The sequence below is a fragment of the Sus scrofa genome, chromosome 13 (genome assembly GCF_000003025.6).
Source record: "Sus scrofa isolate TJ Tabasco breed Duroc chromosome 13, Sscrofa11.1, whole genome shotgun sequence".
NCBI lineage: Eukaryota > Metazoa > Chordata > Mammalia > Artiodactyla > Suidae > Sus > Sus scrofa.
The window spans coordinates 146,106,563-146,177,383 of NC_010455.5; the positions used below are offsets into that span (position 1 = coordinate 146,106,563).

Sequence of the window (70,821 nt, forward strand, 5' to 3'; positions counted from 1 at the left end):
GTTTAAGCCACACACTCTGTATTTTTGCTGTAGCAGGCTGATTAGACTAAGACAATAGATAGAAAGAAAAATAGCAAAATGGTAATAATTATTGCACCTGTGTAGTGGGTATACCACTGTTCAGTGACTCTTTTTCTATTTCTGTATGTTTGAAAATAATCATAATGTAAAGTTGAAGAGGGGGAAGAATCAAATCCAGTTCCACAAAAAGTCAGATATTGAGTACTTTAAAAGTTTATATTATAGGAGTCCCTGTTGTGGTTCAGTGGGTTAAGAACCCAACATAGTATCTATAAGGATGCAGGTCTGATCCCTGGCCTCGCCAAGTGGGTTAAGGACCCCAAGTTGCCATGAGCTGCTCCATCTAGAGTTGTTGTGGCTGTGGCGTAGGCCAGCATCTGCAGCTCCAATTCAACCCCTAGCCTGGGAACTTCCGCATGGCACAGGTGCAGCCATAAAAAGAAAATAAAAGTATGTATTACATGCTAAAGGAAAAATTACTTAATAAGATAATCAAGAAAGGATAGGTTCCTGTCCCGTCCTGCAAAACTTTGCATAAGCTATGTTTTCCTTCAATGCTGTGTACAAGAATAGGCTGAAGAAAAAAATGACTTCCTATTCTTTGAACCTGAATCCACACCAAGAATTCTTTTTTGGATTGAAAGAATTTAATAATGCCAGTATTTTTTAAATCATTCTTTAATGGTAAAAAAATATATAGTCAGTATGTAGTTTGTAACTATTAAAATTTTTTTAAATTTTGAACTATTTCAAACACATAAAATTTGCAAATGTGTTACAATAACCTTTTCCCTGAACCTTCTGAGAGTTGGCTATCAACTCAGAATACTTTGTGAATATTTCCTACATTCAAGGACATTCTCCTAAACAATCACAATATGAGCAACAAAATTGAGGAATTAATATTATATTACTGCCTTCTAATTCTCACATTCCATTAAAGTTATAGCAATTGTTTCAATAATGTCCTTTATAGCAAAAGATTCTAGTCCCAAATAATGCGTTACAATGAGTTGCCATATCTCCTTCCCTGTGCAACATGAAACCCATCCCCTGCACAGACTCGCTCTTCATCCATCCCATCCTAAACACCCCTTGCCCAACCACCACAGTTGCTCCATCCTTCACTCTCTTCACCTTGTTCTGCTTCTAAAACCCCTCACAGTGCTGCCTCCACTAAGTAATTTAAACTATTTATAGGGGTTCCAGTGGTGGTGCGGTGAAAATGGATCTGACCAGCATTCATGAGGATGTGGGTTTGATCCCTGGCTCAGTGGGTCAGGGTCCGGTGTTGCCATGAGCTGTGGGTGTAGGCTGACAGCTGTAGCTCTAATTCCACCCCCTAGCCTGGAAACATCCATATGTCACAGGTGCAGCCCTAAAAGCAAAAATAAATTTTAAAAAAACCTATTTATAAAGGCTGAAAATGTGAAAATAATCTAATAAACAAAGATCCTAAAGTTGGGCTGAGTCAATCACTATTCAGGTTTTAGAACCAATTTAAAGGGAATGACTTTGTTTTGAAAAATCTAATTTTTAAGAAAAAGTGAATAGAAGTAGATATCAAGGAGTTCCCTTGTGGCTCAGTGAGTTAAGAATCCAGCACAGCCATTGCTGCGGCTCTGGTACTTCTGTTGTATTGGTTTGACCCCTGACCCAGGGACTTCTGCATGCCTCCGGCATGGCCAAAAATAAGTAAATATCAAATTTCTTCAAAGGTTAACATTATTTATGTTGTAAACAATGGAAGATATCATAAGAGGAAAACTATCAATGTGCATTGAAATATAAAATTCCAAAGGTGAAAAAAAGCACATTGTTTTAAAAAACAGACTTGATATCCTTAAATGCATATTTATAAACATTAAGATACACAATAAAGGATGAATCTCGAGAACATGTTGAGTAAAACAAGTGAGTCACAGAAAAATACAGTAAGGTCAGTTTATAACTTTCCAAAACATATAAAACCAAATAGTATACTGCAAATACAAAGGATACAGATATAGTAAAACTCTGAAGAGAAGCAAAACATGATAAGCACAATTTCCCTTTGAGAGGGAAAGAAAAGTGTTAGAATCAGGGAGGTATGTAGGGAACTTCAAAATGGACAGGGATATAAATTTGTTTGTTATATAGTCATTTCTGGATACCTTACATTCTATATAAATATTCTGTCATGCAATTATTCTATCTACTCAATAGTCAATAAAAGTAATTTAAAAAAAAAAGACCCTTCATAGATAAAGTGAACAAAGGACATGAGTTGATGATCCCTATTGGCCAGGAAGAATAAATGGCTGGCCCTGAAGTTAAAAATTGTCAGGGTTCAAATTTTGGCTCTATCATATGTTAGCAGCTCATCTCATCTATTGTTCCCTGAGTCCTTATTTGATAGCTAAAGATAGCAATAGTACTGTTTAGTCAGCTCATGCTGCCATGACAAGTACCTCAGACTGGGTGTCTTAAACGACCGAATGCATTTTCTTACAGTTCTGGAGGCCAAAAGTCCAAAACTAACTTGGTTTCTAGTAAGGACGCTCTTCCTTGCTTGCAAATGGTGACTTCTTGCCTTGTCCTCACACACCGTGCCCTCTGGTCTCTTCTTCTAAGGATGCTAATCCTACTGGATCAGGACCCCAACCTTATGACCTCATTTAAACTTAATTACTTGTGAAGTAATGGGGGGTGAGTGCTTCAACATATTAATTTAGAAGTGACTCCTAGCCTGGGAATTTCCATGTGCCATGGGTGCAGCCCTAAAAAGCAAGAAAGCAAGGAAAGAAAGGGCTCCTAGGAACTGAAATGGAAAAACCACAATCAAATGAAAAATGGATAAAGTATATGTCAGAAAGGTCACAGAAATGAAATACAAGTGCCTCTTTAAAAAATAGAGAAAAGTGCTCAATTTCACTCAGAAAGAAATAGAAATTAAAACTACACCAAAATATCATTTTCACCTGGTAGATTGACAGATGTTTGATAACATTCTGTTGACAAGACTGTTAGTGATTAAGGAACTCTCATGGTGGGAGTGTAAATAATGTAGCACCTTGGCAATAGCCATAAAAATCACAAAATGCTGAGTTCCCATCCTGGTGCAGTGGAAACAAATCCAACTAGGAACCATGAGGTTGCGGGTTCAATACCTGGCCTTGCTCAGTGGGTTAAGGATCCGGCGTTGCCGTGAGCTGTGGTGTAGGTCACAGATGCGGCTGGGATCTGGCATTGCTATGGCTCTGGCATTGGCCGGCAGCTACCACCTCTGCTTAGACCCCTAGCCTGGGAACCTCCATATGCCTTGGGTATGGTCCTAAAAAAAGACAAAAAAAAAAGAAAAAGAATGAGAGGGGAGTTAGTGTAGTGGCTTAGCGGTTAACAAACCTGTTTAGTGCCCATGAGGACAAGGGGTCCATCTCTGGCCTCACTCCGTGGGTTAAGGATCCTGCATTGCAGTGAGCTGTGGTGTAGTTCGCAGACACAGCTCAGATCCCAAGTTAATGTGGCTGTGGCTCTGGCATAAGCCATCAACTACAGCTCCAATTGGACCCCTAGCCTGGGAACCTACATGTGCCACGGGTGCGGCCCTAAAAAAGACAAAAAAAAAAAAAACAAACTAGAATGAGAGGAAGATTACTATATTGTAAACCTGAAACTAAGATAATATTGTTAATCAACTCTACTTCAATTTTTTTTAAAAAAAAGAGTGAGAGAGAGTAACATCAGCAAAAATGGCAGGGTAGGGAGCTCCAAAAGTTTGTATTTCACAAAAGCAACAATTAAGCTGGCAAAAACTGTCAGGACCTACTTGTTGGGAACTCTGGAATCTGCCCCAAAACTTACAACAATCAGAGGAATGCTTAATTAAGAAAAAACAGCTGAGTCTCAGTAAGACTGAGAGCTCTTTGTGACACTTTAATTTACTCTGGTACCACCCCCTGCTTCACAATAGCCTGCATGACTGTGACCAGTTCCTACTATTGAAGGGGGAGCACAGAACTTATTAAAGAATGGTGGTTGTTTGCACTGACCTGTCTGGTGGCTCCATGAAGGACCAGCTCAGGGATTTGCCCCTTTTCACCTAACTCATTCTCCTAGGACTATACCTAAAGCAAAGGGAAGAGGGTGGGATTTACGGAAAACATTTGAAGGCAGATACTATATTAGCCACTGCCATTTGGAACAAGGGAGAACAGCTGAGGCAATCAATAGACAATCTGAGAAGTTTGGGAGAAAAGGCTGGGGAATAGGGGCTTCGAAAAGCTCCTAAAAATTTCAGGGAATCCAGAAAGTCACACACATGTCCAGAGCTTGGAGCATGCACAGAAAAGACCTAAGGCCCCTAAGCACTCACCTCTGGCTCACCTTCAGTCTCTGCAGAAAGGGAAAGCTAAGGCAGAGTTTTATTTATTTTTTTTTAATTTTTTATTTTTTTTACTTTTTAATTTTTTTTGCTTTTTAGGGCCACACATATGGGTGGTCCCAGGCTAGGGGTCGAATCAGAGCTAGAGCTGCCAGCCTACACCATACACAAGGGAAAATGAATAGACCCAGACCCAATGTGGCCCAAATGAAGCCAAGACATTGGACAGACAAAACTTTAAATCAACTTTTTTATTTTATTTTATTTTATTATTTTTTATGGCCACACCCATGTTCCCAGGCCAGGGATTGAATCTGAGCTGCAGCTGTGACCTATGCCACAACTGCAGCAACACCAGATCCTTAACCCACTGCCCAGGCCAGGGATTGAAGCCATGCCTATGCAGTTATCCAAGCTACTACAGTTGGATTCTCACCACAGCAGGAATTCCCTAGATCAACTATTTTATATATGTTCAAAGAGCTAAAGGAAACCATATGCAAAAATGGAAACTGTGAGAACAATTTCTCACCAAGCAGAGAATACCAATAAAGAAATTATAAAAAGAACCATGTAGGAAATCTGGAGTTGAGAATTACAATAACTGGGAAGTTACCACTGTGGCTCAGGGGAAACGAATCTGACTAGCATCCAAGGGGATGCAGGTTCAATCCCTGGGCTCGCTCAGTGGGTTAAGGTCGAGTGTTGCAGTGAGCTGTGCTTTAGGTTGCAGATATGGTTTGGATCTGGAGTTGTGGTGCATATGGCATAGGTCAGCGGCTACAGCTCCAATTCCACCCCCACCCTGGGAACCTCCACATACCACCAGTATGGCCCTAAAAAGACAAAGAAAGAAAGGAAGGAAGGAAGAAAAGGAAGGAAGGAAGGAAGGAAGGAAGGAAGGAAGAAAGAAAGAAAAGAGAAAGAACGAACAATAACTGAAATGAAAAATTCACTGCTGGGGTCCAATAGCAGATTTGAGTTGCAGAGGAAAAAGTCAGCAAACTTGAAGATAGTTCAGTTGAGATTATCCAGCTTAAGGGGCAGAAAGAAAAATAATGAAGAAAAAATGAACGGAAACTAAGAAATCTGTGCTGCACCATTAAGTATACCATTATACATGTAGTGTATAGAAGAGGAAAGACAGAAAGGGACAAAGAATATTTGAAGAAATATTGTCATTATCATCATCATAAACTCAAGTTCTGATTAAGTACTGATATGGAAAGATCTATAAAATATATTGTTAAATAGCAAAAGCAAGGTATATGTATAGTGCCAAAAATACGTATTATGAATCTAATCATGAGGAAACATCAGATTAATTCAGTTTGAAGGACATTCTATAAAATAATTGAATTCTTTAGACATGTCAAGCTTATGAAGCCACAGAAAGACTTAGGTATTGCTCCCTATCAAAGGAGACAAAAGAAAAATCCAGAAAAAAGAAAAAGAAGAAAAAAAAGGAGACAAAAGACATATGACAACTAAATGCAAGGTGTGATCTTGAATTGGACCTTGAACCAGAACACTTTTTCTTTTCGACCTTATTAGGCCAACTGGAAAACTTTGAATAGTCTGTAGATGATAGTATTTATTTAATAATAATTTACTGTTTTTTTGTTTTGGTTGTGCCCAAGGCAGGCAGAAGTTCCCCAGCCAGATCAAACCTGCACCACAGCTATAATCAGAGCCACAGCAGTGATAACTGCTATGGATCCCTAACCTGCTGAGCCACAAAGGAACTCTTCATTTCCTGTTTTTGGTCATTAGATGGTGGTTAGGTATGAGAATGTCCTTGTTTTGGGAAATGTACTGATGTATATTTATTTAGGTTTCACTGATGTATTTGTTTTACTCACTCTCAAATGACTCAGAAAAAGATTATGTGTAGAGAGAGTAAAACAAACAAAGCAAGCCTGGAAATGTTAATAATTGGAGAATATGAATAAAGGGTATATGGGAAGGCTTTGTACTATTGTAGTTTTCCTTATTTCAAATAATTAAAAACTATTATAACCAGTTAAAAATAAATAAAGGGAAACCAGCCTGCACAGCTGTATGACTTTCTGCAGTTGCACAAGTGCAAGCACAGAATGGGCAGAGATGGATTTAATTGGTATTGATTTTTACCAGGTGAATATGCCCAAGCAGGAGAGGAGCAAGGAACATGAGTGTATATAGCAAGTATATGGCAATCATGATTGTCCCTGGGATCCAGGCTGGGAAGGAAGCACAGCAAGGTTATAAGAATGTGAAGAACAGGAGTTTAAGATCCAGCATTGTCACTGTTGTAGCTCTGGTCACTGCTGTGGCATGGATTCAGTCCCTGGCCTGGGAACTTCCACATGCTGTGGGCATGGCCAAAAGAATAATAAGAGTGTGAAGGACAATGAAAAATGTTAGGATTAAAAGTTTATAAATCTAGTTGGGGTTGAACAATTGCTGGTAATAACTACAATTTTTAAAGTTGTAGGTTTTATGTAAACAAAAATGTGGCATGACAAAGCTCATTATGTTACTCTTCTGGCAAAATTCATAGACATTTTGATGAGCGAATTAATTTTTTACAGAAAAAAGATTGTGGGCAAGTTGCTGTTATAATGGTAAGTTCTCTGAAATAAGCATGAGAGTGGGTGGCTGATTAGAGTGGGAGATAAGATCATGGGGGAGAGGTCAAGGAAATAGGAAGGAAGCCAGGGATTGAAGATATAATCTTAGTAGCTATTGAAGTCACCAAGTGCTATAATCCGAATGTCCTCTCCCCAAATTCATGCGTTGAATCCTGTTCCCAAAGGTGATGGTAATAGGAGGTGGGGTCTTTAGGAGGTGCTTAGGTCATGAAGGTAGAGTTCTCATGAATGGAATTAGTGTTCTTTTTATTTATTTATTTATTTAATTTTGCTTTTTAGGGCCACACCCACAACATATGGAGGTTCCCAGGCTAGGGGTCCAATTGGAGCTACAGCTGCCAGCCTACATCACAGCCACAGCAACGCAGGATCTGAGCTGCATCTGTGACCTACACCACAGCTCACGGCAATGCCAGATCCTTAACCCACTGAGCAAGGCCAGAGATCAAACTGTGACCTCACGGTTCCTAGTCAGATTCGTTTCCACTGTGCCATGATGGGAACTCCAAATTAGTGTTCTTTCTAAAAATTAAAAAAAAATTTTTTCACTATTTTTGAAAGGTAACTTTCCATTTGCAGTTATTAAATGGAATATTCCCCATGTTGTACAATACATCCTTGAGCCTATCTTGCAATCAATAGTTTATGCCACCCACTCCCTGACCCCTATATTGTCCCTCCCCAACACTGGTAACCACTGATTTGTTCTCTACATCTGCGAGTCCACTTCTTTTTCGTCATATTCACTAGTTGGTTATACTTTTTATATTCCCCATATAAGTGACAGCATATAGTATCTGTCTTCCTTTGTCTGACTTATTTCAGTTAGCATAATGCCAAGTCCATCCATGTTGCTGCAAATGGCAAAATTTTCTATGGCTGTCTAGTATTCCATTGTATATATACCATTGTACAAATACACCACATCTTCTTTATCCTAAGTGATGGACACTCAGGTTGTTTCCATATTTTGGCAATTGTAAATAATGCTGCTATGAACATAGGGGTGCATGTATCTTTTCATATTAGTGTTTTTTTGTTTGTTTGTTTGTTTTCGATACATACCCAGGAGTGGAATTGCTAAGTCATGGGTAGTTCTATTTTTAGTTTCTGAGAAACCTCTATACAATTTTTCATAGTAGCTGCACCAGTTTATATTCCCACCAACAACATACAAGCATTCCCTTTTTTCCACATCCTCACCAACAATTGTTATTTGTGTTCTTTTTTTTTTTTTTTTTTTTTACTGTACCCATGGTGTGCAGAAGTCCCCAGGCCAGGGGTTGAACCCATGCCACAGCAGAGACCTGAGCTGTTATAGTGACAATACCAGATCCTTAACTTGTTGTGTCACAAAAGAACTACTTGTGTTCATTTTGATGATTGCCATTCTGATAGGTTTGAGGGGTTTGGAATTAGTGTTCTTATAATAAGCGATCCCACAAAGATTCCTTGTCCTTCCCACCAACTAAGGACACAGAGAGAGATGGTGTTGCCTATGAACCTAGAGGAGGACTCTCACCAAAACACAACCATACTAGCACTTTAACCTTGGGCTTCCAACCTCCAGAACTGTGAGAAATAAATTTTTCTGTCATTAACAAGCTACTGAGTCTGTGGTATTTTGTTATAGCACCCTGAAACAAACAAACAAACAAACAAAAAAGTATAAAAAGAACAGCACAGAGGAAAGCAATCATGAATGAGAAACAAAAATCTTCAATAAAAAAAAAGTGTATGTTAACAGTGAGTGGGTAGATGACTGCAATAAAGAGAGGTAGTCTGTGGCATGGTTTTCTGGCATAAAAGTCAGAGCTAGGCTTTAGGGAAGAGTGAAGGAGAAGAGCCTGGAATTAACAGTCAACAGAAAGAAAGGCAATTACTTTTTCTCTGGGCCCAGTGGAGTTCCCGTTAATATAGCTACATGACAAGTCACCCAAAACCTTATAGCTTGAAAATAACAATAAACATCATCTCTCATGGTTTCCGTGGATCAGAAATTTGAGAGCACCTTAGCTGGGCAGTTCTGGTTCCCCATCTCTTGTGAGGTCGTCCTTAGTAATTTACGAGTTCCCGTCATCAAGAGGCCTGACTGAAGCTGGATGAAGCACTTTCAAGGTGTCTCATGCAATGGCTGGTGACCTGATGCTGGCTGTGAGTTTGGGGCCTCAGTTACTCTCCACATGGGCCTTTCCAAGATGCTGCTTGGCAGTGCCTTTCCTCAGAGCATGTTGATCCAAGACACCAAGGTGAAAGCTGCAATTCCTCTTATGACCCAGCCTTGGAAATTACATAGTGTTATTAATACCACATTCTCTTGAGGTCAAGAGTCAGCTATGATTCACTCTGGAAATCAGGGGAACAAGTGGTAATTGACTTATAGTACTGAGAAAGTCAAGTCCTAAATTGGTAGTGGGGAAAAACTAAGACTAACGTCATTTATACCGAAGAATCCTCAAAAGGCATAGGAATTGGCAGCACTAAAAGAATGTGGCACTGGTGATGAAAGGGGAGAAGAAGAAAAATAGCTAAATTCAAGAGAATGAAAGTCAAAATTATTTGAGTAGCAGTTACATCCTTAGATCATCCCCTCACCGTCTCTCACCTCCAGGTTCCTAGGCAACTATATGATTTTAAGGTGTACAGTGTCAAAAAATTTACCACTCCAGGAGTTCCCATCGTGGCGCAGCAGAAATGAAACAGACTAGTATCCATGAGGATGCGGGTTCGATCCTTGGATTCACTTAGTGGTTCGGGGATCCAGCTCATGCTGTGGTGTAGGTCACAGATGCATCTTGAATCCTTCGTTGCTGTGGCTGTGGCTTAGGCTGGCAAACTGTAGCTCTGATTAGGTCCCTAGCCTGGGAACTTCCATATGCTGCAGGTGTGGCCCTAAAAAGACAAAAAAAAAAAAAAAATTACCACTCTATCTCAGAAAAAAGTCACTGGAGAAACTGTTCATTGAGAGACCAGTAAGGACAAAGCATGGGATTAAGCAAAACAAAAACAATGGGAAATGGAACCAGGAGAGAGATGAAGGGAACATCCAAGAAGATGCTGAAGGAGATCCCAGAACAACAGCTGGGGACAAGATACGAAAGCCAACTAGTTAGAAGATGGCAGTGCAGCTCAAACCAATTGAGCACTGTCATTGCCATTTACCTCCTTTTAGCTGAGGACAGAACCCTCTGGAGTCTTCCTCAGATTCTTTCCTGGACTTAGTCTGTGAAGCTCCTAGCCTCTTTCCATGCTCTGCTGCTTCACTCCACAGGTTACTGCTTTGACTTCCTCCTGGGGAGTTGAAAGTAGCCAGGGGAGATTTAGAAGCAGAAAGCACAGGACCATCCGCTCTCTCTGACCATAATTTTGCTAAATGTCTATTCTCTGGTCCAGGGGCCAGAGAAACCATGATGAACACTTGCCCCCTGACCTCCCAGTAGGAGGTTCTTGTAAATGCTTGTGGAACCCAATGCCAAATCAGGACCCATAGACTCTTCAGTTTATTTTCTCCTAGAAGCTGTTATCTGACAGGGGCTATGTCACCCTTCCTTTACACAAGAAGATTGGTAAAGGAATCTTTTCTTTTCTTTTTCTTTTTTTTCTGTCTTTCTCTCATTCTAGGGCCACACCTGTGGCATATGGAGGTTCCCAGGCTAGGGGTCCAATCGGAGCTGTAGCCACCAGCCTATGCCAGGGCCACAGCAATGCAGGATCTGAGCCTCGTCTGCGACCTACACTACAGCTCACAGCAACGCTGGATCCTTAATCCACTGATCAAGGCCTGGGATTGAACTTTCGTCCTCATGGATGCTGGTTGGGTTCGTTAACCACTGAGCCACAATGGGAACTCTTACGCTATTTTTTTAAATGCCCATATAAATATTATGTATTCTTTTCTATGCATGATACATTTCATACTAAAGTTCATAAAAATAAACATTTAACAAAAGTAATTATCTTTTTATTTAAATGTTGACAGAAAGGTTTTGGTTATGATTTCAATCATTTTTCTAAGATGCAAGCGGCCCGAATGTATTTTTAGCCTGATAGGAAAGAGCCAAAAGAGAAAAAGAGGCTTAAGATAGGGAATGGGTTGATATTTCCTGGAAGGGTAGAATAAGATCCACTGGACAGAAGAACTTTAGAGCCTGGCAAAATCTGAGGATCCATGTGAAGCAAAGGCAAGTGTTGGGGTAAAAAGAGAGAAGAGCAAGCTGAGAAAGCTCCTATGTCATTTGCCAAAGGGTTTGAGTTTCTGGATTTCATTTCATTAAACCATGAATTATTTAAATCCACCATAAGCCAATTTCTGAAATGGGATGCCTTATGTTATCTAATGTAGCACAATAATCTATAGTGTTAAGTAAATAAACATACCTAAATTTGACCTGCCATCTCTCATACCCATCTCCCATTCTTTTGCTTTAATTATAACTACTAACCTCAGTTTTAGCATTACTACTTTGAATAGAAAAATTTGGGTTTCACAAATGTACAAGTAATATTCTCTAATAGACTACTGATAGTGTAATTAAATTCAGAAATCCTCAAATATACTGAGACATTTTTTTCCTTTTTATAATACTATTCCTGGAAATTGGACATATTTAGAAAGTATATTATCGATTTTATTGACTCTAACAGGCCACAGGAGTACTATTTTTTAAAAAATCTCAAGCGAGATCAACAATTTAGCAATGAATTATAACAACTCATGAATGAGTCTTAATTCTGCCTACACAAGATAAGAATAGAAATTGTGTTCATGGTGGAAGTACCCTGTTGGCTCAGTGAGTTAAGGATCTGGCATTGTTACTGCTGTGGTACAGGTCTGATCCCTGATCCTGGAACTTCCACATGCCATGGGTGTGGCAGAAAGAAAAGAAAGAAATTATGCTCATGGTTAGAGCCCAATGCTAAATGTATATAAACTGTAAAGTATGTAATATTTGTTGCATAGCTATCTTTGTTAGGAACAGAGAGGAGAATCCTAATATCAGTGAGTATTTTACCTTGGACCACACAACGGTGCATTTAAAATAAGACCAACTTCAGGAAAACAGCAGTTACATGTGATTCAGATCCTAGAACAGAAAGTCATGGGAGAAAAATATGTGGACTTGAATTCTCAATTCTCTCAAAAGTAAGGCTGTAATTCCAAGGACTTCCTTCAGTGAAAACTTCTCAGAACAACAGCCCTAACCATATTCAGCACGGCTGGAAAAAAATCATCGTTATTTCTACTCAGTGAGAATTTCTGTGAAAAGGAAATGGTAGAGAAGAAAGAAATGGAAAGTAATGTGTTTGGTTCTGTTCTGCTGAAGCTGAGCCTGAGAATTCTTATACAAGTGACTCGCTGCAGTGCTGCTCAGGGGAAACTTATAAGGGTAGCAGGACAGGAGGGGTGAAGAAGTAGACAATAGAGGCGCAGCTGAAGTTTATCCTCAGTCTCATTCCACAGGGAGCTCTAGGGCGTGAATGTTATCACAAACTGTGTCACCTTGAGGCCAGAGGCTTGGTCTTTGGTACCTTCATACTGGCTTGGGACCACAAGGTGTAGGATGGGGTGGGGGGGCATAGACACAGGGTGCTTAAACTTCCAGGCATTGCCACATGCGGCAGTGCCTATTGGCAGAGGGCAAGTTTCAGTACAGAGGTGCTGCTGTGCATCTTAGCAGCAAACACTCAGTTGGAGGATGTGAACTGTCCTGGTTACCTTGGGCAGTTCACCAGCAGGGTCAACTATGGGTGATATTTTTATTTGTGTTCTTTTCCCTTTTTTTCCCAACACCTCACCATTTACTTCAGTTGCATATTTTAACTCCAGAACATTTTGGGTAGTACCCATTAATATATTAAAAATAAAATTGGGTTCTAGGAGTTCCCTGGTGGCCTGTCTATTAAGGATCTGATGTGTCACAGCTGTGGCATGCTGCAGCAATGCCAGGTCCTTAACCCAGAGCACCAAAAGGCAACTTGTTGCAAGTCCTTTTCTTTTCTTTTTAATAGAAAATTCCCATCTAATGTAGAAGGAATAATGAAATTGGATATCACGTATATGAAATAATGAATCTAGATGTATCCCCTCTAGTGCAGGAGCTACTCCTCACAATTTGCCAAATTTAGATTAGTTAAAATGGAAATTCAATTGCTTAGTCACACTACCACACCAAGTCTTCGATTGGCTGTAGTGGCTATCACATTAACAGCATGGATTTAGAACGTTTCCATCACTATTGGGCAGCCCTAATCAAGACAATGTTTGTCAATAGCTGCTAAAACCACTAGGTGTTAAAGTAAATCAGATGTTAAAGTAAATGGATTGGCTGACACCATCTCAACCTACCATCAGTTTTAATACACACACACACACACACACACACACACATTCATTGTGACAAATTTCAAGGGCCTTCATGAATTTCTAGAATGTCCTTGAAGATGATGCTCAGCATCATCATTGAGCTTTTCGCTTTGTGAAACCCTGATATTTGACTTGGTTCATGGCTACTTGGAATAAGGCTATCTCTCCCCATTGCTTTGCAGATAGGTGTGGCCTTGTGACAACCCCCTGGCTTATTTTATGTTAATAGAAATATCCTACAAGGGAAGGACATATTCTTCTTGTTCCTGATGGTTGGAATATCTTACATAGGCTTAAATGGTAGGAGCTGGATCAGCTGTGTTGGATGAAAGGCATGTGTTGAGGATGGAGAACAAATCTGAGTAGCTGAAGCTCATGACCTGCCCCTCCAGTACTGGAATGCTTACAGTTATGTGAAAGAAGTAAATATCAACCTTACTTTAACCACTGTGTTTTGGATTTCTGTCATTCAAGCTGAATCTAATCCAAACTAAAAACAGATATTTTTATCATTCCTATTTTATAGATGGGAAAATAGAGGTTAACATGATTGCCCAAGATCATACAGCTAGTAAGTAACAAATTTGGAATTTGAAATTGGACCATCTAATTTAAGAACTTATGCTCTTGCTAACCATATTTTATCCCTGCTACTAGATAAAAAGGAAAGAGACAACAGGAACAGGAGCAATTGATTTTTTTTCTTTTCTTTTTCTTTTTTTTTTTTTTTTTTTGTCTTTTTAGGGCTGCTCCTGTGGCATATGGAAGCTCCCAGGCTAGTGGTCGAATCAGAGCTGCAGCTGTCAGCACAGCCACAGCCACAGCCACAGCAGCTCAGGATCCAAGGCTCATCTGAGACCTACACTGCAGTTCATGGCAAAACTGGATCCTTAACCCACTGAGTGAGGCCAGGGATTGAACTCTGGTCCTCATGGATCCTAGTCAGGTTTGTTACCACTGAGCCATGATGCGAACTCAAGGAGCAATTGATATTTTAAGTGTGAGATAATTGTTGGAGCAAAGTTCTCAGATGATGGGGACAGTAATGAGAACCGCTTATGTTTTAAAGCTTAGAAAGAAATTACATTTATGTGCATTTTAAAAACATTATGTAATTCAGGAATTCCTTTTCTCTTTTTTTGTCTTTTTGTCTTTTCTAGGGCTGCACCCACAGCATATGGAGGTTTTCAGGCTAGGGGTCCAATCGGAGCTGTAGCTGCTGGCCTAGGCTGGAGCCACAGCAACACGGGATCTGAGCTGTGTCTGCGAGCCACATCACAGCTCACGGCAACGCTGGATCTTTCACCCATGGAGCTAGACCAGGAATCAAACCTGCAACCTCATGGTTCCTAGTCGGATTCGTTAACCACTGCGTCACAATGGGAACTCCTGTTTCTATCGTGTTTATGGAGTAAGTTATTTTAATGAAGTATAATTTTGAGATCTTCACTTCATAACATTTAAGTGGATATTGCTTATACTTCAACCCAATTTGCTGTAAATTCAAGGTTTGTGTTTCCCCTTCTGCTCCCTATATAGATTCCATAGCCTGTGTTTCTGTTTACAAAGTTTCTAGGGATTAGTTTGATTTTCTCATGAAAATACATTTTGAGGATATCATATATGTGACACTTGCTATGACAAAAGCCTTTTGTTTTTAATGGGCAAAGAATTGTAACTTATAATCTAATGAATAGATACTTCAAATAAGTTAGTCACTGAATTTGGGGTAAAATACAGGCAATGTGGCACATACAAAATTCCCTTTGTTAAGCCCAAAATATACCTCAAAGATATAAGGCAGCCAAAGAAGTACATTGTGTAATTTTTTACTTGAACAACTCTATAAATATCAGAGATTTATTTAATTCTGTTTATCACAAAAACTGTTTACCTGGCAGTAGTTTAACCAAAGTAATACCAATAGGTGCTACTACAGGAAAGAAATGTGTTTGAAATTGTTCTTGTCGGTTTATCCTATTTAATTTAATTTTTTTTTTGGGGGGTCTTTTTGCTATTTCTTCGGGCTGCTCCCGCGGCATATGGAGGCTCCCAGGCTAGGGGTCCAATCGGAGCTGTAGCCACTGGCCTACGCCAGAGCCACAGCAACGCAGGATCCAAGCCGCGTCTGCAACCTACACCACAGCTCACGGCAATGCCAGATCCTTAACCCACTGAGCGAGGCCAGGGATCGAACCCGCAACCTCATGGTTCCTAGTCGGATTCGTTAACCACTGCGCCACGACGGGAACTCCCCTATTTAATTTTTAGTTGTAATTTTGGGGTGGGTAATAGTCACATATTCAAATGTGAAGAAATGTTTTATTATTTTTGAATTAGTCACTTCCTGAAGAGTTTTGAATTTGATGATGAATTTCTATATGGAATCAGGCCAACATTGGTCCTTTCAAAAGTATTCAGTAACCACTTATGTTTTAACAAACACCTAGTGGTCTGGCTTTTCACTTACAAGCAGGGTTGCTAAAATTTCTGGTTTGAAGACTACCTTGCCACATCTTATTGCCTATACTTTTCTGTACTTAATATTCTTTCTTTAAAAACAACTCACTTAAAAAAAAAATTTTACGGAGTTCCCGTCGTGGCGCAGTGGTTAACGAATCCGACTAGGAACCGTGAGGTTTCGGGTTTGATCCCTGCTCTTGCTCAGTGGGTTAACGATCCGGCGTTGCCATGAGCTGTGGTGTAGGTTGCAGATGCGGCTCGGATCCCGCATTGCTGTGGCTCTGGTGTAGGCTGGCAGCTACAGCTCCGATTCGACCCCTACCTGGGAACCTCCATATGCCATGGGAGTTGCCCAAGAAATGGCAAAAAGACAAAAAAAAAAAAACTTTTTTTTTACTAGGGGAGTCCCTGTTGTGGTGCAGCAGAAGTGAATCCGACTATTATCCATGAGGATGCAGGTTCAATCCCTGGCCTCACTCAATGGGTCAGGGATCTGGAGTTGTTGTAGCTGTGGCATAGGCTGGCAGCTGTAGCTCTGATTCGACCCTAGCCTGGGCAGGAACTTTCATATGCCGCAGATGCAGCCCTAAAAAGCAAAGCAAAAAAAAAAAATACTAGGTTGGCCTCCTCCCTAAGCAAATCCATGAAATCTTGGATATGAAGTATATTTTTGCCCCTGTACATTAAAACATATAGTTTTCACCTGTCTCTCTCCAAAAACTATCATGGACACAGAGCTATGCTCTGCAGATCCCCCTTCAAGAAAAGACTTGTTGCCCAGCTGCCAGGAGTATGGTTAGCAGACAGCCTCCAGCCATCAGATCCTCGTAGGCCAGGTCTGCAGATGCCATCTCACCCGAGATCATGTCCTCACAAGGCAGCCTGAATCTGGATTCTGAGAAAGAGGGGTTGGGGTATTAAGGACTGGCCACGTGTAATGCCATGCCAACTCTGATTGGCAGTACTTGCTCCAGAGCTTCCCCACTGGAGTGGCTAAGACTTTACCAAGTCTGCTTTGTATTTTGATTTCCTCTATGCCCAACCCTGCTTCACCACCTTCCTTTCTTAAGTGTTCATTCCAAATGAGGAACTTGTATCCTCATCTCTATCTCAGCAACCATTTTCAAAGAACCCAACCTGCAATACCATGCTTGAGGAAATACTGTCCTGAACTGTTTCTTTAGGACAAGCGTCAAAAGGTCTTGATAAAGACTAAAGAAATAAAGCATACAATTAAAAAATAAAGGTGAGCAATACGATTTTATATGTTTGAAAGTAACTTGGCTATTATACAAGGTGTCCATAACTGTTAGTGCAATTTTGTCATCTAGTAAATGCTAGTTGAGTATTAGTACCTTAAGAGCTGTTCAGATGATGGCTGAAATTCGAATTAAAAAATTATCTTTATTTTGGCTATCCCACAGCACATGGAGTTCCCAGACCAAGGATCAGATCCAAGCTGAAGGTGTGAACTTGCTGCAGCTGGCAATGCCGGATATTTAACCCACTGTGCCAGGCTGGGGATCCAACACTGGGCAAATCAGTTAAACTCTCTGGATTTCAATCCTTCTGTATTATGAGAGAGTTGGACTATTTGGTCAAAATCTCCATTAATCCAAGAAGCTGCTTTACTTTCAGGAGCTTTAAATCCCATATCTGCCTATTTATAACTGTAATTGGTGTGTGTACTATCTGCTCTTTAAACATGTTTTTCTTTTTGAAGAGATTCTCTTTTAAATTGAGATTCTTTTTTCAAAGAGTGTTCTGATCTTTTCACAGGGTGCTTCTTTATGTTGCAGAACAATGCCTCTTCAGTTACGGATTGAATGATCTTTTTTTTTTCTTGGGTTCTTAAGAGGCCTGAAGCAGTTGCTAGGAGTGCCCCACCCCAATCTCCTTGGTCATGACTACCATTTAAGTGTCCACCAGCTAACCTCCTAATTGCTGGCACCTAGTCTCTTTGCAGAGGGTTTTCTGTGGCCACCAGCGCCTGGTCTATTTACATGCACTGACTCACCTTGTCTTTGTGGAAACAGCCTTCCGTGGCTAATTGACAGGAGCTGGCTGTCAGTCAGTGACTACTGAAAGTACTCTAATTCCCTTGCACCCCAGGTGGGATAACTGAGGTGCATATTTTTCAGTTGCTCCCACACCTCCCCATTAGGGTTGTGCTCCAAAATACTGACTTGCTTGGTAAGAACACTTAAGGGTTTCCTTCAATTCTGTCTCAATTCTCTATTCCTATACTGGTGCCTTCCTAGGATCACATCCCAGATAAACTGACTGCACTCAAATGTGTCTCAGTGTCAACTTCTGGGAGGATTCAAACTAAAAGGGAGTCCTTAAAACAACTTCAGTGGCATTTTATCATAACCCACCTGGGAAAACTAGTTTCCTTCTTCATGCTTATAATTGCAGCAATATATTAAGGCTGACAACCTATTATGAACATAGGGGTGCATATATCTTTTTTGGTGAGTTTTGTCCAGATATATGCCTAGCAGTGGAATTGCTGGATCATACAGTAGTTCTGTATTTAATTTTCTGAGGTACTTCCATACTGTTTTCCATAGTGGTTGTACCAGTTTACATTCCCACCAACAATGGAGGAGAGTGCCTTTTTCCCCACACCCTCTCCAGCATGTTATTTGTTGACTTGTTAATGATGGCCATTCTGAGTGGTTTGAGGTGGTACCTCACTGTAGTTTTGATTTGCATTTCTCTAATGCTTAGTGATATTGAGGCATTTTTTCATATGCCTGTTGACCATCTGTGTCTCTTTTTTGGAGAAATGTCTATTTAGGTCTTCTGCCCATTTTTCAATTGGGTTGTTTGGGTTTTTTTTGTTGTTAAGTTGCATGAGTTGTTTGTATACTTTAGAGATTAGGCTCTTGTCTGTTGCATCATTGGCAAAATTTTCTCCCATTCTGTGTGTTGTCCTTTCATTTTTTTAATGGTTTCCTTTGCTGTGCAAAAGGTTTGATTTGATTAGGTCCCATTGGATTAAAGATATATGCACCTCTATGTTCACAGCAGCACATTATTCACAATAGCCAAGACATGGAAACAACCTAAATGACATTCATCGATAGATGAATGGATTAAGACGATGTGGTACATATATACAATGGAATATTACTCATCTATAAAAAAAGACAAACTAATGCCATTTGCAGCATCATGGATGGGACTAGAGACTCTCACACTAAGTGAAGTAAGCCAGGAAGAAAAAGACAAGTACCATATGATATTGCTTATTTGTGGAATTTAAAATACGGAACAGATGATACTACCTGAAAAAAAAACCAGAAACAGATCATGGCCAAGGAGAGCAGACTTGGAGGTCCCAGGGGTAAAGGGGAGGGAGTGGGATGGATGGGCATTCTGGCTGTTTTTTTGGATGAAAAATGTTACATTTGGAATGGATGGGCAATGGGACCCTACTGTACAGCACAGGAAATTGTGTATGATTGGGTCACTTTGCTGTACAAGAGAACTTGAAGAAACATTGTAAATCAACTATACTTTAATAATAATAATAATATAAATAAATAAACAAACCTAACAACATGAAGATTTTTGATAATATTGTATTATTACCAAAAAAGACTAATCACCAAAACATTCTATAATGAATAAGCTTTCCCTGGAATATTAAGGTATTTCTCTACATAAACTTGGCACTTGATAATAATGTGGAGTTGTTCATTTCATACTGCTTCTTACTCCCTTAGAAACTGTTAAAAATACCTTTCAGGAAATAAAACTCTCGTGAACATGGAGTTGCTACACTGGATCTTAAATAATCTGGCCTGCAAAGTCATGAATTACAAAGCTTTAGTTCATTCACCAAAAAGAGACATGAGTACCCTGATTTCCTTTCATTTATAAGTGTATATTTAGAAACCATTCACTTTTTCAATCTAAAGTAATAGTCAGAATGCTATGGGATTCCATGTACTACATTTCCAAACCATAGTGGGAACTGTTATAGGACTTTTTGCAGTCTATAGTGAGGGCCCCACTTTCATGATCTTAAGTACCAACCTATAAAGGAGAGAAATGAAAAACTTTAAAGTTCATACTGAAAACAAGTCAAAATACCTTAAGCAGATCTTGCCACACCCACAAAAAAGAAAAAAATGTTAATTTAAATCCACTTTTTATTCTTTTTCATAGATTTTAACAATTATACACAACTTTTAACATAAAGATAGTGAAACTTCAAGGATAAGGAGGCTCTATATATATATATATACATACATATATATATATATATATATAAAACCTTTTCTATTCATCAGGATGGAAGGAAATTTCCAAAGGGTACAATGTGTGAGATTTAACACTGGAAAAATACATATGAAACTTTTTTAACTGGCTCTACTTAGGACCAGGCAAAGCACAATAACTATATAGAACTGAATCATCTTTTAAAGAGACTGTTGTAACTTTAACACATTCTTACTAAAGAAATATATGATCAGTGATCAATCTGAAGTTCTACAACATATACGTGAAGGGACACTTACAACGAATATCTGAGCAAAGTTTCTCTAGCAGCTTCACACCCATATGTCAACATTCTTAAAAAGGAGTAAAGAATATACATTGCAAATCTGGAACAACAAAAAACAAACTTGGTCAAACTTTTTTCATCATATCATTCATTACTATCACAATCCTAGTTTGCTGGTAGCTTGAAGGTAGGAATTGAAGCTTTTTGAAATTCTTTTAATTTCCACTGGTCTCAGGGGCCTTTGGGCAGGAGGCCACATTGGAAGCAAACTGACTAAGCAGCACCATTAAGTTCACATCTCAACAAATCACTGATGATAATTTTTATCTTCCAACATTCTGAAAGGTTTTTTTTAAAAAAAAGTGCATGGAAGAATACCTATCCTGAATAGCAGGCCACTGTAAGAACATGCAATCTGCAAGGATTTACAGAAACACAGCTGAATTCTCTGCAGACTGCCTCTTTCCTTAATAGACCAAAAGAAATACATTACCTAAAAATTTAAATAACAACATGCTGAAGCATAAAATAAATATTTTATTTAGGCCATTACATTTGGGTATTTGAGATTGTTAGACATATTCATATACCCTTTCCTCTTCCCAGCACAACTGGAGAGAGAGAGTTAATGGGAAAATGATGCTCTCGGAGCTGTTCTGCAGTGTGTTTTATCATACAAACAGAGAAGCTAGTATTTGAAAACATAAAAGACAGGAAGAAACAATCTTTTTTTCTTTCCACATGACCCAGATTCTGTTATCAGCAGATACAATTAATTTCATTCCCATGAAACAGAATGGAAACTGTTATGCTGCTGTGGCTACAGATATTCTGGGAAATTTTTTGAGCCAGTGAGTCAAAAACCATGTAAAAGAATGTAGTATTTTCTACAATCAGTAAACTGGTCATTCAAAAACTCAGGAAGCAAACAAACACATGTCATTATCTTGAAAAAACATAAAGCCACTCTGGCCCCAAGAATCACTATAGCCCAGCTGGTCCTTAAAGGTGCAAACAGCCTTTAACCACTACTAATTATCTTCTCTGTGGCATGTGACTGCCTATCACACCGCCATGATTCTCAGAAGCTTAGGCTTCTAAGATGTTTGAGGAAAAAGGGTGCGATGTGGATCAAGTTCCCGGTGATTGTTTTCAATGTAGTTTTAAAAAGAATTTCCTAGTAATGCAGTAGAATAGTCCTTGATACTGATTTTTTTCCTAGAGAAATAAAATAGGCTTAACAAGATGATGTTAGTCTAAGTTTGACCACCTGGCTCCTTTTTGGAGGGTACTGATAGATCTACTGTGATGAGCCCCATAAATGCCTGTTTTAGAAACAGTATAGTTCTCAACAGTTTCCCATAAATAACCTTTGATTGAAACTGGGGGAAGCAATGCATAATTGGAACATCGATCATTTATGTTTTTTTAAAAGTAATTATTTCCTGAAAAGTAGTTACTTAGCAAAATGCCAAGCCACAAATAACCTTACCACCTAGATACTGGGTCAGTTCACAAAGTACCTGTCAAAATATATAGAAGTCTGGCTTTCCATTCTAAATCCATTGCTAGGAGAATACATGCAGTAGTCCTGTTTACAATTTAATGGTGATGAGGAAAGGGCCAACCCAGAACAAGGAGAGACGTCACCCTACAGACAAATTTACAGTAGTGTAGCCACTGAATATCATATTTACTACATTCACCACTTTGGAGAAAGGATTAGGGAGGCCCTTCAAACACTGGAACAAAGGAATGTTTGTTTTATATAAGACTTATCAAATAAACAGGGACACAAATGATAACATGTACACCCAGGCACTAGTCTCAAAGCTGCACAATAAAGAAGCAGAGGGATTGAGATGAGAACTTTAGGAAAATATACACATATGAGAGCTTGCTGAGGAAAAGGAGGAAAGAATCCTAGGTCTAATCTTCAAGGCTACGGAATGCATTCTGCATATCTTCCAGTAGTTGTGCATAGTCGGCCTTGATCTTGGCCTCACCATCTTTCACTGGATCCTGAAAAAAAGACATTGCAGAATTCGATTTACCTTTGGAAAATAATCTTCAGCACACAGAGAGAGTTACTTACATTTAGTATTTGAGTACTAGGTTAAGTGGGATACACTGGTAAAACATGGGAAAGAGGCAGAATTATCCTTATTTTTCTTATTACCTTTAAGGGTTAAAATGTATAAATGAAGGAACAGTCCAACCAAACAGAAGACAAAATTTCAGTATTCTGTCTTATGTGCTAAGTAACTGTATTCAACAACCAATGGATTTACCCTTAATAATATACACAAGATTGGGAAATTATGCAGTAATACGTATTAGATACATTCCTCTTCCAGTGTATATGGTAGCTGGAATTTAGTCAAAAGAGAAATTTACTATTCAAGGTCTAGTAGTATCACGTTAGAACAGGGAAGTAAAATTTCTAAAATTATCTCAAAATGCACCCCATTTAAAATCCTTATGGAGAACAACTTACTTGAGTGATACGCGTAAGAGACTTTAAAGTGTTGAAGCCCTCTGACCCAATCATCCCACTTCTGGAAATACACACTAAGATAATTCACAACATGAACTACAAGAACAAAGTGGTCTATATAACAACAACTGGAAATTTCCTAAATGCCCAAGAGTAGGAAGATACTGTTCTCCAGCTACAAAGTAGTGCTATAGAAAAATACTTAATGACATTAAAAAGTAACTGAGATGTTAATTTGAGACAATGTACCTATAAATGGAAAAAAGAAAACACCTTTAGTCATACTACCAGAACACATCACTGCATTATTACTGCATATATTTTGTATCCTCCTCTTATGAATATAATTTTTAAAAATAAAATTTGGATCAAATTACATATGGAATTTCTTTGCAATCTGTCTTTCTTCACTCATTATACCATAAGCATTTCCTTGTGCCTCTGGATATTCTTTGAAAAAGAGATGTTAATGCTGTAATAATATTTTTACTGTAACATACATGCTGCAATGTACTGTTGGCCCTGTTTGCTTTTTGATGATATTTAAGAAGTTTAATATACAATCTTTTACATATATCCATATTAAAATCTCTGACTATTCCCTTGGGTTACATGTTTTTATGTGGAATGACAGGACTCAAAAGGTGTGAATATTTTAAAATTCTTGGTACAATGAGTACCTATTTGTATAAATTACTTTCAACCTATAGTGCAAACACTATAGACATAAATGACATACATATTCAGAGAATCATTTTCAATTTCTCAATAGGAGATTAGTAAATACACTTGGGTGCCATGACTTAAAAAAAATATTTAAATACAACTTGACTGATCAAATATTTGAAAAACAATCTTACATGTTTGAGTTTCTACAGATAATTTCACTTAATTATCTGTTTACATCTTGTGTACTTCCCAAAGAATGAGAGTCCACTTAAAAGAAGTAAGCAGCAGAAATCATTTCAGAAGAGCATGGGGGATAGATATTAACAGGCACTTTAGGTAAGGTAATTGCTGCTTAAGCAATGATGTTAGCTCTAAATTGCCTGGCAGTTAAGACAAAAGGGAAAACACATCAGCATTTATTTGAGACATGACATACTATAATCTTTATCACTCAAATACCTGTTTGAACATAGCTTTCAGGTCTGTTCTGGTTTTACACAACCTAAGCATGTGTGCAAATGATAAATCCAAGTTTCACACACACACACACACACACACACACACACACACACACACACACACCAGGTCTGTGACCCAACTATTTAAAAAAAATCAAAATGAAACACTTCCTACTAAAAAATTTTACAGTAGAAACAAATATACCTTGAATTTCATGGAGGAGAGCTTATAGAGGATCTCCCCCATGTGCTCACGGATAATGGACCATGTGATTTTGTTGTCACTCTGGGCGGTGGTTTCAACAGCTCTGCGGGCCATGTCATAAAATGCAATCATGTTGGACAACATCCCTACTGTCTTGTAGAAGGGGCAGAACCTAGGATAAATGAAAGTCAAAATAATAATCCAAAGCAAGTTTGTATTTTTCACTTCATCTGTAAAATATCAGAGCATTAGTCTCTTTATTTAAACACTCACACTAATTATATTTATTGCATGATACCTAAGGAATGAAAAAAAAGTAGTAGAAAAGATCATAACCAGAGTTTTTGGACAGAGACGTCTCAGGATATGGGGTGGATGGACAGACGAAACTATGTATACTTTCATTTATTTATTTTAAAAGTGGTATTTATTTGTATCTGTTAAAATACTCAACCAGGAAGAACAAACAGGACTGCTACAATCTAATGATGCTCTGAAGGCTTGTTTTCGTTTTTGTACAGTGCAACGAAAGGAGTAACCCAAACGGTAAAATAACTTAGTTGTAAAGACTCCTTTGTGATGGTGGGTTAAGGTTTAATAAATAATAGGGATGGGAGTTCCCGTCGTGGCGCAGTGGTTAACGAATCTGACTAGGAACCATGAGGTTGCGGGTTCGGTCCCTGCCCTTGCTCAGTGGGTTAACGATCCAGCGTTGCCGTGAGCTGTGGTGTAGGTTGCAGACGCGGCTCGGATCCCGCGTTGCTGTGGCCCTGGCGTAGGCCGGTGGCTACAGCTCCGATTGGACCCCTAGCCTGGGAACCTCCATATGCCGCGGGAGCGGCCCAAGAAATAGCAACAACAAAAAAGACAAAAAATAAATAAATAAATAAATAACAATAATAAATAAATAAATAAATAAATAATAGGGAAGCAGGGAATTGCAGTGCCTTTCCTCATTAATGTGTTCATTTTCATTTACCCATACCTTTTCATAATGAAGACACACAAATTAATATCCAATTTGGATCACATGCAATTCAAACCCATCTGCATAGACAATTTCATGCACACTCTCTATTACACTCTTTTCAAAGAATTTTCCCCCTAGAACTTAAGTTTCGTGATACAGATTTTTTTGAGCTTTATTTTCTGCTTGTCTTACATTCTGGTAACTTTTTATTTGTTCAGTTTCCTCTTCAGCCTTTTTTTGTTGTTGTTGTCTTTTTGCCTTTTCTTGAGCCGCTCCCATGGCATATGGAGGTTCCCAGGCTAGGGGTCGAATCAGAGCTGTAGCCACCGGCTTACGCCAGAGCCACAGCAACGTGGGATCCGAGTCGCGTCTTTGAGCCACACCACAGCTCATGGCAACGCCAGATCCTTAACCCACTGAGCAAGCCCAGGGATCAAACCCACAACCTCATGGTTCCTAGTCAGATTTGTTAACCACTGCGCCACGATGGGAACTCCTCTTCTTCAGTCTTATGTGAGGCCAAATACGATTTGAGGGAGAAAAGCTAGCCTGTGATGAAAGTGTTCAAATTACTGAAGTTTAAAAGAAATGTGGGACATTTCCTTGCGGTGCAGCAGGTTAAGAATTTGGCGTTGTCACTGCAGTGGCGAAGGTGTCTGGTGTGGTGGTGGTCTGATTCCCTAGCTTGGGAACTTCCCCATGCCTCAAGAGCGGCCGGAAAAAAAGGAAATGAGAATTTTATTTATTTATTCATTTTTCTTTTCACAGCTGCACTTGTGGCATATGGAAGCTGCCAGCCTAGAGACCAAATCAGAGCTACAGCTGGGGCCTATGCTCAACTGTGGTGACGCCGGATCTGAGCCACATCTGCGACCTATGCCACAGGTTGTGGTAATGCTGGATCCTTAACCCACTGAGGCCAGGGTTCGAACCTGCATCCTCATGGATACTAGTCGGGTTCTTAACCTGGTGAACCACAGTGAGAACTCCCCGAAATGGGAACTTTAAATAAGCCATGGGGAGTTCCTGTTGTGGCTCAGCCGGTTAAGAACCCAACTAGTATACATAAGGATGTGGGTTCGATCACTGGCCTAGCTCAGTGATTAAGTACCTGATGTTGCTTCAAGCTGCAGTTTAGGTCACAGATGTAGCTCTAGTCTGGTGTTGCTGTGACTGTGGTATAGCCGGCAGCTGCCACTCTGATTCAACCCCTTTTCTGGGAAATTCCATATGTGACAGGTATGGCCATAAAAAGAAAAAAGAAAAAAAGAAAAAAAAAAAAGCCATGGTAGTAGCAGAGACCAATGAAAAGAAGCATTGGGCAGGAGTAGTGGGGTCTAGTGAGATACCCAACAAGGACTTTGGTAGAAGAGGCATGGACTTGGTAACAGGTGGTGAGAAAAGCTTCTGAAAGAGGCAAAGATCCCTATGCTCTGTACACTAAGCCACAATTTAATCTAATTAAAGATGGCTGGATAATGAGTGAAAACACTGTCATAACTGGGAAAATGAACCAAATCAAGGTAAGAGAGGGAGTTCCTACTGTGGTTCAGTGGAAATGAATCTGAGTAGTATTCATGAGGATGCATGTAAAATCCCTGGCCTTGTTCAGTGGGTTAAGGATCTGGCATTTCTGTGAGCTTTGTAGGTTGCAGACTTGGCTCAGATCTGGCATTGCTGTGGCTGTGGTGGAGGCCAGCAGCTGCAGCTCTCATTCGACCCCTAGCCTGGGAACCTCCATATGCTGCGGGTGTGGCCCTAAAAAGCAAAAAAAAAAAAAAAAAAAAAGAGAGAGAGAGAGGGAGTATCTCCTTCTTCAAAACTCAACAGAATACCCTCAAATTAAAAAATAAAAATCAGGATAGAGTACCTGTCATAAGGAGTATATCCATTTTGCTGTAGGAAATCATCTTTGATAAGCTTTGCTACCTCCAGAGTGATTTTATCTGTTTCTGCTAGGGAAGCCTACAGGAGAAAAAAAAATGGCTTTAGACATTTACTGCCATGATGTAGGACCAATAGGTGTAATCAATGAGCAAGAAGAAATCACATATGCATTCAATTATCATTAATAATTTCACTTCACAATTGCTTCCTGATTGATGTTCTTTTTTTTTTGTTTTTGTTGCAAAAAACATACAACCAATATTACCATCTTAACCATTTTAAGTATAATTCAGTAGTGTTAACTTTATTCACATTGCTGCGAAACAGATTTCCATAACTTTTCATCTTGTAAAACTGAAACTCTATACCCATCAAACCACACCTCTTCTTCCCTGCCTTCCTGGACCCTGGCGAGTACCATGCTACTTTCTGTTTCTATAATTTTGGCTACTTTAGATATGCTATATATAAGCATTTGCCTTTTTGTGACTGGCTTACTTCACTTAATATCCCCTTCAAGATTCATCCATGCTTTGGATGTGTTAGAATTCTCCTTTCTTTTCAAGGCTGAATAATATTTCGTGTGTATGTGTGTGTGTGTGTGTGTGTGTGTGTTAAAGGACATCTGGGTTGCTTCCACCTGTCAGCTATTATAAGTGCTGCTATGAACATAGGCACACAAATACACTGATACTCTTTTTTTGAAACACTTTCTTCTTCACATTCTGGCTTGGTTCTCAACAATTTAAATACTCAGTCTGGTGTTTGTTTCACAAAAATCTATAAAGCCCATGAACAGTTATTTTTTTAACGCTACATGATGTTTAAAACTATGTAAATGCCAAGTATAGTACTTTTGCTATCATCCTATTAGCCTAACAAGCAAAGATTTCTTGGGAGTTGTGAGAGAGTGACAGGCCAGGTGAGTTAACTGCAGATTTGTGTTGTCTATGTGCACGAGGCTCCTTGGAGGGAAGGATCAGGTCCTCTGCTTCTTTTCTTCTTTTTAACTTTTTAATTTTTAATTTTTTGGCTGCACCACATTTGTGATCTGCAACACAGCTGTAGCAATGCTGGATCCTTAACTCGCTGTGCTCCACAGGAACTTCCTTTCCTTAATATATTTTAAAAAAATTTTTATTTGTCTTTTTTAGGGCCACACCAGCAGCATATGGAGGTTCCCAGGCAAGGGGTCAAATTGGAGCTGTAGCTGCTGGTCTATACCACAGGCATAGCAGCGACAGATTGGAGCCATGTCTGGAATTATACCATGGCTTACAGCAATGCCAGATCCTTAACCCATTAAGTGAGGCCAGGGATCAAACCTGCATCCTCATGGATACTAGTCAGATTAATTTCCACTGAGCCACAATGGGAACTCTTCCTTCTATTTTAAAATCTCCTTTATCCCCTGCCCCCTCTTCAACCACAGATAAATATTAAAATGTGCTTTATATGGATCCTTTAATGTGCACAAACTCATGTGAAATGTACGTTTTATTTTGTACTAGTATTTTCAATTAGGTAAAGCAGTCTTGTGTCTTAGGCGCTTTGTTTTTAAGATCTACCCATGTTGCTATGTGTTGAGGTCTGCCTGCGGCTTCCAGTTTTTGTATGGTTCATTCTCCACGGTACGCAGTTTCCTTGTTTTTTATCTGCCATCTGTTGCCCCCAGTAAAGAGCGCTTAGATTTCCTCTAACTCCCTGCCACCACAAACACATCCATTTAAGGACCTGCTTGAGAATTTGTTTTGAAATAAAGAAACAGAATTGCTAGGTCGCAGGGCATACAAGCAAATACTGTGCTCGGCACAAGGCCAGCACCAGGTGACACTCGTACCAAGCGTATCCAGTTCCTCCATCCCCATGTCACTTGGAATTATCCAGCTTTCTAACATTTGCCATTCTAACCAGTGTAACTTGATAGCTCACTGTTGTTTGGACATTTCTCCACAGGTATGTTAATCTTCTGTCTCTCTCTTCCATAATCTGTCTTTCTTGTTGCCCATATTTCTACTAGGGTTCTAGTTTCCAGTTAACTATAGTTCTTCGCACATTTTAGATATTAGTCCATCAGTTTTGTTTTATTTATTTGTTTGTTTTGTATTTTGCCTTTTCTAGGGCCACTTCCTGTGACATATGGATGTTCCCAGGCTAGGGGTCCAATCAGAACTGTAGACACTGGCCTATGCCAGAGCCACAGCAACGTGGGATCCGAGCAGCGTCTGCGACCTACACCACAGCTCACGGCAACACCGGATCCTCAACCCACTGAGAAAGGCCAGGGATTGAACCCACAACCTCATCGTTCCTAGTCAGATTTGTTAACCACTGAGCCACGATAGGAACTCTAGTCCATCAGTTTTGATGTAGTGAACTTCCTCTCCCACTCAGTCATCTGTTATGTTACATTTATCAACAAAAAGTCCTAATTTTTATGTAATAAAAAAGCTTTTTGTTTTATTGCTGTGCAAATGGAGTTTTGTCTTTGAGAAATCCTTTCCAGAGTTCCCATCGTGGCTGAGCTGGTAACAAACCCAACTAACATCCATGAGGACACGGGTTTGATCCCTGGCCTCACTCAGTGGGTTAAGGATTTGGCGTTGCTGTGAGCTGTGGTTGTAGGTTGCAGACTTGGCTTGGATCCTGCGTTGCTGTGGCTCTGGTGTAGCTGGCAGCTGTAGCTCCCATTAGACCCCTAGCCTGGGAACCTCCATATGCAGCGGATGTGGCCCTAAAAATACAAAAAAAAAAAAAAAAAAAAAAAAAGAAAAGAGTAAGAAATTCTTTTTCAACTCTAGATCACAAAGATATTCTTTAACATTTGTTTTTTATTAACCTGAAAGACTTAATCTTTCACATTTAAATTGCTAGGCTGGGGTCTGCTTTTATACGTGGAATTAGGTAGTGATCCACCTTTATTTTTCTCCAGATAATAAAGTTTTCCATAATCACTGACTGAAATAATCTACCCTCTTCTCAGCTGAACTGTGTTACCATCTTCGTAGTATCAAGTCCCTACATACACGAGTCCATTTCTGTTTTTCCAACTCATCTATTTGTCTACTTTATCAGTACCACAGTTTTTTTTTTTTTTTTTTTTTTTTTTAATCTTTGGCATGTGGAAGTTCCCAGGCTAGGGGTCGAATGGGAACTGTTGGTCTATGCCATAGCCACAGGAACTTGGGACCCGAGCTAAATCTATGACTTATGCCACAGCTTGAAGCAATGTTGGATTCCCAGTACCACAATTTTTATTACAATGGTTCTATACTGATATCCGATAGCGTAAGAGCTCCCCAAAAACAAAACAAAGTGGAGTTCCCTGGTGGTTCAGTGGGTTAAGGATTTGGCACTGTCCACTGCTGTGGCTTGGACTGCAGCTGTGGTGTGAATGATCTATCCCTGGCCCAGGAACTTCCATACACCACATGCATGGCCAAAAAAAAAAAGAGAGAGAGGAAAAATGCCCCGCCCCTTAGTCCTTTTTAGCACCATACCTGCAGCATATGGAAGTTCCCAGGCTAGTGGTCCAATCAGAGCTTCAGCTGCTGGCCACAGCCACAGCCACAGCAACTTGGGATCTTAGCCACATCTGTGACCTACACCATAACTCATGGCAATGCCAGATCATTAACCCACTGAGGGAGGCCAGGGATTGAAACCGCATCCTCATGGACACTAGCTGGGTTTGTTACTGCTGAGCCACAATGGCAACTCTGGAAAAGTTCCCTTTTTACTACTACTACTACTATTTTTTTTAAGGCTTGAATCTTTGTGATATAATCAAGTGAATTTTTGAATGATTACTGATTTGCTAATAAGATTGAACTGGAAATATGACTGGTGTCACATCAAATTTATAAAGACAAGTGGTATCCTCCTAATAAGTTTACCAAAGAACATGGACTCCTTCTCTCTGTTTTCAGATTTTCTGTTCCATTTATTTATCTTAAAATGTTCTTCATCGGAGTTCCCATCGTGGCTCAGTGGAAACGAATCCAACTAGGAACTGTGAGGTTGCAGGTTTGATCCCTGGCCTCACTCAGTGGGTTAAATATCTGGCGTTGCCATGAGCTGTGGTGTAGGTCCCAGATGCAGCTCAGATCTGGCGTTGTATGGGTTAAAGATCTGGTGTTGCCATGAGCTGCGGTGTAGGTCCCAGATGCAGCTCAGATCTGGCGTTGTTATGGCTCTGGCATAGGCTGGCTATCCCTTGCCTGGGAACCTCCATGTGCCTTGGGGGCAGCCCTACAAAAAAAAAAAAAAAAAAAAAAAAAAAAAAAAAAAAAAAGTTCTCCATAGAATACAGGGTTTTTTTGTTAGTTTCTATACTCTAGTTTTTGTCATTTTGTGGACACCTTATTTTTAGTTTTATTTTCCGAGTAATATTGTTAACATAGAGAAATTCCCCTGATTTTTTATGTTTATCTTGAATCTAGAACCCTCACCAAACACTTATTGGTTCAAATTGTTTCTCTGTTAATTGTTGTATTTCTAGTTATGTAAGCACATTATTACAAATAATGACATTTTAATCTCTTTCTTTACATGTTTTCTTTATTTTTTTTACATCATTGGTTAGGACCTCTGGTATCTGACTGAACACAACCAGAGATAATAGGCATTCTTTTAATCCTGATTTTTAAATGGAATGGATCAGAAATTCTTCCATTAAGTAAAACGTTTTCCCTAGGTTTTAGTATATTACTTTTAACAAATTAAGGAAGTTCCCTTCTATTCCTTTTTTCAAAGAGTTCTAAAAAATCATAAATGCATAATGTACTTCAAATACTTTTTCCACATTGGTTAAGATATCCTTTTCCCATTATATTAAATACATTGCTAGGTTACAAACAATAGGCTTTCTATGTTGAATCTTATTTGCATTCCTGAGATAAACTTTATTTGTTCATGATGTATTATTTTATTGTTTTAATAGCTTGCTAGATTTAATAAGCTAAAATTTAATTTAAAATTTTCATACCAACATTCATAAACAAAATCAGCCTGTAATTTTCTTTTCTCCTATTGTCTCTGTCTGGCTTTGGAGGTCTTCTGCTTCTAGTTCCTCTTGTAGAAACATAATCCTCATTTATAGCAATGAGTATTTAATATCTGCTAGCTAGCTAATATTATCTTTTGCTGGAAAAAAATTAGGAGATGACTTTATAAGACAATGAAAAGAGCAGAACCAGATAGAGAACTCTGAGGTCCTGACTAGCACTAGACCCTATCTGAGAAGTTATTCAATTTTGAGATTTAATTTGGCTAAATATAATTACACTATCTTCCTCTGAAACATAACAAACACAGGAATGTTTAAGGTCACATAGCTAATACTGAAGGAACTAAAATCCAATTTGTCTAAATTCCTAGCCCTGGTGCACCTGCAAAGATATATGTTAATAGATGCTAACGCTACCTCTAATTTGGTTGATGATGGGTACTTTCTATTTCAAGAAATAACATGTCAGTTTTTCTTTCTTATCTATGATATAACCAGGACCAAAAGATCAAAAAGAATATAAAGGCCGTAATTGTGGTTACTTCTTTTAACTGACCAGCTGAAGTACAAGCCCTTCCCCTTGAATATTGGCAAGCTCTGTGGGTGCTTTGATTAAAACAATAAGACAGAAGTGATGTCATTACTAGTTTTGGGGCCCAGGCTCATGAGGCTGGTCGTTTCCACTTCCCTTCTTTCTTAATACTCACTCTGAGAGCCCTGAACTGCCATGTGGAGACACCATATAAAGAAATGCCCAGCCAACCCTTAGCTGTTCTAGTCATTCTAGCCCAGGCACCACACCAAGAAGCTTTCAGATGACTACAGTTTCAGCCAGCATGACTGCAACTGAAGGATGGGCCCCAAGCAAGAACACCCAGCTGAACGCACCAACCCCAAAACCATGAGCAATACACCACTATTTAAGACACTAAATGTTGGAGTGGTCTATTGCTCAACAGCAGATAATCAAAACAATAATTATCTCTCTACCTTTCACAACTCAAGTAGGCACCTCCCGTTATCTGCTAGATAAAAGAATAATCTAAAGCACTATAAGTCTGAATTTACATATCCAAGGTTCTGTTTGTCCTTAAAACACTCCAGGGTAACTCGCAGATCTGTCCTCCATGGGATTTTACAACTCACCTTTCCCACAAGCTGTACAATTTCTGCCAAATCTTCTTCTTCCTGCAGAATCTCCTTAGCTTTGGTCCTGAGAGGAACAAACTCAGTGAAGTGTTTGTCATAGTATTCATCCAAGGCACGCATGTACTTGCTGTAGCTGATCAGCCAGTTGACAGAGGGGAAATGCTTACGTTGAGCTAGTTTTTTATCTAAGCCCCAGAACACCTGATTTCAAAACAAAACCAAAACAAAACACAAGATTTTTTCTTAAGAATAAAACATTTTTTAAAAAGTATTGAAGTCTATTGTTTGTTCCAAATGTGCAATTCTATATTTTTCAAGTTATATATCTTTTTAGTATGTATCAAATATAAATGAAATAGAATAAACCTGCAAATAAAAAAATGTAATCCTGTTGCAACTGCAGCTTGGATCTGATCCCTGGCCTGGGAACTCCATAAGCAGTGGGGCAGCCAAAAAAGAAGAAAGAAAATAAAAGTATTCTTGGAGTTCTCCTGTGGCTCAGTGGGTTCAGAATCAGGTGTTGTCACTGCAATGTTTGGGTCACTGCTGTGGTGCAGGTTCAATCCTGGCCAGGGGATCTGCAGGCCATGGGTGCAGCCAAAAAAGAAAAAAATTCAAAATTTATCTGAATTTCCTTAATAGTGTGTCAAGTCTAACAGAAAAAAAAAAAAAAAACAAAAAAAAACAAAAACAGAAAGATTCTTCTGAAGATTATTATGGTACCGTATAAACAGATGAACCAGAAAATGTTTATTAAGATAGACATTTCGCTTTAACTAAAACCTCTAAACGTTCTGAATAAGTTCAGTTCCCAATCACTAAGCGCCATTCCTAAAAGATCTCACAGTCATTTTTCTGAGGCCAAACATTCACGTTTCTACATTCCTAACTCTGCCCCCCATTTCCCTACAATTTAAAATTCAAAATTTCAGCAAAGGGTAAACACCCCAAAGTTGTAAATTTAGCCTCTGCCACTTCCTTTTATCTGATACTAATAGAAAATAGGCAACTATTCTATTTCTCCCATATGAATAATACATGCTTATAACTATAAACATTTTAAAAAATTATAGCCCTGATTAATATACATCTTTCATTTAGGCTACTTCTAATGGCCAAGTTGGCTGGCTAAATTCCACTAAAATTTTTGCCTTGTCACTGGGAAGTAGCTGCCTTGGTAGAAACTACACTTTCCAGCTTTGCTTTTGTCTGGGTGTGGCTAACAGAATGAGTGGAGTAACTATGTCTGAGCCCAAGGTTCAGAAAGCAGGTGTGCCTTCTCCAGTTTCCCCTGTAGCAGCCAGATGCAGATGACTACCAGGCTAGGTGGAGCCACAGGACGGAAGAAGTACTGATATCTGGATTACTACTAAAAGAAAGAGAGCTGCCCCGAGACAGCCTCATCTGCCTTGGACCATACCATGAGGAGAAAGAAACTTCTATGGGGTTTTTGCCATTATACATTTTGGGACCCATTTGTTTCTACTCCTATAGTTACTCTAAGTAAAAGTATAGTAATACCCGAACACTAATAAAATTTTGCCATCCGGACATATTTTCAGCTTACAGATATTAAGCCTATTATAAACTCTGATAAAGAACTAAGAAAGAGCAGACAGCATTAAAGGTTTTCAATAGTAAGGATGTTCCTAAAACAGACGCTACCACTGCCTACTCTTTAGTGAGTATATTAAATACTTCACAATGAGATGGATATCATTAGGACGGCCTGCGGGGGGGGGGGGGGTTGTTCAGAGGTTGACTACACTAGGAAAAGATATACCTGAACAATACCAAGAGTAGCAGATGTAACTGGATCAGAAAAATCACCACCAGGCGGAGAAACTCTAAATTTAAAAGAAGAAAATGTCATTAGAAATGCTTATGGAAAATAACTTATATACAAAAACAATTTTTGGAGCTCCTGTTGTGGCTCAGCAGGAATGAATCTGACTAGCAGCCATAAGGATGCGGTTTCGATCCCTGGCCTCGCTCAATGGGTCAGGGATCCGGCATTGCCGTGAGCTGCGGTGTAGATTGCAGATGTGGCTTGGATCCCTTGTTGCTGTGGCTATGGTGTAGGTTGGCAGCTGTAGCTCCGATCTGACCCCTAGCCTTGGGAACGTCCATATGTTGTAGGTGCAGCCCTAAAAAGCAAAAAAAAAAAAAAGAGCAATTTTTTGGAAAGTCAATTTTAATGTAAATAACTTTAGAAATGACCTTTGGAGAGAAAATCTTATACAACAATTTAAATAAAAACCAGTACTGAATCTAGAGATTATCCTACTAAGTGAGGTAAGTTAGGCAGAGAAAGACAAATATTGTGATATCACTTACATGTGGAATCTTAAAAAAACAAACAAACACAAATCTACTTATTTACAAACCAGAAACAGATTCACAGACATAGAGAACAAACTTACGGTTACCAAAAGGGAAGGAGATAGGAATAAATTAGAAATTTGGGATTAACAGACACATACCACTACATATAAAATAAACAGCAAGGATTTACTGTATATCACATGGAACTATATTCAATATCTTGTAAAAACCTATAACAGAAAAGAATCTGAAGCTGCACACCTGAGACTAACACAACATTGTAAATCAACTATAGTTAATTAAAAAAAAAAAAAGCCAGTACTAAGCTGCAAATAAGAATAACTATTAAACACCTTGTAGTTTGAGAAATGAGATAGTATACTTTTTTTTGGCTATACCTGCAGCATGTGGACATTCCTGGGCCAGAGTCTGAACCCATACCACAGCAGTGACCTGAGCCACTGAAGTGACAATGCTGGATCCTTAACCTGCTGTGCCACAAGGGAACTCCTTCACATTGTTTTCATCATGGTACAATCTTGCCTTAACATGTCTACAATTTTCTGAGTTATTTCTGAGATACTGAAACTTGAATATAATGAATCGGTCAAGTCAAAGCTATGGAACCAGAAAACCTAGAGATCACCTACACGTGCATTTAAAGAGCTCCCTGGGTGACTCTGGCATGCAACCCTGGTTAGGAATCACTCCCCTCAGGGGGCTAAATATTGGCTCCTTAAACATAAAGGACCTGTTATTCTTTGGAAAGGAAACAGTTTGGGTGCTTACGCTCCTACAATGCTGACGCTCCCTTCTCTTTCAGGATTTCCAAGGCATTTCACTCTGCCAGCTCGCTCATAGAAAGAGGCCAGACGGGCACCAAGATATGCAGGATATCCACTATCTGAAAAATGAAAAGAAATTTTGAAAGAAAAGGTCTAAGCCAACCCCCCAAATCCTATCAGTCCTGCTTACATAATAAGCAGTACAAAGACTTACCTGCAGGCATCTCAGCTAAGCGACCAGATATTTCTCTAAGGGCCTCAGCCCATCTGGAGGTAGAGTCAGCCATCATACTGACGTGGTAGCCCATGTCACGGAAATATTCTGACAGTGTAATTCCTAAAATGGGAGGATATTACAATTTATAATCCTATAATGTGTAATCCTGACTTTTTCACCCTTAAGAAAACTTTAAAGCAGGAAGTTCCTGAGTTAGACTGCTAGCTGTTCACCAAATCCATTCTTTTTGGCATACAGCTAAATTACACTGTCCAGACTCCTTTGCATTAGATATGGCAAATAACTGACCCATATCTAATAGAATTTAAGTCAGAGTAATGTGTTCCATTGCCAGGCAAGTCACACTTGCTTCCACGCTACTTCTTCCTTCTGGCTCACGGAGAAGGAGAGAATTCTCTGGACCCCTGGAAGATATGCGTTAAAATGAAAGAGCTCTTTTCAGCCTGGGTCCTAGGCCGAGTAAAGACAGAGTAAAGAAGAGTCCCATGGACATCTGCAATAAATACTTATTATAATGAGCAATTATATGTTTGGGTTTTTCATCACTCAGTCTATTGGAATATAATATATATTTTTAAAAGTTGGAAAAGTGTTTTCCCCCATCCCTTGTTGTGATAATGAAATCTGAAATTAATTTCCAATGTAGCTTTGAAAGTTTATCTCACCCACATAGGCACACACACAAAAAACCCCAAAAACCCAACCAACCAACAACAACAATAAAAAAAACCCCTCAATTAATTAGCTTGTTTGGTAACAAATGTTATTAACATGAGTGACAATTAGATCATTCTGCTATGCATATTGAGTCCTGTCCTGTAAAAATCACATATGTAAACTACTTAGAAGACAACATCCAGAAAGAAGTTCTGGGTTCTAGTTCCTGTCCTGTTGTCAACCTTAGCAAAGTCACTTCATTCCCTAGTGTGGTTGCCTAATCTGCAAAAACAGAGTAACTTTTGCCCTATCATCTGTACATATCATATGAAATGATATATATAAGCACCCAAAGTGAAAGTATTATATACAACTTTTAAGATATTAGAAATGTATATTTGTTGCTGTTATAAAAATCTATTGCCCTAGCCCTAGTTCTTTATTTTACAAGTAAAGGAAAGGGCTTATTTAAGTAAAACAAAATAGTTGCTGGAAAATTCAGAACTTTATTGTTATTATTATTATTATTTTTCTTCTTTTCTTTTTACAGCTGCATCTGCAGCATATGGAAGTTCCCAGGATGGGGGTTGAGTCCGGGCTACAGCTAAGGCCTGTGCTGCAACCACAGCAATGCCAGATGAAGTCGCTTCTGGGACTTAAGGCTGCAGCTTGTGGCAATGCCAGATCCTTAACACACTGAGTGAGGTCAGGGATCAAACCCACATCCTCATGGATACTAGTTGGGTTCTTACCGCACTGAGCCACAATAGGACTTCTGGGAACTTTATTATTTGTCATATTACATCTTTCAGAATAAAAATCACTGACTTGTGAGACCCTATTTTAAAAGAAAAAAAAAATTTTTTTTTTTGTCTTTTTTCTAGGGCCGCACTCAGGACACATGGAGGTTCCCAGGCTAGGGGTCGAATCAGAGCTGTATCCACCAGCCTAGGCCAGAGCCACAGCAACGCCAGATCCAAGCCATGTCTGCAACCCACACCACAGCTCACGGCAATGCCAGATTCTTAACCCACTAAGCAAGGCCAGGGATGGAACCTGCAACCTCATGGTTCCTAGCCGGATTTGGTAACCACTGAGCCACGACGGGAACTCCCCTGAGACCCTATTTTATACAAGTATGTTATGTCTTTTTTTTGGGGGGTGGTGCTGTGCCCATGGCATGCGAAAGTTCCTGGGCCAGGGACTAAACCCATGTCACAGCAGTGACTGGCGGATCCTTCACCCACTGTGCCACAAGAGAACTCCTGTCTGAAGTCTCTGAGATAACATCCACTAATGCTTGTGTGTGTGTATGTGTGTGTGTGTGTGTGTGTGTGTGTGTATACACAAACAAAACAAAAACCTCAGACAAAAATCAAAAGATGAGCAAATAGAGAAATATTCGTTATTCATAACGAATGAAAGACTGATTTTATTTTATTTTATTTTATTTTGGCCTTTTCTAGGGCTGCTCCCAAGGCATATAGAGGTTCCCAGGCTAGGGGTCCAAACAGAGCTGTAGCCACCAGCCTACACCACAGCCACAGCAACACGGGATCCGAGCCACATCTGCGACCTATACCACAGCTGACGGCAATGCCGGATCCTTAACCCACTGAGCAAGGCCAGGGATCAAACCCACAACCTCATGGTTCCTAGTCGGATTCGTTAACCACTGAGCCACGACGGGAACTCCTGATTTTGAAAGAGTTTCACCAAACAGCATGATAAAACAACTACTATCCAATAGGAAAATGGATAGAAGGCAGTTTTTAAGTGGTTAATACACACAGGAAAGATGCTAGCTCACTGTAAGAAATACAGACTTAATAGGCATCTAATAAAGCAGGGAGAGTGAAATGTTAACTTTCAAATCAGGTGTGAGGTACATGGGTGTTCACTGTAATATTCTTTTAACTTTTCTCTATGTTTGATAATTATAAGAAAGTGTTGAAAAAATTAGCATTGGCAAAAATGCAAAGAAACAGAATTCTTGTCCACTGTTATCCCTTTTTTTGTTTGTTTGGGACTTTTTTTGGCTGCGGTGTGCCATAGCAGGGACCCAAGCTGCCACAGTGACGCTGGATACCCAACCTGCTGCACCACAAGACAATTCCCACTGTTATCCCTTTTGAAGAGCTATCAGAATCTAAAATCTGCATTAACTGAAGTTGTATTCTTAGCAATTTTACTTCTAAGAACTTACCTGACAAAAGTACAAAGAAATGTGTACATAAAACATACCAAAAAAAGTGTAAAAACTATCAATAATCCAAGTATCCACCAAAGAACGCAGGTTAAATAGATTATGACATATCCATAGAAAGGGATATTGTGCAGCCACTTAAAAGAAGTAGGTAGACTTCCTGTCTTAAAATAGTAGATTGATGTCACTGAGTTTTCCTTCTCATAACAGTAACCACCAAACAAGAAGAACAAGAAATACAGAAACACAAACTCTATTGTCAAAAACTAGGGGCCATGTTTAGCTTCACAACAAAATAATGGAGAAAGCCAACTGAGAGAAAAAACAAACAAGGGTGCAGGAAGATACCAAGAATTCACCTGAGGGAGTTCCTGTTGTGGCTCAGTTGGAAACAAATCCGACTAGTATCCATGAGGATGTGGGTTGATCACTGGCCTCGCTCAGTTGGTTGGGCATCCAGCATTGCTATAAGCCATGGTAGAGGTTGCAGATGTGGCTTGGATCCCAAGTTGCTCTGGTGTAGGCTGGCAGCTGCAGCTCCAATTTGACCCTTAGCAGGGGAACTTCCATATGCCATGAGTGTGGCCCTAAAAGGCCAAAAAAAAAAAAAAAAAAAAAAGGAAAGAAAGAATTCACCTGAGGTTGTGCATTTCGGATTATGCTTCTGAAAACTAGAAGGTATATCCTAAGGGGCAAAACCAAGAACCTTTTGTCTAGAACATAGCAGAAAGGGAACAGAACTAACAGCAGGGGTTCCTTAGACCCAGATTGGCAAAAAAGACAAGCAGGTAGATGGAGACAAACAAAAAAACGGGAGGTACTACTTTTCAGTAAGTAAAAAGTAGATAAGTCTGGGTAGAAGAGAAAGAGTTCACTCTAAGTGGCCTTGTAGCTGTGGATTTTTGTTGGTAGGAAAGAAGAAAAAGTAAAATAACTTACGCAACTTCATGCTATAATAAACTTCACAGATTACCAGGAAGAATTCCTGCTACCCTGGACCACAGCAATAACTACTCCCTCCCATCTCCTTGCAAAGGTAAGTAATAGCAAAAATAAACATCAGCACAGGAACTAAACAAAAATACAAGAAAAAAGGAAGAGTAGAATATAACAATGAACCTGCCAAGGAACAGATGAAAACTGTGACCACCGTTAATTAATAAAAGAAAATCTAATAGGGAGTTCCCGTTGTGGCTCAGTGATAATGAACCTGAGTACTATGCAAGAGTATGTGTGTTAAATTCCTGGCCTCAATCAGTGGGTTAAGGATCCAGCATTGCTGTGAGCTGTGGTGTAGATTGAAGATGTAGATCAGATCCCTCATTGCTGTGGTTGTGGCAGAGGCTGGCAGCTGTGGCTCCAATTCGACCCCTAGCCTGGGAACTTCCATATGCTGCAGGTGTAGCCCTGAAAAGCAAAAATAAATAAATAAATAAATAAATAATAAAAAGAAAACAAAAAGCAAAGAAAAGAAAATCTTAACAATGTATCCTACATAAAATAAAAATCTCAAGGAATACATAGTAAGATCACAAAAGATGTTTCAGGAGCCAGCAGATTTCAACAAAGAGCTAGAAGAAAATAAAGCTGTCACTAGAAGTGACACAAAGAAATAAACATCAATTATCCTATGAAAAAATGGGCAAAAGGTTAAATAAAAAGAATTTTTGGAGAGGAAATGACACATATGCAAACAGAGGAGATGCGATCTCTCTGGTTTGAAGATGACTATAATGGAAGAGAAAAAGTTTCAAAAGCAATTCGGAAAACTTTTCCAAAATAAAAAGGACCTATTCATGGATTGAAAGGGTACACTACGTGTCAGGAAAAGTTTATCAGAACTATGAATACAGAGATAGATCCTAATAATAAAGTTATAAGATTTCAAAGTTAAGGAGACATTCCTTTGGACAAAAAGAAAAATCACCCAAAAAGGAAAAGAAGTAAGCCAGTGTCAGATCTCTCCTCAGCATTTAATGCTATAATGAGTTCTCAAGGAAAGAAATATTGATCCATAAATTTTACAGTCAGCCAAACTACTGCTAAAATTTAAAGGCAATAGAAAAAAACTCAAATTTACAAAGAAACAAGAACTCAGGGAATACAGTTTCCATGAGCCTTTAAGAAACTTCCAAAAGTCAAATTTTGTCCAACCATGAAACAAATGGAGAAACTGCAGTCAAGGGATTGCCAGGGGCGTTTTACCAGGACTAATGCCAATACAAATACTTGATTTATGGCTACAAGGCAGAATGTGAGTAAGTCCTGAAAATGTAGAAATAAAAGTACCACAAGCTGGGATGGACGTGGAAAGCAAAAGTGGAAAGTAAATGATGAAACAAGTAGTGAAAACACAAAAATCTCAGAGTAGAAAGATGTATCACTTTATTTTGCTAAAAAAATTTTTTTTCTTTTTCAGCCACCCCCACAGCATATGGAAGTTCCTGGGCCAGGGACTGAATCTGCGTCGAAGCTTCATCCTACGCCACAGCTGCAACAACACCAGATCCTTAACTACTACGTTGGTCTGGGGATCAAACCAGTGCCTCCACAGAGACAAGCCAGATCATTAACTCACTGTGCAGCATTAGGAAATCCAAAGACATGTCATTTTAAAATGATTCAAAAGATTGAGGCTGTTTATTAATGTCTTACATTGAGATATTCTCAAGATACAATAAGTGAAGTAGTCTTTGAAAATTAGGAATATGGTTGTGTGTATGGAGGCATTTTAGAATGAGAGAAAAATTCTTTGGAAAAGAAAAAGTTTGGTGTTAGCCTTAAACCAGAGAACAGATATGAATCACTTTTATTCCGTCATGTACTCACCAGTATAAATAGAGGCTTCTCTAGCAGCAACAGGCATATTGGAGGTATTGGCTACCAATGCTGTCCTCTTCATAATTGACTCTACCTTACCATCAACTTCCATCGTGAGCTAGAGGCAAACAATCTATTAGTGATTCCCCTAGTTTCTAAATAGAAATAGAATACAAATAGTCCCTTTCCCACAATTTATCTATATTTAATCCCTTTTATAATCTGTGTTCACAAAGTAATACTCTCCATCACTCCAACCTCTTCTCCCTATCCTACTGTGCTGTAAAGAAAACAGCCACTATTTCCATTTCATAAAGGAAATCCATTATTTTATGGAGAAAGGAATATTACTACTGCAACCTAGTAGATCATATAAGGTATGTGTAAAATTCACACCTATAAATGTTTTGTCTATTTTATCTTTATCCTAATAACTGAAAACCAACTCTCAAGTGTCTGACTGAAAAATTCAAATTTCGTTCCTTGAACATACATATTGAATCACAAATACAGTTAGAAAATTCCTTAAAAGATTATTGACAAATGAGAGTATTGCTTCAGACCCAACACAAAGCTTTATTAACTGCCAGTGCAAGTTGATCAGCAGTATTTTCTCTAACATAGTATTTGAAGCCTTACAGATACAGACCTCTGGGAAATCCCGGAGGACTTCAGACATCTCATTTCCTCTTTCACCACATCCTACATAGATGATCACATCACTGTTGGAATACTTGGACAGAGACTGTGATATCACTGTCTTCCCACAGCCAAAGGCCCCAGGGATTGCAGTAGTTCCTCCCTGTACACACCTAAACAAAGAAAACAAGCAGGGATCTTTTTATTCGCTAGAAACACCAACAAATAAGGTAGCTAAGTAACACAGAAACACAAGTTAAAGAAAGAAAGCACTTTCTTTTTTTTTTTTTTTTTGTCTTTCTGTCTTTTCTAGGGCTGCACCCACAGCATGTGGAGGTGCCCAGGCTAGGGGTTGAATTGGAGCTGTAGCCGCCGGCTTACACCAGAGCCACAGCAACGCCAGATCCGAGGCATGTCTGCGACCTACACCATAGCTCATGGCAACGCCAGATCCTTAACCCACTGAGCGAGGCCAGGGATCGAACCTGCAACCTCATGGTTCCTAGTTGGATTCATTAACTACTGAGCCATGACAGAAACTCTAGCACTTTCATATACTGTCATCTGAGAGCTGCCCTGTGGCTCAGTGGGTTAAGGATCCTGTGTTGTCACTGCTGTGGCCGGGGTTGCTGCTGTGGCTCCGGTCCAGTCTCTGGCCCAGGAACTTCACATACCAAGGATGTGGCCAAAACTAATTAATTAATTAAGTAATTAAAATAAAAATATGTGCCACCAGTGTAAATGCTGAACCTGTATATACGACATCTTACAAAAATATGTATTGTCACTTGAACCTATATACTCACTTACAAAGATAGACATATAGATATGGATATACTAATTGCTGGCCTAGTTTGCAGCTATGGTAGTATATATTGTTTATTACAATTAATCATCGCTACCATCTTAACAGCAGGAAAGTGAAAGGATATATACCATAAGATAACTGGGGAGGAGGCATATGAAAACAAGATAAAATGGTACCAATGATGCTCTGAATGCTTATACAAATTAGTTTATGAGAGGACAATATAGGAATTAAAGCTAAAAGAAAAATATAAACAACTTTTGAAAGTTGCCTCCTGAGATAAAAATAGGAAGACCCAAAAAACTCATATCTTGCTATAAAGGTTAGTGAATAAAGACTTCTGTTAGGGTGTTAAGTCGATCTCCTTTTACCTATTCAATAACTATGAAGTACTTCCTAGGTCCTGAAAACTATGCTTGGAAACAATAACAAAGAAGATAGCCATGTTTCTGTATTCATAGAGCTCACATTCCAGGAGGGTAAACTGCAGAGTCAGCTGATAATTACAGCACCATTTAGCAACCACTTTCGAACTTTACTTAAAAAGTGGCAGTGAAGAGTGAAATTTCTTGAAGGACAGAGCAAAGTGAATGTCACTGTGTGTGTGTGTGTGTGTGTGTGAAGAGGGTCTGGGCAGGAGAAATGAAATCTAATGCTAAGGGAAATTCCTTCCTAAGTGTGTTTTATCATAAAATTTACAGAAACAATGCATCTTAGTAAAAAACACTGCATTAGTAAAAACAATAGACTTTTTTCATATAAAACTAATATGCATTAACACATTTTTTCCTTCAACCCTTTCAATGACTCTGATAAACTAAGGTCATATCATCCTATGGCTTTGTAATATATACCTCTTTCAAATCACTTTAAAGCCAAGGTGGGAAGATAGGGCTGGGTGTGCCCTACTTTAGAAGTTCAACAATCCAATATGAAAAGTGCCATCACAGAGACCATCCATCATAGAGACTGTCCTGTATACTGTGGGAGTATACAGGACAGGATACAAAGTCTGATACTCAATTGGAGTGGGTTAGAAGATGCTTTCAGAAAGAAGCTAAGACCTATAAGGAAAGAGAAATTAGCCAGATGCAGGGAAATAACATTCCACACAGAGGGAACAGCATGCCCAAAGGTCCCAGGGGCAAGAGGGAACACTGCTTGGGGAATTAAACGTCTTTCAGAAAGCCTGTGAGGGTGTATGTAAAGAAACACTTGGGAAATTAAGTGGCCAAGAAATACTGGAAGGTAAGCAACAGCCAAATCATGGGTGGCTTTGTGAGGAGTTAAGGAGTGCTTATTTGTCTTGAGAGCAATAAAGAACACCTAAGAGCTTCAGGAAAAAAGGTGCAAGATCACACATATGTGTTTTAGTTGGATTACTACATATTATGAACAAATGCTTAGAAAGAAGGCAAGAGTGAAGATGGGGGGTTTCCATCGTGACACAGTGGTTAACAAATCCGACTAGGAACCATGAGGTTGCGGGTTTGATCCCTGGCCTTGCTCAGTGGGTTAGGGATCCAGCGTTGCAGTGCGCTGTGGTGTAGGTCGCAGATGCAGCTCCAATCCGGCGTTGCTGGGGCTGTGGCGTAGGTCGGTGACTACAGCTCCGATTGGACCCCTAGCCTAGGAACCTCTGTATGCCGCGGGAGCGGCTCAAGAAAAGACAAAAAAAAAAAAAAGTAAAGATGGGAAGTCTGATTAAATGTGATTATTGCAGGAATCAGAGTAAGATCCTTAATTACAGTTATCAAGTAAGGGTAAAACATGCAGATAAAAAATATTTATGGAGGAGTTCCTTGTTTGCCTAGCAGTTAAGGACTCTGCATTGTCACTGCTATGGCTTGGGTTCGATCTCTGGGCCTGGGGACTTCTGCATTCTGCAGGCGTGGCAAAAAAATTTTTTTAGGGACTAGAATAATCACACTACTTCACTAAATAGATGTGGGAGGGTAAGAATGATCCTGGAGAGAAGGAACAGGCATTCACTGGATAATGACATTTGTTGAGAGAGGAAGCCAAGTTTCAAGGAAAGGAGTGGTGATTAAGATGATGATTTTAGTTTTAAACATACTGACTCTGGGGTACTTGTAAGATTTTCTAAAGGAGAGGTACAATCAGAAGTAGATATGAGTCTGGAACTCAGAAGAGGTCTGGGATGAAGACATAGATTAAGGAATTATCATACATAGATGAATATTTAAGTCATGAGAGTAGATGAAGTCATCTACAGAGGGTGATATATATGAGGAAAGAGGAGGCCACAAGAAAGTAGAGGGAACCTGCAACAGTGAGTAAGTAAGAGTTTCTTTTTTTTTTTTGTCTTTTGTCTTTTTGTTGTTGTTGTTGCTATTTCTTGGGCCGCTCCCGCGGCATATGGAGGTTCCCAGGCTAGGGGTCTAATCGGAGCTGTAGCCACCGGCCTACGCCAGAGCCACAGCAATGTGGGATCTGAGCCGCGTCTGCAACCTACACCACAGCTCACGGCAACGCCGGATCGTTAACCCACTGAGCAAGGGCAGGGACCGAACCCGCAACCTCATGGTTCCTAGTCGGATTCGTTAACCACTGCGCCACGACGGGAACTCCAAGAGTTTCTTGTATATAGAAGCTAAAGGAAGAGCATAGAATGAGGGTGCTTTAAGGAGGAAAGACTAGAAAGCAACACCCAAAATTGTAGGAATTAAGAAGATACTAGTTTTTATTTATTGAATTATCAGTATGGGAGTGACTGATGGTGTTAGCAAGAGTAGTTTTAAATGATGGGTGGAGACATGGGCAGGAGCAGTACTGTGAATGAGAGTGGGAAAAGTGAAAACAACTTATTTTTTAAAGAGGTTTGGCTGTGAAGCTGAGGAGAAAAGTAGTGCAAGGTAGAAAGTTGGAAAGGGTAGAGGGTAGGTTTTTTTTGTTTTTTTTGTTTTTTCCATTAGATGGGAGATAAAGGAAGATCACTTAATGGGAGGTCTCTGAGGAGACCAGAGGTGGGACAAACTCCAGAAGAAGGATAGGAATAAGGGATGGATGGGAATGTACTTTCACTGAAGGAGTTCCAAATCTCATGGCTTCTCATTTCTCTGTGAAGGCTCTAGTATGATCATGTGTTGAGAAAGAAGGGTGAAGCTTAAGATCTGAGGCCAAATGGAGAGATTTGATATAGTCACTAAGGAGAGCAGGAGAATGATAATTGAGGAAATGTAGGCCGTGCCACGGTGGTGACAATTTGCACTTATTATTTCTTTTCTCAGCAGCCTGTGCATAGATTTGGGAGAACGAGGCAGCTGGACAAATTCACAGCTGGTATTTTGCCAGGCGGGTGTGACAGAAGACAGGGGAACAAGAATATTTAATACACTGGCAAATATCATAAAAGTGATAAGACTATTAAATTTAAGCTGATAGTAAAGGATATGGAAACAGGAGGTACTGACTAACAAGAAGAGTCAGAGGTCTGATGGTATGAGAGTAACAGTGAGAACAGAAAGGAGGTTTAAAGCTAAGAGGATGAAGAGTGAGACGTACATGGGTTTGTGATCCATTAGTTGAGGGAGTTATTACATCATCACTTCAGTGTTTTCTGTGAATTAAATGATGAGGTTATTTGTTGAAAGTAAAGCAGGGTATGGTGACATCTAAGATTTAAAGAGAAAGGAGGTTTCTAAGCAGTTGATGAAGAAAATGGCAGAGAGCAGACTACAAATTAAGAAAGATTGCTGGATAGCGTAGAAAATCTAGATTTTCGAAATTGATTGACACTGACACAAATCTGCTAAATCTAGGATTAGTTAAGCAAACTAGCTATATTGTTTTGGCATAGATTTCTTTCTGGAAATTATTTTGTTTTTTAGAAATAATGATTTCCCTTTGCAACTGTGAAAAAAACCAAGTGTTCAATGGTTTGACTTTCTAATAAATACTGGCAAAACGTATTTCTGTAGATAAAACTTATTACAGGATTAGGACCAAAAATTCTTTATCTATAAAGAAGTGAAACAATAAGCTCCTATGATAACTGAGGGAGAACCATGGGTCACGGATCAAACTTACGGAAAAAGGGCATCAAGAACTCTCTGGCCAGTCAACAGAGGATGATTAGCCGGCAGCTTCTCAGTGACAGGTCGAACCTGACGTACAGGCCACACTTGGACCATGCTGAACTTCTCCTTTACACCTTCAAATTCAAGCTCCAATACAACATCCTATAAAAATACAGCAGAATTTAAAGTGCAGTCAATTTATGAACAATTTCTTCCTTTAAAATCAAAGTAACTCCAGGTTTCTCTTGAGGGGTGGGAGATTTCCACTTTTTATTGGAAGTCTTTGTATACTGGTCCAATTTTTTAAATCAGGTGCATTTATTACTATTTTAATGATTAAAAAAAGTTTAGAAATGTTTTGAGAACGAGGTATCTCAAGTAATAGAACAGGAACAGTTAAATAAATTATATGAATATGCATAGGGAATATTCTTGAAGGAGATAGAAGATACTCCTGGAACTGAAGGAAGGAAGAAACAGAAGTTTTTAAAATTTAATTTTCTTGTGATGATCATTGTACAAGTGTAAATGTAATAAAATTATAAAATTCAGTGAGTTAAAAATAAATAAATAAATAAATAAATAAATAAATAAAATTTAGTTTCCATTCTTTGTTGTTTCTATTATAATGGTCTTACACTGATTTAATAAAAAATACTAATCTATTAAGAACTCTAAAATACTTAAGCTAAATATATTAAATTATTTACAAAAACTAAAAGATAATGAAAAATATTCTTAACATTTGTGAACAATGAGATGGTTTTAAGTATTCACAGACAATCTCAAAGTCCACAGACTTATAGAAATCTGTCATCTTCCTAATGCATGAATCTGAATCATCTACTGCAGGGTTGTTCTTTCATAGAGAGGTGGGTGAGTCTCTATGCTGATTCATAAGTTTAGCTGATTGCTCAGAATCCCAAACTTTTTTTTTTTTTTTTTTTGCTTTTTAGGGCTGCACCCACAGCATATGGAGGTTCCCAGGCTAGGGGTCTAATCGGAGCTATAGCTGCCAGCCTACGCCATAGCAATGCCAGATCTGAGCTGCATCTGCAACCTACACCACAGCTCACAGCAATGCTGGATCCTTAACCCACTAAGCGAGGCCAGGGATTGAACCCGCATCCTCATGGTTCCTAGTCGGATTTTAGTGTGCATTTTCATTCATTACTATATTTTTATTTATTTATTTAATATTTGCTTTATAGGGTCGCATCCGCTGCATATGGAAGTTCCCAGGCTAGGGGTCGAATTGGAACTACAGGTGCTGACCTACGCCACAGCCACAGCAACACGGGATCCAATTCATGTCTTTGACCTACACCACAGCTCACGGCAACACCAGATCCTTAACTCAATGAGCGAGGCCAGGGATTGAACCTGCAACCTCATGGTTCCTAGTCAGATTCGTTTCTACTGTGCCAGCATGGGAACTCCCAGAATGCCAAACTTAACTCTTCTGTTCTATGTTGTAGAACACAGACTTATTTTTGTGAAATGATTAGAAAATTCTTACTTTTTTGGCATATTTTACTGGGAAAAATCATATGCTCAATTTTACATACTGGAAAATTTCAACAGTCTTCTCAATAAGCATAATATCCACAAAGGCTATTATTATGCGACTACTGTGCTTGGTAAGATATGTCTATCAATAACATTAAGGGGACTAAGTTTGAAATGGCTCACCCCAAGTAAGAATTCATAAAACCCATTTCACAATTCATCATGTGAACACAGATTGACAATAAAAATCAAAAACTATTATATGCCTAGAGAATTATGGATTTAAATAATATAAGTTAAGCAGACAGGAAAATGTTACACTAGTAATTTCTTTTTAAAAAGAAACAATATATTTTGTCCTTTTTATTTAAGAAAAAAGTCTTAAAAAATATTTATGGGAGTTATTTAAAATCTTCACATTGAATATTAATTCTATAACTATTTAGAGCACAGAAACCAGGCAACTATCATACATAAGTAGAGCCACTTTGTGAGATAGTTTATATGATACTTACAGAAGTATCGTAATTTCCAGGGGGAGCAATATAAGTTACAGTTCCTCTGTTTCGTGGGGGCAACATGATTCTGTGTTTGATGAGCGAGTTCTCATTGACAATTCCATAAATATCTCCACCAGTGATGTGACTACCCACCTAGAGAAAAAAATGCACCTGCTGTTTAATGTTCAAATAAATGTCATGCTGTTTCATGTCCAATAAATGTCAAGTACATGCACCTTTGGTGTTATTTAAGCCATTTGCCTCACATCAATAAAACATATTCCATAATCCTTCTAGCAGATCTAGAGCCTATCTTCATTTTGACTAGGGCTACAAAATAGTTCACTAAACACTCATTTCACATTCTCTCACCAACTTTAGAAATCTTGATTACAAAGACGTACCCGGAGGTTTTTGCTAGGTGTGAACTCCCATTTGACATCCCTGCTAAGAGCAGATACATTTACTCCTCTGGGAATGTAAATACTTTGAGTTTGACTGCTGATGTCTGACAAAGGTCTTTGAATACCATCAAAAATGGCTCCCATAATGCCAGGACCAAGCTCTACTGAGAGAGGTTTACCAGTGCGGAGTACAGGATCTCCAACAGACACGCCAGCTGGAGACAGCAGTTGAGGAAAAGTTCAGAGATACCATAAAAAGGAAATAACACAGTTTAACAGAAAATGAACTCATAAGGAGCTAAACCTAAGATTCTCAAACTTTCAGTCTGCAGCATCCTTAGAGTTTCAAGCACTTTTTCATAGTGACCTACAACAAAAGATATATTTAATAATCCCATTTATTAAATAGTTACATTCAAACATTAAAAAAAAAAATATATATATATATGTCCTGAGTAGCACTTTGAAAGAAAAATTTATATGAATTGAAAAAAAGAATATTTTAACTTCATTTTTAAATGACTTCAAATCTTATAAATGGGATTTCTGTTTCTGTTGGGTGTTCTGCAATTTTCAAACCTCTGCATCACACTGACTATGCACTCCACATTCCTTTTTGTATGATACTTGGTTTTTAACCTAGTAATTGCCAAAAACCCAGTTTCACAAAGATATGACATCATCATCAAGGATATGGTGCAGCCAAATAATGAAATGGTTTATTATCTCAAGCTCCTAGTTCACGTGGTGTCTGACAAGATGTCTAATGTTCCTGTGTTAACCACAAATCTTAAAATATCCTAGGACACCCCCTAAGTCTGCTGCAGCTGCCCAGAGTCTTTGGGAACCACAGGCTTAAAATAGAAACAAAAGCCTTCCCATATCACATTGTTTCAACTATAATGATAAGGAATACCAGTTCTCTGAAAAGGGTATTAAAATCTGGACAAAGAATATAAACTCTTAAGACTGAGAAACAACCAAAAAGATCTTAAAACTTAACAATCATTAAGAGATTGATTAATAAATGATGGCACATTCATAGGATAGAATTCTATGTAGCTATATAAAATATATTTTGGAGGTCTTCTCCAGAAGACCTCCAAAATATATTTTCACTTCCAATGTGTGATTATGAAATATTTTAAACCTACAGCAAAGTTTAAAGAATTTTATAGTGATCTTACCACAAACATTTTACTATATTTATAATGTATCAATCCATCTTCCACAGTACATATATTTTAAGTGAAAAAAACAAGGTGCAGAACAGTGCATATAATGAGCAATCTTTTTGGGGAAAAAAGGATATAAAAATAAAAATGCATATTTATATTGGTTCATATAACAAACTAGAAAGAGAGACAATAAATGGAATTAACAAAAAAATTGACCAGATACAGGATGACAAAGGTAGAGCAGGTTGTCAATATTAATATGCTCATTTGTTTATTTAATCTTCATACCTTATAAAAGACTAAATAAAAGATAAATGTAACAACAGAAAAAAATCCTTTTGGTTAGTGATGATTTCATACCTGCAAAGACTTCTATTTTATTAAAATTTCCAGATGATTTTGTTTAGAATTAGCAGCTAGTACTAATAGAGAGAACAGATACTTTATTTTTTTTAAAGAATAGATACTTTAAACACGTATTTCAGTATGGCAAAAAACTTGTACCAAATAAATCTTAATTAAGTAGCCAAAAAAGTAATGCTGATCTTGAGAATCAACCTGAGTAAAAAAGAAAGCATAAATGAAGGGGAAAAAAGTTACTCTTCTTCACACAGCTTAAACCTTGAGCTTTTTATTTTTCACAAAAATTGAAAATATTAGGTTTAAAAGCCAAAATTATGGTAATTAAACAAACAGTAAATATTCCCAGTGCTAAAGCTATATATAAAATGTAACACATCATCCAGAACAAAGACAGAGTCATGACTTAAGGATTACTATTTTGTTTTATTATATTCCTTGTAAAACTTTGAAAATTAATGAATATAAGTTGTTTAATGGCTTTAGGTTTTTTTTAAGGAACTATATAGTTAACATACAATATTGTGTTAGTTTCAGGTGTACAAGATAGTGTTTTCACATTTATATACTGGATTTGCTAACTTATTTTTAAAGTTTATTTTATTTTTCTTTTTGGCTGCACCTATGGCATGTAAAAGTTCCCAGGCCAGAGATCGAACCAATTCCAGTGACAACACTGTATCCTTAACCTGCTATGCCACCAGGGAACTCCTGGATTTGCTATTTTAAACAAAAATAATGATTGGAGAATTTTAACCATACAAATGGATGTTATTATTCTGTTTACACTATCTTTTACAATATTCATCCCCATGCAGAAAAAGTCTAATTGGTTCTTCTTAAAGCTCGTGAGCTATGAAAATTAAGAAGATGATATTAATTTCTTAAAATAAGAATACTAATTTCCAGTACCTTTCGTGAGTAAACTACATAAATCAGATTTCTTAAAACACGAACATTTTCACATTCCTGAAGCCACTGTTAGTTCTTCTATCCTTACAATAAATCTTTAAATTTTGCCTTGTGGAAAATGGCCAGAAATTGAACCAAAAGGATACAGGTTTCTTCATACACCTGGATGGTGGCCATGTCACCTTCCAATCGGATAATCTCTCCAACCAACTCGCTGTGGCCCACTCTGACCAGTTCATACATGGCTGCACCTGCCATGTCACAGGCTGTAACCACTGAAAAGAACAAATGAGTATAGGGATGACCTAAGACTCTGAACAGTTCCAGATGATTAAAAAAGCCAATCAATCCAATAATATACTTCTCTCATATATTCAAAGAAAAGTAAAACACCTATTATAGAACATACATTTCACAAAGATACATTTAAAAAAATAATAGTTCACTTACAATACTATGTTAGTTTCAGGTGTATTTATATGATCAGTTATATAAATATATTTTTTCAGATTATTTTCCATTACAAATTAGTATAATATATTGAATATAATTTTCTGTGCTATACAGTAAATCCTTGTTGCTTATCTCTTCTATGTACAGTAGTTTGAATCTGCTAGTCTCATACTCCTGATTTGTTTCTCCCTTTCTCACTCTCCTCTTTGGTAAACATAAATTTGTTTGTATTATTTTTTCAGATTCCACAGAAATGATATCATATGTGCCTTTTCTGTCTGATTTACTTCACTAAATATAATATTCTCTAGGTCCATTCAAGTTGCTCCAAATGGCAGTACTTCATTCATTTATGTAATATTCTAATATATACACACACATCTTAAATCAATCATCTTTTCAAAATAGAGTTTTCATTTTTTCCAGATATATGCCCAGGAGTGGAATGGCCGAATGATATGGTAGATCTGTTTTTAGTTTTTTAAGGAACTTCCATATTGTTTTCCACAGTACATCAATTTACATTCCCACCAACAGTATAGCAGGGTTCCCTTTTCTCCACATCCTCTTCAGCATTTATTATCTGTAGACTTTTGACGACAACCATTCTGATTGCTGTGATTGCCCTCACTGGGGGCACTTCTCTAATTATTAGTGATGTCAAACATCTTTTCATGTGCCTGTTGGCCATCTGTATGTCTTCTTTGATAATATGTCTGTTTAGGTCTTCTATTTTTTTATTCGGTTCTTTATTTTTTCATTACTGAGTTGTACAAGTTGTCTGTATATTTTGGATATTAACCTCTTGTCAGTCACATCGTCTACAAATATGTTCTCCCATTCTGTATATTTGTTTTGTTAATCAAAAAGATACATTTTTGGAGATCCCCCTGTAGTGCAATAGGATCGGCAGCATTTCTGTAGTGCCAGGACACAGGTTCACTCCCCAGCCCAGTTCAGTGGGTTAAAGGATCTGGCATTGCCTCAGCTGCAGCATAGGCTGCAACTGCAGCTTGGATCTGATCCCTGGACCAGGAATTCCATATGCCACAGAGTGGCCAAAAAAAAAAAGGGCTTTTTTTTTTTTTTTTTTTTTTTTTTTTTGTCTTTTCTTGGGCCGCTCCTGCGGCATATGGAGGTTCCCAGGCTAGGGGTCCAATCGGAGCTGTAGCCACCGACCTACGCCAGAGCCACAGCAACGCGGGATCCGAGGCGCGTCTGCAACCTACACCACAGCTCACGGCAACGCCGGATCGCCGGATCGTTAACCCACTGAGCAAGGCCAGGGATCGAACCCACAACCTCATGGTTCCTAGTCAGATTCGTTAACCACTGCGCCACGACGGGAACTCCAAAAGATACATTTTTAAGCACATGATATCATCAGGGTAAAAAGAACGAAATTTGTTAGGCCAAATATTATTTATTTATAGGATGCAACTAAAGATTATCATACTAAGTGAAGTGAGTCAGAAAGACAAAGACAAATACTATATGATATCACTTACATGTGGAATCTAAAAATATGGCAGAAATGAACCTATCTACAAAACAGATACAGATCTCACAGACATAGAGAACAGACTTGTATTTGCCAAGGGGGTGTGGGGATGGAGGGGGGATGGAGGAGGGATGCACTGGGAGCTTGGGGTTAGTAAAAGCAAATTATGACATATAGAATGGATAAACAGCAAGGTCCTACTGTATAGCACAGGGAACTATATTCAATATCCTGGGATAAACCATAATGGAAAAGAATATGAAAGAGAATGTATATAGGTGTATAACTGAGTCACTTTGCTGCAGAGCAGAAATTAACACAACATTGTAAATCAACTATCCTTCAATAAAAATTGTTTTTAAAAGACTATTATTTCTATAATACACATGAAAACTATTTTCATTTTGAAGATCCATATGACAAACTCTTATCTACTAGCAGCACTGAGGTAAGATTTGATAAACCTAAGTTGCTATAATACATGGAATGATGGGTTTCAGAACAATAAAAAAAACAACTTTAAACTTTTGATAAACTGTTGAGACCTCTACCTAGAAAAATTCACATTTACATCTACAGGTTTTTTTTGGCTGCATCCACAGCATGCAAAAATTCCCAAGCCAGGGACTGAACTAGCACTGCAACAGCAACCCGAGCCACAGTAGCAGCAATGCTGGATCCTAAATCTGCTAGGCCACCAGGGAACTCCATTTTGGAGCTTTTTTTTTTTGGATCTACAAAATTTTTTTCATAGCCCATAGGATATTTATAATTAGCCGCCACCACTGGGTGATATCTTATTTAAAAATCCCTAAGAGTTCTGTGGCACAATGGGTTAAGGATTTGGTGTTGTCACTGCTGTGGTTTGGGTTCAATCCCTGGCTCAGGAACTTCTATGCCATGGGCGCAGCTAAAAAACAAAATCCAAAAAAAAACCCCCCCAAAAAACCCCAAAACCACCAATGAATCCCTGTTACTTACAAATAATGAACTAGAATTTGCACTTATTATTTTGGATGATGTTGTTGCACATTTTCAGATATGTGTAGGAATAAGTCTATTTTTTTTTGAAATTGTATTATTAAGGAATCCACTTCTATGATTGTCATGAAACCCAGGCTGAGTTAAAACAGTGACAAAGTCTGGAGGTAACAACACCCCACTCTGGACTTTTTGGTTATAACCATTGTCTTCTCTCTCTACCTCAACTGAAAACCCAAACTCATGAGGCCCCAATTCTTGCCCTCTTATTCGTAAAAAGATGCCAAGGCCAACCATGTAAGAGGCATTTTCAGGAGAAGGCAATGTTTGTCTTCCCAGAAGACAAAACCTCTACTCTGGTTTATGAGGCAGATAGCAACTCCAAACCAAGGACAGGTTGGGATCTGTGCAGGCCTCAGTGGAATAAATCTAATTTAATATTTAACCTTCTAAATATTTAATTTTTAATATTTAATCACCTTACATTAAGACAATGAAAATCTATTCATTTTATAAATATTTACCGCTGTATCTACATATAAGAAAAATTAAGATGCACCAAAATGCCAGAAATAACTAAAGTTTTAAATCCTATTTCATAAAAAAAAGTGTGCTATTTCCCTATTTCATTAAGTACTTAAGAGTTATAAACAGGTTCTGGGAGGGAGGGAAGGATAAATTAAGAGTTTGGGAGGAACATACACACAACTACTATGCATAAAAGTATAACTAATAAAGGCCTACTGTATATCTCAGGGAAATATACATAATATTTTGTAATAACCTATATGGGAAAAGAGTCTGAAAAGAACATATATATATAAAACTGCATCATGTTGCTATATTATCTGAAACTAATACAATATTGTAAATCAACTGTATCTCAACTCTAAAAAAATTAAAGAAACACAAAAATAAATAAATAAATAAAGGTAAACAAGTAAATAAATAAATAGGTTCCAGGAGCAGTTTACTACAAGTTTCAGAAAACTATTTTTACCTAAACTCTTTGATAGTGTTCTTTTGGCACTTCCCTAAATGTTGTTGTGTGTAGTAGCCCTTATGATCTCTCCTAAAGACCTTACGATCATCAAGGGGGAAAACTGCTTCTCTGAAATGGCCAAAGAGATTGAAAGCAGCAAAATATACTATTTACCAATAAGTTCAAGCTCAAACACCAAGTTCTAAGCAGTAGAAGGTTCTTAAGGAGAAACAAGAAGCATGGTGACTGACAGTCTTCATTTGCACTAACAAAAAAGGGTCATCACCTCCACTATGATTTGAACAAGAATAAGACTAACATGAGGTCTATAAAAAAGACATAAGGAAAAATGAATTTCCATGCCTCTGAGGATTACAAATCAATGAGCAGGTTTTACCCAGGAAACTGTGAATCACATTTTGCAGTGGAAGTATTGAATAACAAAATGAATACCAGAACAAGAATCATTGTTATTATGATTATTATTTTTTCCTTTTTTGGTCACTCTGTGGCATATGGGGACCTAAGCCGCAGCTGCGGCAACGCCGGATACTTAACCTACTATGCTGACCAGGGATTGAACCTGTGTCCCAGCCCTGCAGAAATGCTGTTGATACTGTTGTACCACAGCAGGAACTCTGAGAATCATTATTTAAAATGCAGTACTCCAACACCTTCTGCAGCTCCATACCAAAAAAACAGACAACCCCATCAAAAAGTGGGCAGAAGATCTAAACAGACAGTTCTCCAAAGAAGACATACGGATGGCCAAAAAACACATGAAAAGATGTTCAACATCACTCATTATTAGAGAAGTGCAAATCAAAACCACTCTGAGGTACCACCTTACACCAGCCAGAATGGCCATCATCAAAAAGTCTGGAGAGGGTGTGGAGAAAAAGGAACCCTAGTACACTGTTGGTGGGATTGTAAATTGGTGCAACCACTGTGGAAAAACAGTATGGAGATGTCTCAGAAGACTAAGAATAGGATTACAATTTGATCCAGCAATCCCACTCCTGGGCATCTATCCAGAGAAAACCACAACTTGCAAAGACACATGTACTCCGATGTTCATTGCAGCACTATTTACAATAGCCAAAACATGGAAACAACCTACATGTCCATCGATGGAGGAGTGGATCAAGAAGATGTGGTACATATACACAATGGAATATTACTCAGCCATTAAAAAGAATGAAATACCGGCATTTTTAGCAACATGGATGGACCTAGAAATTATCATGCTAAGTGAAGTCAGCCATACAATGAGACACCAACATCAAATGCCTTCACTGACAAGTGGAATCTGAAAAAAGGACACAATGAACTTCTTTGCAGAACAGATGCTGACTCACAGACATTGAAACACTTATGGTCTCTGGAGGAGACAGTTTGGGGGTTGGGGATATGTGCTTGGGCTGTGGGATGGAAATCCTGTGAAATTAGATTGTTATGATCATTATACAACTAGAGATGTGATAAATTTATTTGAGTATTAAAAAAAGAAAATTAATAAAAAAATAAAATGCAGTACTCCACATATAGGCAAAGCAAACATAAACTGCTTTCCATTCTCATTATCATATCCTAAGACTATTTTCCCACAAGTAGCTAGTTACGTGATATCTGAAAGAACCATTCGGAAGGATTTATACATGCAAAGAGCCAAGGTTGATATTTCTGAGAAATGCTCTGAAAGCAATTATTAAAATTCAAACCACATTAACAGATATTTAGGTATCACATACTAAAACCTGTAAATTTTTAACAGATATTTAGGTATCACATACTAAAACCTGTAAATTTTACAGCTTTTTAAACTGATTTAACAAAAAAAAAATTAAGACATAACACCAATATACATTTACATAATAAATATTACAAATCAGTAGCAAAGCAATAACCAAATTTAGATAATAAATGTTACAGGAGCCCTTATGATTTCCATATTATCTCAGTCTTACAGCAGCTATGAAATCTTTTAAGGATAGGCAGAACTTATGTAGGGGAATAGAAACTTCTGCATTTCTGCCTAAAACACCTTGAACAGACATTAACTGACGTTAGGAATTTTTACTATTGAGATTATTATGTATTACTTACCAGGTCCTGACACCCCATGCACATAACCAAATGTGCTTTCTTTATCTTCATCAAGTATTTTGGGTAGCTTGGAGAAATCCATCATGTTAATTTACCTATAGAAAAAAAAATTAAGTTATAAGTACAAGTCTTAAAGCAAAAGAACCAATATAGGTGCTGCACTTTGGTGTATTCTTGAGTTACCACTACTTCTGTCAAGTAAAATATAACAAAATTCTTAAGATTTGGGTAAAGTACTTCATTCCTGGATGGCCCACAGTTATTAAAATTCAGAATTTCATATATATATATTTGTCATATATATATATATATATTTGTCTTTTTAGGGCTGCACCTGTGGCATATGGAGGTTCCCAGGCTAGGGGTCTAATCGGAGCTGTAACCACCAGTTTACGCCACAGCCACAGCAATGCAAGATCCAAGCCGTGTCTGCGACCTATACCACAGCTCATGGCAATGCCGGATCCTTAACCCACTGATCGAGGCCAGGGACCAAACCTGCAACCTCATAGTTCCTAGTCGGATTCATTTCCACTGTGCCACGAAGACAGGAACCCCAGAATTATATATCTTAACACAAGGTACTCCATAGAAAATTCCAAGGAGTATAACAAACTATGTAAAGTCTTTCCAGTAGCTGATCTAGCTACTCTAGCTGATTATCTCTCTGACCTCATCTAACTACTCTTCCTTTTAGTCATGCTGCATAAACACTGAACTCTGCCATTTCTCTAAACTTTGTACATGTTGTTCCTTCTATCAGAATACTCTTCTCCCAGATGTCAGCTCCTATACCTCCTTCAGGTCTTTAGTCAACCTCCCCCACCCCCACCCCCAAGGTTTCTCTGCCTATCTGCCCATCTACTTAAAATCACAACATACTTCCCTCCTTCCCTGCTTTTATTATTTTTTTAACCATCTAACAAATTACCTTACATTAAATTTTTAAATGTATACAAAATATTCCTGGGATCATTTTCCCCTTTTCTTTTTTCCTTCCTTTTTTAAAAAAGCACAACACAGAACAGTTTAAGGAATTTGGTTCAACTTCTCTATAAAGTACTATAAAGTATAGAGGTGCAATCTGAAAAACCCAAAGAACAAGTCCAAGTCCAAATAGAAAACTGGTCACAAATACCACAGTAGAAAGTTTCTTTGTAACTTATGGTATAGCTTAATAACTACTGGTATTTAATAAAGGAGATAAATAAGTATATGTGCATAGAAAAGCTAAACAGTATGTCCAAATAACCATAAAGTAAGGGTCACGAATCAATACGCAATAAAACATTAAATAATATTTAAGTTCAAAGATTAGGATGTTCAAGGAAGACATCTTAAAGGTCAGGTAGAGTGAGCATAAACTAAGAAGGACGGCAAAAGCATCCCAGGTGGGGAAATGACAAGAATGGAAAATGGGAAAATTTCAGGAACAGTTAACAGACTAGCCTGACTGGAATAAAAGATTTATGCTAACGCAAGAGTGAGAAATAATAATGTAAAGGTGGAGAGACTAATTTGTGGGTCTTGAAATGACTTTATCCTACAAACAATAGGAAATAAAAGCTTGAGGAAGAACTGTTAGGAGAATGATGTTTAATTAATCTACCAAAGTAGGGGAGGGGATGCAGGCATGGTAAGCTGAAAGGCATGGGTTGAATGTCAATGTGTCGCCAGAGTTGCCATCGGACTCTTGCTCAAAACTTACCAACCCTTCCCCTGAAGAGGAACTAACATTATCTTTTAAGTCACAAGGTCTGGACATAAAGAAAGGAAACGAAAGGAAGAGAAAAACAAAAGCTGGATAGAACCAGCTGAAACCAAGATGGCAATGAATCTGACTTCCAAAAGACCCTGGATCTCTTTCTACACTGATTTTACTAATATTAGCTTACTAAATGAAACTTAATACATGACTGGAAGTCACTGACCAAAAAAGGACAGAAAAGTGGTTGGCACCCCATTTCCAGGAAAACCCTTACTCATGCCCAGAAAACAAATGCATATGTATCCTTATCTCTCATTCTCACTCCTCCCTCCATCGTCTTTCTTCCTTAAAAGCAAATCCATCTAGCCATTAAGGCAAGAACTTGATTTGTGAACTAAGTTCCCACTTCTCCATTCTCTGGCCACTGAACAAAGTTTATGCTGCTTCAGTCTCAGCTTTGGTTTCATTTTTTGGCTGCACGAGCCTGGAGGGGAAAAGAACCTTCCCCGCCAAGGCAGACAGCCTCTTAGCCAGGCTAGGGCTTGAGCAGGAGTCCATACAACTTAACTCACTAACAAAGAGAATGCCATTTATTAAATATTTATTGAGCTCCTTCCAAGGAAAAGGCAATTTGTTAAACTTAGGGATGATCTGGGGAAACAGGTAACTAGAAAGTAAGTTTTGAGGCTGACTGAGTTGGGTCCAGATAGAAAGAATACAGAAAGAGAGGAAAACCAAACCCTGAGCCTTGGAGATTTATTCAGGCAAGGTTGAGTAGTGTTTTTCAGCCTTTCTGGAGACACTGAAAGATCACTACAGAGCCATACACTCCATGGAACACAATTTGTAAGCCATTAACCAAGGTATTAAAGATTCGGAAGGGGAGTGTAGCAATGAAGTCACTAACAGTGGAATTCTGGTTTAATACATTTAGTGCAGTCAGAAGCGGAACGGTGGAACGGTGGACAGGACTGAGGGAAGAATTAGTGATTAAAGCAGGGCAGTTGAGGGAGGAAGTTAAAAAAAAAGGGGATATTGGTTTACTAGGATTTTCTGGCCTCCTAAAGATGCTGTAGAAGGGACTATGAGTAATCAGGAACAGGACTACAAAAGATTAGAACAGAAAAGGAAGGAACAAGTTTTTCTAGAAACTCCTTTTCTAGAACTCTCCTTAGGGGGAGAAAACCCAAAAGTTTAAAGATAAATGGGTTGGGCAAAGAAATGTGACCTCCTTTGCTTGTTTACTAAAAAAAGGAAGTCAAATTTTAATCTTCAGAAAACCAAAGATTTTCAAAATCAGAAGAAAACCACACAGTCTAACTTCTTCCCTAAGCACGGGTATTTCCTACAAAGCACACATGATGCATGGTCATCTGCGGATTAAGATGGAAATAGCATGAAATCTTGAGTCAGCCGACTTAGGAAATATCCTGATCTTATCAGTGACATGCTGAAGGAGATCTTGGGCAAATTAAATAAAAATAAAAGTATCTTAACATCTTCATTTGAAACACATGACTACCACCTACCCTGGGGTTATGATTAAATTATAGTTTGTCCAAAATGGTCCTTGTGAAATGCAAAATGCTTACAAAAATTTCATCCATCATACTGACTAAACAGGGCTTCAATTATGAAAAAGCCACTCTATTGTTAAAAATCTGCTCTTAGAGAGTTGTTTTGTATCCAACCTAAATCTACTTCTCCGTAAGTTCTACTTTTTGGTCCTGTTGCTTCTAACTACAGGAGCCACACAGAATAAACTCCCTCTCCAAAGAAACTCTGTAATGTCTTCAACTGTCTCTCAAAGGACAATCATTTTTATATCTTTCTCCCCTGGAGCTATCCTGTTCTTGAAGTATTTCATGAGTCAATGTTTCTTTTAAAACGGAGCAAGCAGAATTAAAAACTGCATTCTAAATGTCATTGAGTACTGAAGTTCTGTACTTCATCTGTGCTGGTTGCTTCTTTTTATTGAGAAACAGAGACCAAGTCAGACAAATTGAGTTTGGAAATTTTAAATTGTGCCCTTGAGCAAATCAAATTCCTTCAACCTTTTGAGACTCATTTCATATCAGTAAAGTCTACTGCGGCTGTTGTGAAGCACCTAACAGTGAGCATAACAGAAAAGTAACGCTGATAACTACTAACTTTATCCTGTTAGTATGAGCTAATATTGCCTAATAAAAAGTACCTAATATATTCTTATCTTGTTATTTGAACCAAATCTAGTCACTTGGCTAGGTTTTTTTCTTAGCTATTATGTATATTTCACCATAACTTTCTTTTTGTTTTGGCTGCACCAGCAGCCAATGGAATTTCCAGGGCCAGAAATCGAACCCATACTACAGCTATGACTCAAGTCACATCAGTAACAAAGCTGGATCCTTAACCTGCTGAGCCACCAGGGTACTCTATAACCTTATTTTCTAAAACTAAATAGATTTTACTTTAAGCGCTGATGATATGCCATGTGCTATATCAACAGAGTGAAAATATACAATTTCTCCCTCAAGGAGCTTCTAGAAGGTCCAGGGAAATAAAAAGACAAAGGTAAAAAGACAAACATAGTTACAATAGGGTAACTAATGGCTCTCATAGGCATAGTTCAGGCTGACTTAAAAGAGCCCAAACAGAAGCATCTAATGGAGACTTGGCAGAATAATAATGCTAAGCTCAAACTTGATTTTGGAATTTTTAAAAAATGATTTTTATTTTTTCCATTATAGCTGGTTTACAGTGTTCTGTCAATTTTCTACTGTATAGCCAGGTGATCCAGTCACACATACATATATATTCTTTTCTTCTCACATTATCGTGCTCCATCATAAGGGACAAGATATAGATCCCCGTGCTACACAGCAGGATCTCATTGCTTATCCATTCCCAAGGCAATAGTTTGCATCTATTAACTCCAGATTCCCAGTCCGTCCCACTCCCTCCCCCTCCTCCTTGGCAACCACAAACCTGTTATCCAAGTCCATGAGTTTTTTCCTGTGGAAAGATTCATTTGTGCTGTATATTAGATTCCAGATATATGTTCTCATTTTTGAAAAAAGACATACACATATCTTTCCTTTAAAATAACAGTGAGAGCCTCCAAGGAGATGAGCAATAATTAGTGGAAATCAAATGTTCATGATTCAGCTGCCTTGTGGATTTATCACTGAGCTAGATAATGTTAGCCAGGGAAACTCATGATTCTATAGTTTTAAACTTTATTTTTAGGCGTACATTGTTTAACTTATGCCCAGACAGCAAGTATTAGGAACAGTGACCTCAAACTAATGGAAAAATCAAGAGCCTAAGTGACAATTTTATAAATTTATTTAGATGTGTTTTTCACAAAATCCACAAATTTGCATTCATCTCCATTAATACTCTTTTTTAAAAAAACAATATTCATATACCAAACAAGGTGATTCTACTTTTTAAAAGTCAATGTTTACAATAGCCAAGATATGGAAGCAACCTAAGCACCCATCAATAGGTGAATGGGTAAAGAAGATGTGGTACATATACACATGATGGAGTATTACTCAGCCATGAAAATACAAAACCTTGCCATTTTCAACATGGATGGACCGGGAGGGTATTATGCCTAGTGAAATAAATTAGAAAAAGACAAATACTGTGATTTCACTTATAGGTGGAACCTAAAAATAACAAAAAAAAAAAAAAATGAAGGAATAACAAAACACAAACTGAGTCATAGAGAACAAAGAGGTGGTTACCAGTGGGAAGAGGTATGGGGGTAGGAAAGAAATGTGAGATTAGGAAGTACAGATTTCCAGTTGCAAGATGAATGAGTCACAGACATGAAATGTACAATGTGGGGAATATAGTCAGTAAGTATAAAGCTGGAAGGATGGCGGGAATTCCAAGCACTTCTGTCCACTTTGGATGTTTTAATATGTTAAGTTTTAATCTCTGCTCCGTTAACTCAGACCTTTACACTTGTCGTGCCTCTGGCTAGAATGTTTTTTCCTCACTCCCATGGAATAGCTCCCCTCTTCCCACTGTAATCCTCAATTCTCTTAATTTTCTTCATTAACACTTAAAACTACCTGAAAGAATATATTTTTTCTTTTTCTTTTCTTCCTTCCTTCCTGTCTTTCTTTCTCTCTCTCTCTTTTATGGCCATACCTGCTGCATATGGAAGTTCCCAGGCTAGGGGTCAAACCAGAGCTGTAGCTGCTGGCCTACACCACACCCACAGCAACACCACATCTGAGCCGCATCTGTGACCTAAACCACAGCTCATGGAACACCAGATCCTTAACCCACTGAGCAAGGCCAAGGATCGAACCTGTGTCCTTATGGATACTAGCTGGATTCATTACTGCTGAGCCAAGACAGTAACTCCCTATTTTTTCTTTTTAATTTACTTGTTTACTATTAGAATGTCAAGTTTCATGAGGGCGAAGAAAACAGTGCCTGGGCAAAGAAAAGAAGCACTCATTGAATAATTACTGAATAACTCATATCCTAATATGATCTCCATTTTACAAATGGGGAAACTAAAAGAATAGAGATGTAAGTAACTTTGCCCAAGATGACAAAATCAGCAAACAGTAAAGGTGGGATTATGAACCAAGATGTTCTGATTCCAAAGCCTATGCTCTTTTTCTATTTTTATTATCATTATTTTTGGCTGCACCCATGGCATATGCAAGTTCCCAGGCCAGGGATCAAATCCAAGATGCAGCTGTGACCTATGCCAAGGGTGCAGCAACACTGCATTCTTAACCCGCTGTACTGGGCCAGGGATCAAACCTATGGCACCAGGCAGATAATGTGGGATCCTAAACCTACTGTGCCACAGCAGGAACCCTCAAAGCTTATGTTCTTTAAGCACTGCACTCTGCCTCGAAATTAACTAGGCTGATTTTTATTGTGTGTATCTAAATGGCCCTATGTGGTACAGAGGACAAGAGTCTCTGCCTCAAGGCATATATTTTACCACATTAGACACAGAGCTGCAACACCCAGATTCCATCTGCAGGAAGGACATGGGCATGTGGTCAATGGACAGCCAATAGCTGTCAGCCCTTCAGGGTGTGCCTCTGATGTACAGAACTGCTTTGCCCACATTAACACTCTTCACAGAACAAACCGCACCTGGTGACCAAGCAAAGCAGAGGTGGAAAGACACATCCCTGTCAGCCCAGTGTGGGATACTGTCACAAGCAATAAGTGCTCGCTCACTCCACATCTTCCCACCAAGGGTATGTAGGCTGAGGCTATGTGGGGCCTGCATTGCAGGTCTACTTCTTCCCTTGCCCAACTCTGCTTCTGTCCCCTTCCTTTCAAATGTGTTGATCCCTAAGAAACATCTTCTACAACAGATTCCTCCTTTACATCTGATTCCAGAGAACCCCAAATAATTAAACAATGAAGAAACTGAATAATTACTTCCCAGGTAACTGAAACTTCAACTCACACTTGAACCACTACAATTTTTGGCCTATTTTCTGTTTTATAATCTTGTAATGAGTTATTCTGTAAAATGGGAAAAACAAAACTAAAGTGGATTTAGAAAGCAGGGCCCATAGGGCAATTCTCAGGCTAAGTCAAGCAATGAGTATAGAGCTCAGGTTCCCATACAACCAAAGCCTTAGTTTCTACAAGGAACTTGCTCTTCCTCCTTCAACATAAACCTCAGATAGAGCCCAACACCAGTAGCTATGGGAAAAGAAGTCTAAAGTGCTGTTTGCTGATGTAGTTGGAAAATGTATTTTCCTAGGTCCAGAAGTTTCAGGTTCCAACAGCTTAACAGTAAATATTTTAAGAAACCTCCAAGGATCAGTCCAAGGTAACAGGCTCTCTTGAACATTAAAGTCTGCAAGTCCCAGAGCACTAATAAAAGGGTTCCTAGTGAACTTCTAAAGCTTTTTCACCAGAGCACCCCAGTTGCAGAAAACAAGTAAACACTTAATAAATACCCTCCCACCACTTCTTAGAATCTTGACAATTAGGACATTATAGTAGTAAGCAGGAAAATTTCTTTGTATGCTCCTGTACATTTTTTTTTTTTTTTTTTTTTTTTTTGCTTGGCCACACTTGCGGCATATGGAAATTTCCAGGCTAGGGGTCCAATCAGAGCTACAACTGCCAGCCTACACCACAGCCACAGCAATGTGGGATCCAAGCCACATCTGTGACCTATGCCACAGCTCATGGCAATGCCAGATCCTTAACCTACTGAGCAAGGCCAGGGATCAAACCCACAACCTCATGGTTCCTAGTTGGAGTCACTTCTGCTATGCCACAACGGGAACTCCATATTATTTTACAAGAACAATATAAAAGTAAAAAAAAAAGAAAGAAAAATATGAAAGTGCTTCCTCCCCACAAATAAAAAAAAATGATATATTAGGTAGACATGCTATGATGACTTAATTGAATAAGGCAAAGCAGACAGAAGTTTGACAGGCGTGGTCATACAGCATACTAATTTGTATCCATTAACCACTTTTCATTGTTATTTATGAAAACAAGGAAAATAAATACCCCACTAAAATCTGCTTCACCACTGGATGCTTAGGTCTCTATGTGAAAAAGCACAGGCTTTTGAAAATTTTAAGACAACAACTTCCCAAAACATTTTAACTTGCAATAAGAAAATTATATCGCAAGTTAGATTATAATGAATGTTAATCTTACACGAAATCTCCGTGAGAGTCAAACTATCATGGTATGATTTAATGCTACATGAAGTTTTATATGCTGCTCATACTTTCATTGTTAAAAAATTTTATTGGAGTATAGTTGATTTATATGCTATTTAAGAACTACTTTCTAATATAAATGTAGCTATTACTGTTGTTCTTGATCATTTAAAAAATAAAAGTATGATACTTTAAAAAGTTACTTTCATGAAAACAATGTGGTATATATGTACCTGCACTCAGAGAAATCAACTCAATGATTATACTAAAAAAAAAAAAAAAAAAAAAAGCCTTAGTTGTTGGACTTCTATTTTGAGAAAAAGCAAATGCACTTAACAACCAAGATTCTAAAAGTCATAAATTGTAAACCCCCCTCCCACCTCATATTTGTAAAAGATTATAAAACAAAACCAGCCCTGCTGTAGAAGGGAGAAAATTCCGATAGCTTGCATAAGGCAACCAGCTGATCTAATGAGTCATCAGCCTCTTCCCCACACCCTGCAGAACACTGCAGTGGCAAATCACAACAGAGGCCCACTTTTGCTCCTTCTGTTTTACCAGGTCCTTTCCAAATTGCTACTGGTTAATGCACCATACCTAGCAATTTCATTACTCCAGAAACGTCTTTACTACCAGTCCTGAATGATATGACTTTTGGGAGCAAGGGTGAGGTGTTATGTAAAAGCTAAATACCAAAGTTCCAAGACAATATTTATTTACAAAGAAAAGCCTTCATTGATACTGTGTCACTTCAGTGATACTTCAGGATTATTTTAATGCAACACTTGAAAAAATGCATTCTCTCCAACTTATTTAAGACTAATTTTGGAAATGGCAGATTTTTTTTTTTAAGGTGAAGAATCTAGTTGATCACAAGCAAATACTTATTTTCATATATAGCTTACCTTCTTAGAAAAGTCATCGTGAATCTGTTTACTATTTTTATGGTTGTTATAATTATAACAAAAGTTACAGAATAGGTAGATTCTAGCTAATAAAATTACCTTATATTTATACACTATAGTACTAAATTTTTTTAATTTATTTTTTGGCTGCACAGCATACAGAAACTTCTGGGCCAGGGAATGAACCCATAACAACACAGTGACAACACTGGATCCTTTACCAATAGGCCACCATGGAACTCCCTAAATCATTTTGTGAAGTACTTTCTTAATTCGTTTTATTTAATCTACCTACCTAGCAACACAAATAGAAAGGCTTACATGGTAGATTACTGACTAGCATAATTCTCTATTTTTATCTTGCTAGCAAAACCCTAAATTGGTTCAAATTTTGGTAGACTCATTAAGGTAATTCCAGTTCCCTTGCTAATGTCTGATTAGAAATGAGCATGTAATGATGTTCTGACCGATAAAAGAGGTAAAGGAAAGTCTGCTGGTGAGCTTCTGGGAATGATTTTTTTTGCTCTTTTAAAAGATACAGGCGGAGTTCCCGTCGTGGCGCAGTGGTTAACGAATCCGACTAGGAACCATGAGGTTGCGGGTTTGATCCCTGCCCTGCTCAGTGGGTTAAGGATCTGGCGTTGCCGTGAGCTGTGGTGTAGGTTGCAGACGCGGCTTGGATCCTGCGTTGCTGTGGCTCTGGCGTAGGCCAGTGGCTACAGCTCCGATTCGACCCCTAGCCTGGGAACCTCCATATGCCGAGGGAGCAGCCCAAGAAATAGCAAAAAGACAAAAAAAAAAAAAAAAAAAAAAGATACAGGCCATAAGAAACACTTTTTCACTTGGGATCTAGTCATCTGCATGGGACACACAGCCATCTTGGGATCTTGAAAGAAGCAAATCAAAGCAGGCAGGCCACCTTGCTAAGGATGACAAAAAATTTAAGATTGAAAGCATTTGGGTCCCTGTTGCCTTTACTGGTCCACTGAACTTAACCAACATAATAAGAAAGAAGAGGGTTTCAAGAATAAAAATTGTTATCTGTTATACATATTTCATAGTGCTATTTTTTAAAAATGGATAGACCAAAAGATTAAAAATAAAGACAAAGATAATGTCATTACTTAAATTACTGAGATGGACTACAATGAAATGCACAGACAAAAGTAACAATCGGAACAGAGAAGTACAGAAAAATCACAGATGGCAAACTGAACCTACAGAATCAGGAAAAATTTATTCCTAACCAAAATAAATTTTTTTGAGGGCACACACAATACATCCCTTCATTTATCAAAATACAGGCATTCCTATAAAAGAAATAGTAAAGATACCGAGTTCCTGGTAGCCTAGCAGTTAAGAATCCAGCATTGTCACTGCTGTGGCAAGGGTTCTATCCCTGGCCTGGGGACTTTTGCATGCTGTGGGTGGGGCCAAAAAAAAAAAATGTGTCTATGGCAACAATAAAAGCTATGTTGACAAGCTTATCCATAAGCTATTTTGATAGCGTTTCTGGAAATAAACAATCACAGATTCCTTTCACTTCAAATTTTTATAAATAAAATTGGGCCATATTGTGTGTGATAATCCACAGTTTTAACCAGAATAACAAAATACTATATTCAGTATATAAGTTCTAAGGTATTAACAATAGCTTACATGCCTATAACCAAAGGTAAAACTGTTGTATGAACAGACTGAAGTATCTCTGCCTTCAAGGAGTTTATCTGTCATTTTCTCACTCCCTTCCCTCCACATAGCATAAAACCTTCCATAGCAGTAAATCAATGAAATATTCTGATACTAAAAATAGATAATGTCAATTACTACTTGTTAAGCACCTATTACACCCCCAGGTATTAGGTTAAAAAATATATATCTCATTTAAACCTTAACAACAGTCCTGTGATGCAGGTACTGTTTGATTAGGAAACAGGTTTTGAGACTTAAGCAGTCCATTCAAGATTAGAGATAAAGTGGAGAAGCCCAAATTTAGTCCAGTTTTAACCAAGAGACCTTATTTTAGCCAGCAGCTTTAACGTTTATCACCTTAAAAAAAAAAAATCAGGGATGCCTCTTTTCCATTAATAACTGACCCTTCATTAGAATAGCAAAGGACAATATGCAGGCAAAAGGAAGGTGAAAAAAGATAACATAAAGATCAGTCACACACTAAAGAACCAGTACAACCAAGAACAGTTTGTTCCTAGAATATCCACCTCCTAAAGAACTAAGATTTTTAAAGAATGTATAATGATGTATTTTATTAATGACTAGATTTATAACACAAACATAAATAACTGGTTATAATAGTAAAAAAAATTAACTACAAAGTAAATGGGCATGTTTTGAACTAATAAGAATATTAATGAAAACAGACCCAATACAATTTTGCAACAGGAAACAGTAGTGGACAATTTCTAGTCAACAGACTGCCATAAAATTTGGAATAATGAAGCTATTTAAAACAGTATCTAAGAAATTTCTCTTATTTTTCTTATTTCTAAGATAAAACTTATTAGAGTTAAAAACTACAGTGAAGGAGTTCCCATCGTGGTTCGGTGGCTAACGAATCCCACTGGGAACCAAGAGGTTGCAGGGTTCCATCCCTGGCCTCGCTCAGTGGGTTGAGGATCCGGTGTTGCCGTGAGCTTTGGTGTAGATAGCTGACGCGGCTCAGATCCCGCTTTGCTGTGGCTCTGGTGTAGGCCGGTGGCTACAGCTCCAATTTGACCCCTAGCCTGGGAACCTCCATATGCCGTGGGAGTGGCCCAAGAAATGGCAAAAAGACAAAAATAAAAATAAAAATAAAAATTACAGCGAAGCTAACATAACAAAGTATCCCATAAGACTTTCGTGTCAATTTTTATATTTCTTGATTTCAGGTTACAAACAGGACAAGTCACTGTTTTTATCTTAACTTACCA

At 38.4% G+C, this 70,821-nt stretch overlaps 1 protein-coding gene across 1 annotated transcript; it reads right to left on the reverse strand.

The window, feature by feature from the left end:
• Window positions 22,102-58,707, reverse strand: ATP6V1A (ATPase H+ transporting V1 subunit A; the record flags this gene model as incomplete). Its single annotated transcript, NM_001004042.1, is given in 14 exon segments — window positions 22,102-22,385; window positions 24,193-24,364; window positions 27,033-27,127; window positions 33,204-33,407; window positions 34,990-35,053; window positions 36,321-36,435; window positions 36,531-36,653; window positions 42,247-42,355; window positions 42,887-43,049; window positions 47,735-47,886; window positions 49,749-49,886; window positions 50,138-50,352; window positions 52,734-52,862; window positions 58,611-58,707. Coding segments are annotated over 14 exon segments (1,857 nt in total). The 3' UTR covers window positions 22,102-22,292.